The sequence below is a fragment of the Citrus clementina genome, unplaced genomic scaffold (genome assembly GCF_000493195.1).
Source record: "Citrus clementina cultivar Clemenules unplaced genomic scaffold, Citrus_clementina_v1.0 scaffold_7, whole genome shotgun sequence".
In the NCBI taxonomy this organism is placed as follows: Eukaryota; Viridiplantae; Streptophyta; class Magnoliopsida; order Sapindales; family Rutaceae; genus Citrus; species Citrus x clementina.
Window position 1 is genome coordinate 12,634,150 of NW_006262075.1, and position 72,089 is coordinate 12,706,238.

The 72,089-nt window shown below is 33.8% G+C and overlaps 6 protein-coding genes and 1 long non-coding RNA gene across 7 annotated transcripts in view; 2 read left to right on the forward strand and 5 right to left on the reverse strand.

Moving 5' to 3' along the window:
- The first annotated feature begins 2,500 nt into the window (after positions 1-2,500).
- On the forward strand, positions 2,501-5,734 carry LOC112096928 (phytosulfokine receptor 1-like). The gene is made up of 3 exons (XM_024181153.1): positions 2,501-2,588; positions 5,037-5,222; positions 5,322-5,734. The coding sequence occupies exons 1-3, from the start codon at positions 2,501-2,503 to the stop codon at positions 5,732-5,734; spliced, it is 687 nt and encodes a 228-aa protein (XP_024036921.1).
- A 10,951-nt stretch (positions 5,735-16,685) lies between these two features.
- LOC18036132 (probably inactive leucine-rich repeat receptor-like protein kinase At2g25790) lies at positions 16,686-20,898 on the reverse strand. Its single transcript, XM_024181154.1, has 5 exons — positions 20,490-20,898; positions 20,203-20,358; positions 19,680-19,745; positions 18,417-18,473; positions 16,686-17,980 (listed from the first exon to the last, which is right to left on the reverse strand). The coding sequence occupies exons 1-5, from the start codon at positions 20,896-20,898 to the stop codon at positions 16,686-16,688; spliced, it is 1,983 nt and encodes a 660-aa protein (XP_024036922.1).
- A 10,375-nt stretch (positions 20,899-31,273) lies between these two features.
- On the reverse strand, positions 31,274-32,398 carry LOC18036133 (receptor-like protein EIX1). The gene has a single exon (XM_024181155.1). It carries the CDS (start codon positions 32,396-32,398, stop codon positions 31,274-31,276), a length of 1,125 nt encoding a protein of 374 aa, XP_024036923.1.
- A 5,342-nt stretch (positions 32,399-37,740) lies between these two features.
- LOC18036410 (receptor-like protein EIX1) lies at positions 37,741-39,679 on the reverse strand. Its single transcript, XM_024181157.1, has 5 exons — positions 39,675-39,679; positions 39,512-39,594; positions 39,144-39,218; positions 38,990-39,064; positions 37,741-38,744 (listed from the first exon to the last, which is right to left on the reverse strand). The coding sequence occupies exons 1-5, from the start codon at positions 39,677-39,679 to the stop codon at positions 37,741-37,743; spliced, it is 1,242 nt and encodes a 413-aa protein (XP_024036925.1).
- Positions 39,680-40,014: 335 nt separating this feature from the next.
- Positions 40,015-40,569, reverse strand: LOC112096856. The gene is made up of 4 exons (XR_002904694.1): positions 40,522-40,569; positions 40,347-40,424; positions 40,169-40,243; positions 40,015-40,054 (listed from the first exon to the last, which is right to left on the reverse strand). It is a non-coding gene; the product is annotated as an uncharacterized LOC112096856 (long non-coding RNA).
- Positions 40,570-50,579: 10,010 nt separating this feature from the next.
- LOC112096929 (receptor like protein 3) lies at positions 50,580-51,167 on the reverse strand. Its single transcript, XM_024181158.1, has one exon. It carries the CDS (start codon positions 51,165-51,167, stop codon positions 50,580-50,582), a length of 588 nt encoding a protein of 195 aa, XP_024036926.1.
- A 15,585-nt stretch (positions 51,168-66,752) lies between these two features.
- Positions 66,753-72,089, forward strand: part of LOC18036408 (protein TSS) — a 13,504-nt gene continuing 8,167 nt past the window's right edge. The window contains 7 exon segments of the mRNA XM_024181159.1: positions 66,753-66,896; positions 69,280-69,688; positions 69,833-69,894; positions 70,099-70,230; positions 70,366-70,407; positions 70,501-71,034; positions 71,685-71,836. Coding sequence (XP_024036927.1) covers positions 66,753-66,896; positions 69,280-69,688; positions 69,833-69,894; positions 70,099-70,230; positions 70,366-70,407; positions 70,501-71,034; positions 71,685-71,836 — 1,475 coding nt within the window.

The following is a 72,089-nucleotide window of genomic DNA, read 5'->3' on the forward strand; positions in this document are numbered from 1 at the left end:
TCAAACATTACTTATAAATATACTTTAATTTACTAAAATTAGAATCCTAAGAAAAATGTTAAATAAAAGTTTGTACTTTCGACTAACAACGATGATGGTCAAACTCAGCTATTATCAATATCTGGGAGTTGACTCATGTTCTCACAACTAATTTTATGCGATAGACTTGCAATGAACATTTACCCCATAGCTTTTAACTCTGGATTCCATTACTTGTAAGTTAAAAATTACTTTAATACCTTCAAAACCATCAATTACACATTTTCAACATTCTTTTCTCTCTTAATCTGGTCAATTATTTTAATTCACTCGTTTCTTGTTAAAGCGGATGTAACATTCTCGCGTACTTTGTTCAAAACTAGCAAGACATACTATAGTAACTCATTTGAATAATGAGCTAGAAATCAAAGTGAAACTTGAAGGAGATAATCCAACATGCGGGCTCTAAAAATAATTTGTGGTGTGTTGGAAGTTTGAATTTATAGATTTAAAGCTCAGTCCAAAGAGTTATCAATATTAAGTATAATCTGAAAATCGATAATATATCTATTTTGACTAGTAATTGAATTAATGAATGTATCCTTATCTATATTTCAAAAGTGGATTATAAAGAGGCTAGATGAGCATTGTTGAGAACTGCAGGCCGCAGGCCACGATAAGAGACTGATCGCTCAATGCTTCTTTATAAAAACTTTTTCTATTCATGAAAAACGTTTCTGAAAACGTCTAGCCGAAAGTTAAAAGGATTTCCATTTTGCTATTTTTCGTTTTCAGAAACAGAAAACACTTATAAAGCCAAATTTCATGGTAACTTAAGATGTCACATAATTTGCATATGATGTCAGCTTGATTAAAAATTAATCTTATTTTTTCCCCTAATAAAGGTAAAGGGATGAGTAAAGCGGAAGTTTATTTTTTAACCCCTTTTCTCAAATAAAACCTCGGACGACCAACCAAAAAAAAAAAAGACTGTTTGAAAATCACTTGACGATGCCCTTGGGGGCAAAAAGAATAAATTGAGAATTCACACTTGATTGCGGAGGAATTACTTCTGCCATCTCAGCTGAAAACTTGTTTATTTCCATTGCATCTGGGTGTTGCTTAAATTTTTATTGAAGGAGTCAAATATATTTATGGGGGTTTTGATGTTTTCATCACTTGACGTTCAATGGCAACTGTTATCTTACCTTAACAAGCATTTGATGATTTTTCAGTAGCTTTCTTTACGCCAATATTTTACTCAGTTTTAACTTTAAGCCTTTATTTTATCAAATTAATTCACCAGTAGATAACATGTATTTTTTGGCAAGATTTTACATTGCGAAAGAAAGATAAGCCTCAATTCACTTGTAACTTGTTAAAGCAGATGCATTATATTAGACAAAAAAGCACTTAGTGGTCTAACCTATTGTAAAATCTTGTATTTATTTACATAATTATGGTCATCAGTATCTTTTGCTTCATTCACTTCTCTTTTTCTTTAATTATCAAGGAAACGCGGTTTAAGTAGTTATCAAAATTATGTTAAATATTTGTGAGTCTAGAGTGAGTCCCCACTAACAAATGGGACTGATGATACGAAATAGCGACCCTCAAAATCCAACTGAGATGCCGCAATTTCCTTATGCTACAATGTTGACACTTGATTCAGTTAATAATGAAAATCTATCACAATGATCACCGTCTTCTACAATAATTTTAAAGTAACACTTTGCTATTTACTGAAGTAGGATTGGCATATTTCACGAAATTGAAAGCAATTGGTCTTCGTGGTTGTGGAATAACTACACTTCAAGGAATTCCGCAACAATCACCCCTTCCTACTTAATTTCCTAGTCTTTTTGGCAATATTATGGCCTTTTATTTTTCGATATTTTTTTTAGTAAATCAGCTTAATTGAATCTTAACTAATCACTTTATTATAATTTTTAAGTCTAATTTTGAATTCTCATTCTTCATTCTTTTGATTCTCGATGCATAATTGACTAATTCTAACTTGATCAAATTTGAATTAGAACCACTGCTTTCTTTAATAAACTTTAGTCCTTGACATACTCTATCACTATTTTCTAACATAACCTGCTCATTTCTTTCACTCTTTCTTTTTTTTTCTGAATTTAATTTTTTTAAATCAGCAATGATATCTATCTTCATTTCATTACTTATAGCTTTGAATGAAAAACGATTTTTTAATAGCTCTTACATTTCAACGCTTTTGAAGTTTTATTTATGTTCATTAATTCTTGATACAGGATTAGCTAATTAAATTCAAATACTTGGAAGCATTGAATTTGAGTAGTAATAATAATATAAACAGTTCTCTAGAAACCTGAAGATTGTTGTCCAAATATAACCAATGCAAACCGTGTTACTTGGTTGTTTCGCTCTAGATTTGCTAGATCTATCAAATAACAATTTATATGGCCAAATTTTTCCCAAATATATAAACTTGACTCATTTGCATTGGTTATATTTGGACAACAATCATTTTAGTGGGAAGATGGATGATGGTTTGAGGAGCTCCACTTCATTAGAGGGGTTAGATATATCCGACAACATGTTATCTGGTAATATTCCTAATTGGATTGGTAACATCTCAACTCTTAGGGTTCTTTTAATGTCAAAAAATTATTTGGAAGCTAATATTCCAGTCCAACTCAGCCACCTTAGAGCATCTCCAAAAGACATAAGATTTTACTCTTCAAATTTCAATTTGCTTACTGATGTGGCAAATAAGTGTATAGAAAAATACAATCTCCTCCAAAAGACTCATCAAATAAGAATAAGTTAATATTATTTTAATTAAATCTTTCCCACTATCAAATTGAATTGTTGTTATGTTTTTGAAAGGAAACATAAATAATAATTATTGCAGTCTTATCTTTTCAATAAATAATAATAAAATATTAATAGAAGAGGGAGAAACTCACTCAGCAATATTGAAGAGTGAGAAACAAATCTTATTTGAAGAATCTAAATTAACGTGTCTTTTGGAGTGTTTAATATTGATATGACTCTTCAAATAAGAAGTAGAATTTTATTTGAAGAGTCTTTTGGAGATGCTCTTAGAGGTCTTGATCTTATAGACATCTCTAAAAATAGTTTGTGTGGGTCCATGGTATCTTCCTCCAATCTTTCATCAGTGAAACACCTTTATCTGCAGAAGAATGCTATTAATGGGTTAATTCCAAATGAACTGTTTAGAAGCTCTAAATTAATCATTCTAGAGTGAGGGATAATAAATTTTCTGGTAGGATTCCTTGTAAGATCAATGAGCTTTCGAATCTGCATGTTCTTGTTTTGAGAGGGAATTCTCTACAAGGGCATATTCCTAATGAATTGTGCCAATTAGGAACATTGCGTATTATGAATCTTTCACATAAGATACTTGATGGGTCAATTGCTGAGGAAAAATCAGGTTTTTAAATTTTTATAAAACATTTTAAAGACCGCTCTCATATAATATATAGGAATTTGTAATCTAGAAATCGTACCTTGAAAATCCAATTTGGCTTTTTCTGCTGAAATGATTTAGGCTCCCAGATCATGATCCGTCACCACCACTCCTGTTAGATCACGATCCGTCACCACCACGCTTGCCAGAACATGAACTGGCACCAATGATCTTCCAGGTTATGATTCAGGTTTGATCTGCACTTGATGTGTGGGCGCCTTTATCACTACCAAAGCAACTGGCACGAGAAAATTTTTCTCTCAACAATAGAGAGAAATCTTTCTCTGATCTGTATAAAGTGGCTGCTCTCTTTTTCTTTAGAGAAAATAAGCTTTTTTATATCACCCTTCAGTGAAAACCCTAGGCTCCAAATAATAAAAATCAAAACTCACGTTACTTGCTTTTTCTATAGGGGACCCACCTTGTAAAATAACATAAGGCCCCTTACACACAAGCTAATTAAATGGAGCCTCCCACTAAATAATATATTTAGGCTTTTGACCCAAATAGCTAGTTATCTTGCTTATTAGTCCAGTAGTGGTGCAATCAATTAAATGAGCTAACTCGGGGATCATTTGGCAACATACAATAGTGGCTGTAACAATTAGGCCTGTGATTAAACTAGCCTAATTATTTAATTTCAAATCTACTCTACTAAAAGATTGGAATTGACCTCCATAATTGTATGCTCGAATAATAATTCGTCCCAAGCCACATTGATTTCTTTACTGCAAAATCCTTTGTACCACATCATTAATTAAATCGATATCTCAACTGTCCAATCGATTTAATTACATCTTATTCCTTGATACTTACTGGTTTTCTCTAATAATCATTTTCAACATACTAAATATATTGACACACTCTGGCCAGAGAATTCTATGATTAAGTGCCGAAAACCCATCAAGAGATGTGTTGTACAAATTATATATTGTTAATCTATAACTCCAATACTCATAAATGCTCCCACCAAGATACTGGGTAATCCAGACTACAAGTATGTGTCATGCCCATTGGTAACTCAAATTGAATAATAATTACAATCATGAAATCATAATTAACTCAAGATTAAGATTACAGTAAAATCAATGCCTATGAGATTTAATAAGTCTGACAATTATTACAAAGTTAATTAAATCTCATATGTGATCATGTTCAATGTAGTCATACTACATCAATAAATTCATACATGATTAAGACAAATCATTCAATGAATTTATTACAGTCTATAATTAAATAAAGTGCCCAACTTTATTTATCAACTGCGAACTAAATTTATTTAATCATAAGATAACTTGTATTTATGTCTTCTGTGAATCCACATGGTGATCACATAAATACATATAATATGATTAATTGGACTTTAATAAAAATATTAATGCAATTAAGATATTTGAATAAAATACCTCATTAATTTTATTAATCAGAAAAATATTTATTACAATTAAATAAATACACATGCTTTTAAAGAGCATATTTTCCCAACATCAATACCTTTATGCCTGGGTATATAATGTGCCATTTTGGAAAGAATGAACTAACTATTATTTGTATGACTATTGTTTGCTTGGTGAATACACAGTGTATCACGGTTTCTACATCGATTCTGTTGTTAATAATTACTGCAAATCTATTCTTGATCTACAATCGCCTGTTAAACCACGTGTATCAATATATCAACGAGTAGAAGCAGAATTTGAGACAAGGAATAGATATGAATTTTTCATCGGCAGCAATCTTGTGTACATGGCGGGACTGGATTTGTCAGGCAATAGGTTGAGCAGAGAAATTTCCTAGGAAATTAGGAAACTTCAAAATATTGGTGCATTAAATCTGTCCAATAATTTATTATCAAGTGTTGTACCAGAGAGTTTCTCCAATCTAAAAATGACAGAGAGCCTGGACCTTTCCCACAACATATTAAGTGGTCATATTCCTCCTCAACTCACTGAGCTCAACCTTTTATCCAACTTCAATGTATCATACAACAGCTTGTCGGGCCCAAGCCCAGACAAAGAGCAGTTCGCCACATTTGATGAGAGCAGTTATATAGGAAACCATGATCTTTGTGGTTCCCCGATAAGGAAGAAATACAACAGCGAATTAACACCACCAGCAACATCAACAGAAGGAGCAGAAGAAGAAGAAGCCGATTCGGTGATTGATATGGTGGCATTAAAATGGAGTTTTGGTGCATCATTTTTTACAGTGACTTTGGGTTCGTTTGCAATCCTTTGGATAAACTCCTATTGGCGTAGACTGTGGTTCTACACTTACTAGACCCAATTATCCATTAGATTATTTACTTTCATGCAAAGACATGATAAATAATTATCGTTATCTCTTTGGGCCTAAATTTGTTAACAGAGCTTCGTTGGGAAGGTTAATAACAAACTTTAGTTGAGTGTATAACCATTGTTTCAATCTACGTATTTTTCATATCAATAGTCACCGTTGGGGTGAACAATCGATTGAAAAATATTTCAATTTTATCTTTGAAGAAGTTCATCAAATAAAATATCTAATATATATACCCTCCGAAGGGAGCATCACCGTATCATGAAGTCGAGGTATATATATAATTTTATTATTGAACTAACAATGGAGCCCGTGGGAAAATTATCTTGAATTTTCCCTCTCCCACTCAATATTTTAAAATTGGTTTTTCCTTTTTAAAACATACATATTGTTAATTGCATGCTTCCTATAATATTATCTAGATGATATCAAATATTATTAAGCATATGCAAATTTCAAACAATATAATGAAATTCATTATTAATGAATGACATGTATCATTATGCATAGAGTGGCACTACCTATTCTATATGACATGTTATCATGGCATGTTATCATCCAAAACATAACATATAGAAAAACAATTAAATAATCTTAATTCATGGCTTTCCTAATAATGAAAAATACATTAACCCTAAGCCTAATCTTCATTGGGCTTCTTGTCAATGTCCATCTTTCATAATCTTATTTTTGTTAATGGACTAGGGGAAATTGGGCTTTTAAATTTATAATTGGTCCAATTTTAATTTTTGGAAGGAAATAAATAAATAATTAAATTTTTTTTTATTAAAATAAAACTTTTGGACCAAAAATAAATTTAATGTGTTCAATTTTATCCATGCATTTTAATCCATTAAGCCCAAATATCAATTGGGCCTAAAACTAGGATTCTTTAAGTTCAAAACTGTTTTTTAGACTTAAATGCAAAAAATTAAAACTTATCAGCCCAAAGAGAAAATCTATGGAACTATAGGGATCGTAATGATAAAAATCATTAAAACCCTAAATCCATCTTTTTCTCTCCCCAGCCGCCATCACCACAAAGGGCAGCCACTGTTCACAATTTCCAGCCATCTCCGACGCCGAGTTTGCTGCCGCCGTCACACCGGAAATGTACCAAACACCTCCCTCGCGCTGCACGGAAAGCTCCTGCTCGCGCTACCTGCTGCGTGTGCTGGCTGTTGCACGCGAGCGTGCGCTGGCTGCTGCACGCACAGTGTGCGTTGCTGGCTGCGCGAGCAGCACACGCTGGCTGCTGGCTTGCAGCGCGCGCTGCTGGCAGCGTGTGCTGCGAGCCGCGCGCTGCTTGCTGCTGGTTGCCGCTGTCAATTTCCGGCCTTCGTCGCTTTGATCTTGAAAATCCGAGATTAATTTACAAATATCCTAGGCCAATTTTTGGCTTACAAAAATTCTATAACAGTAAAATAAATCAAGAGGGAAACATGATGATAAAAAATCACCCCTCTTGTTACAGATCCAAAGAAAAAATACAACGGAAAATATAACCATGAATTAAGACAAAACAAAACATGCTTTATTCATATATTAAACAATTAATATATATCTGAATAAATTGTGCCACTCTAATACATAAATTTCAAGAATGATTTCATACGAAATTCTTATATATTAATATGAGATGGCTCTGATACCAATTGTTGGGGAAAAATTAGGTTTTTAAATTTTTATTAAACCTTTTGAAGATCGCTCTCATATAATATATAAGAATACGTAATCCAGAAATCGTACCTTGAAAATCCGATTTGGCTTTTTCCGTTGAAATGATTTAGGCTCCTAGATCACGATCCGCCACCACCACTCCTGTTAGATCACGATCCGTCACCACCACGCTTGCTAGATCACGAACTGTCACCAATGATCTTCCAGGTTATGACTCAGGTTCGATCTGCACTTGACGTGTGGGCGCCTTTATCACTACCAAAGCAACTAGCACGAGAAAATTTTTCTCTCAACAATGGAGAGAAAAATCTTATTCTCTGATCTGTATAAAGTGGCTTCTCTCTTCTTTAGAGAAAAATAAGTCTTTTTTATATCACCCTTTAGTGAAAACCCTAGGCTCCAAATATCAAAAAACAAAACTCACGTAATTTGCTTTTTCAATAGGGGACCCACCTTGTAAAATAACATAAGGCCCCTTATACAAAAACTAATTAAATGGAGCCTCCCACTAAATGATATATTTAGGCTTTTGATCCAAATAGCTAGTTATCTTACTTATTAGTCCAGTAGTGGTGCAGTCAATTAAATGAGCTAACCCGGGGATCATTTGGGAACATACAATAGTGGCTACAATAATTAGGCTTGTAATTAAACTAGCCCAATTATTTAATTCCAAATCTACTCCACTAAAAGATTGGAACTGACTTCCATAATTGTATGCTCGAATAATAATTCGTCCCAAGCCACATTGATTTCTTTACTGCACAATCCTTTGTACCACATCGTTAATTAAATTGATATCTCAACTGTCCAATCAATTTAATAACATCTTATTCCTTGATCCTTACTGGTTTTCTCTAATGATCATTTTCAACATACTAAATATGTTGACACACTCTGGCCAGAGAATTCTATGATCAAGTGCCGAAAACCCATCAAGAGATGTGTTGTACAAATTCTATATTGTTAATCCATAACTCCAATACTCATAATTGCTCCCACCAAGATACCGGGTAATCTTGACCATAAGAATGTGTCGTGCCCATTGGTAACTCAAATGGAATAACAATTACAATCATGAAATCATAATTAACTCAAGATTAAGATTACAGTAAAATCAACGCCTATGAGATTTAATAAGTCTGACAGTTATTACAAAGTTAATTAAATCTCATATGTGATCCTGTTCAATGTAGTCGTACTACATCAATAAATTCATACATGATTAAGACAAATCATTCAATGAATTTATTACAGTCTATACCTAAATAAAGTGCCCAACTTTATTTATCAACTGCGAACTAAATTTATTTAATCATAAGATGACTTGTATTTATGTCTTCTGTGAATCCACATGGTGATCACATAAATACATATAATATGATTAAATGGACTTTAATACAAGTATTAATGCAATTAAGATATTTGAATAAAATATCTCATTTATTTTATTAATCAGAAAAATAGTTTATTACAATTAAATAAACACATATGCTTTTAAAGAGCATATTTTCCCAACACCTTCAAGTGGTTTCGTTATGGTTAGACTTATTTTTTATTCTCCAGTTTCTGTTGGATGTAAATTAACAACTTCTTATTGTATCTCGAATATGCTCATGTTGATTAATTGAAAGAACCTGGGACTCGAAATCTACAAAATCGAATGAGGAATTATGCCTAATACTATGTTGATTGTAATATCAAGAGTGCCTGGTGGTGCCATAGCTACTTCTTTGTAAGACAGCGATTTGGAAGCCATGGCAGTATGGTTTGGAACCTGGGACTCTTCTTTTAAAAATGGAAAAACTCCGTTTGCCAAATCCAAAAATGTTTTTCTAGAATCAATAATAACAACCGTTAAATAAAAAAAAGATAGATCTATAATATCCATCCATTGCATAAAATGAATCAATGGTTTCTCCTCACTTTGTTCAAGGCTATGGGGGAAAACAAAAATTATCACTCGTTGCTACCCGTCATCTCTGAATTTCGAAAGATCTAACAGCTTTACCAAGCAACCCTCCTTCATTGCCAACTAACTAAATCAGTTGACCTTATCTATGGCCATAAATAGTTCAGAATCTTCTAAAGTTTGAATCCTGTATGTGATCTGTATAAGCATGTTAGATTTCTTGGGGGGGGGGGGGGGGGGGAGGGGAATCTATGCTAGAAATGGATGTTACAATTGATGCCTTCAGAGTTCACCAAATAAACTACAACTTTGCTCATGTATTCAGTAAATCTGTTTAATACCTTGACTTATAAAGTTATTAATAATAACTTATGAACATATATAAGCTGATCTCCTTATCTATAAAGCTCGTTAAAAAAGAAAGCACTTACCACTTCTTTGCAAAAGCTCACGGGCATGAGAGGAAGACAATGGGAAAATTTTCATGAGTTAGGATTTTTCCAAAATTCAATTTGACCCTTCACAGCTTGAATTGGAGAGTTATTTTAGAGTATTTTTATCCTTAAATTCATTTGGATTTGAGAAGGAATTTAAATGTAGGAATTGTAGAGAGAGGATTTGAGTTAGAGGGAAATGATTCAAGCTTTCAAGTTGAGTTTCTCACCAAAGGGAGTAAGATTTCTATCATTTTATCTTTATTTGAAGTTGCATTTGCATGGGAATAAAGTTAATTTAAAGACTAGTATGCTTTGTTTATAGTTAAGGTTCCGAACAAATGGATAAAATCGGTCCCAAGTTAATTTTTGTAATTGGTAGATCATTTTAGGTGCACAAGGACACTTACAAGGCATTGTAGAGATGAAACGCGTGGCCTTCACCGTTTCCTCAATTCATGTGCTTTTGTGTGTGTGTGTGTGTTTTGATAGTTCATGGTCAATAATGAGATTGGTGATGATGTGGATGATTTATTAGTATTATAAGATATAGAAATCTAATTATTGAGGTGGAGTATAGAATTTGGAGCATAAGGTGTAAACTTGAAATGTTGACTTAAATATTATTGTAAATTGATTTTGACTTATAACCGACCAAAGAAATAATTGAAGAAGCAAATTGGTTAGTTTCACGTGCACGGCTTTTGGCAAAGTGAAATGTCAGCTTCGCACTTCACTTGTGAACGTACAAGATTTGCTACATAAGGAAATTGCGGCGTTTCAGCCGGATTTTGAGAGTTGTTTTCAAGTTTCGTATAATCAGATCCCATTTCTTTTCTTTGTATTTGTTCATTGCCACGACTTTTTTTTCTCCCACAGCTCACGTGGTCACCGTAATTTTGATAACTACTCAAAATGGGTTTCCGCAATAATTAAAGAAAAGGAAAAGTGAATGAAGAAGAGATACTGATGACCATAATCATCTAAGGGTGCGTTTGTCAGACTGTATTGTATTATGCTACATTGTATTATTTTAATGCTGGTGTATTGTATTATGTTGTATTGCATTAGCACTGTATTATAATAATATTGTACAATATTTGGTGCTACACTGTACTGTATTATTTTTTTGTGATTAATTGAAATTAAATATTATATTATATTAATATATTTAAATTGTATTAATATTTTATATTATTTATATTATTATTAATTTTAAATTAATATTATTCAAATTTAAATATTTATTATTAGTTAAAATAAATTATAAATTTATGAATAAATTAATATTATTCAAATTTATTGAACACTAGGGTTTCAAATATACAAACTGATATTTATAGTATCTTCGAAATTCTTATTGATATAAACACAAGTACTATTAAAATTGAATCATTTATTGATTTATTATATGTTAAAGTTGATGTACAATAGACACAATTCACTTGACATATTAAATTCTTTGTCCACAAGCAAATTCCAAGAAAATAATAAACCTAATAAGAATCTAAATAAATGTGCTTCACTATAATTAGTTACGAAGATATTAACTTAGTTACAAAACTCATATATCTCTATCTTAGGAGCATCTGCATAGCATTTTCCCATGGATTATTCTTCTTCCCAGTATTAATATTGCCCCAATAAGTAGTCTTTGTGATGTCGCTTCTCTTTTTATTGGAAAAAACACCTTCAAGCATGTCTTCTAAGATCTGGTTCAGCATCTCTTCACTTATTCTTTCCCTAGCAAGCAGCAATCTTAAGGCTTCTCTTCATCTGTAAAATTAATGTTGAATATTAGAATAAGAACAGTTATGCTATATCCATAAATAATGTCAAATATCATCCCTTACCATGCGGGCTCTCTTCAGCAGCAACAGCACCGCCATTTACAGTGCTGCTACTAACCTCAATAACTTCACTATTGCAGCAACAATAGCAACACCAGCTTCAGCATCTTCAGCAATCACTCCATCTCCATGCTCTTCAGCAACATCGCAATCTTCAAGATTTTCAAGAGTCTAAGGCTCCATCATCAAAATTCAAAACTACTTTCAACTTAATTTGAAGGATAAAGAAAATTTAAATAGAGTGGAAAACAATGCATCCAAATGGGTGTGATAGGAATTTCAAATGCACTCCACTCTCACTCTAGCTTCTCCTAATCCATTCATTCATTTCTTCCATTTAAGGAGGCCATCACCATTCACCCCTCAATGTTATTGCATGCAATTCCCAAAATGCGTTCTGAGCACCCAATGAGAAGATGTGAGACATGAATAAGTATGCATGAATTCACAAGAAGGCATATAAAATCTTAAGTTAAGCACCATATTTCAAACTTCTCATATCATTCCTAGGACAAAATCGGACCAAAAAATACAACTTTGCAATCATGAGTAACACTAGCGTTAATTGTAATTAACCTAATTCAATAAATTGTCATAACCTAATTCAATAAATTGTCATCGTTACTTCAGGTTCCACAGTATTCAAACTCTTAATACAGCAACCCAGCACGAAATAGGAACTATACAGTTAACAAGATATATTAACACATAAGCTATACAGAGCATTTTAAGTTACTTCATGTTAAAGTTATTTAATCATACTTCAGATACCCATATTATCAAAACATGCCCCTTCAATTAAGGGTCTGTAACCTATGCCTAGGTAATATATTTTTTTTAAGGAATATAAGCAGAATTTGCTCCTTTAACTTCCACAAGCCGTGCACTCTTCATGGTTTGTTGGAGAACAAACCATCTGTGCCATCTTGGTTTTATCATCAGCCACCAACTCAGGCTTCGCCTGAATCACCAAGAGTTGGGAAAGTGAAACATTGGGAAAAAGAAAAAAAAAAAGTAATTGATTGTTCTAGCAGCAATCATCTTCTTCCTGCAAGAATCAGCCATGATTTCTTTTTTTTTTTTGAAAAATTCAAATCACCAATATTTTTACGTTCTTCTCCAAATTCTTATCATTCACCTCATTTCCACAACAATTGCTAGAAAACAGAACACCAACATTCAAACCAACAAACAAGCCAACAAATTAAAAAAAAAAAAAAAGGCCCATCTCCTAAATTCATCAATTCAACACCACAATCTCTACTACCCTCTTAATCACTCTCTCTCACATCAACGCCTCTACACTTTCAGATTTCATGAAAATGATTTCAATAGATTATTATTATTATTATTATTATTTATTTGGCTTTATAGAGCCATCAACTAAAACACTTGAATACCTAAATGGAAAAATGAAATCTGCACGTAAATCCATTCGAATCTCGCCGTAGCACCACCGCCGCACCATGCTGTTGTTCGAATTCAAATGACACCGTCGCTCCAATCAAAGATTCAGGTGCTGCAGCTGCACCACTCATTTAATGATTCACGCTGCACGACGGCTGGGCTGCTATGTTTGGCTCTTGAGAAATTGGAGAATGGAGGAAAATCAGTGAATAGATGAGTGAGTTTGAGAGAAAAGTATTGTTTTGGGTTTTGAGAAGAGAAATTTTGTTTCATGGTCGTGGCTAAGGATCGTGTTTGGAAGAAGAAAATATTTTATTTCTCTTTTCGAATGCAATGCGGCCTAATTACGACTCCCCACGGGTTTATTTTTTGCGGCGTTTGGTGTATTATAATGAGGTTTAATACAAAGTTAACTTTTTGCCAAACATGATATTGTATTGATTTAATACAATACAGAGCTTTAATGTGGTGTAATGCTGAGTGACAAACACACCCTAAATGCATACAAAATTTTACAATAGATTAGACTACCGATTTGTGCTTTTTCGTCTAATAATAATACATCTGCTTCAATAAGAAACAAGTGAATTGAGGGATGTCTTTCTTTCGCAATATAAATTCTTGCCAAAAAATACATGCTATCTGCTGGTGAATTAATTTTATAAAAGAAAGGCTTAAAGTTAAAGCTGAGTAAAAATATTGGCGTCAAGAACGCTACTGGAAAGTTCAACCGTGAGCTGCAGCCTGCGGTCCTCAACAACCTGAGAAAATGCTGAGGTGTTGCGCGCCTGCCCACTACTTTGGCAGGTCTAATGGGACCCACAGTCGGATTTATAAATTAAAATAATGTACTTTTGTATATTTTTAAATAAATAATAAAATATGGATAAGGATACATATATTTATTCAAATATTAGTAAAAATAGATATATTGCTGATTTTTAAATTATACTTCGTGAACCTTTTGGACTAAGCTCTAAATCTATGAATTCAAACTTCCAACACACCACAAATTATTTTTAGCCCGCATGTCGGACTGTCTCCTTTAAGTTTCACTTTGATTTCTACCACATCATTCAAATAAGTTACTATAGCATGTCAGCTAGTTGGGAACTAAAAAGTGTACTTTATTCAATGACAGAATCAGAGCCATCAAAGGATTTGTCTAATTATGGGCTGGTGCTATCAGTGTTAAAGGCAATTTCCTAACGAGAAATCCTCACCCACAATAGTAGGAGATCTCGTCTTTTATTTAATTGGTGTGTATTTTAGAGGTATCGATCTCTAAAATAGATCCCACATTGTAATATTTGTAGATTTTCACAAAGAAAAAAAAATTAATCCTACATAATCATTGTTCAATGAAATTGCAAACTTAAAAAAAAAAAGTCCGGATGGTTCGATTATTAAGAGCAACCAATAAGCTGAATGGCAGGGAAAATAAGCTTAAAGAAATCCAGCTTAGAGAAACCGAACAAGCACACATACATAGAGACATATGACTATCTCAAAGGAACCAAAAGGAAGGTTAAAATAGAGGCTTCGTATTTCATATCAATTATTGATATGAAGAAGCTCTCGATTTCCAACGAGCTGTCCTCCCCGTTTCGAAGCAAGCTTAAAATTAAACGTGTATTTGATTCATAACTATCGTCAAAATCGGTGATATTAATGACAACTCACCTGGAAACTTGAGTATAGTTTTAGAACCAAACTGAGAATTTCACATAAACTGATACATACCAGTTTGCAGAAAAGCTAACCGAACACATAAACAGCACAACAAGTGGGAAATATGTATAATAAACTATAGAGGAGTAAAATATAAGGGAAATATGTGGGTGCACAGCATAATTAATTATCCAATAACAAAACTCTTAAGTCTTTTTATTTTTCCAAACTCCAGGACACATGCATGTTATAAAGTAGCCGGACCAACTTGTGACTGAGGATGCTTCTCTGAGTTAAATTCACGTGGATAATTAATGGTACTTGTAGTAAAAAATATGAAAGTAATTCTTAATCATATGCGACCACTCGAAGACATAGGCCACATGATCCATAAAAATCCTTGAGAGCTTACATTAGGAAATGATTTTAATTTGTAATTAAAATGTCACAATTACCTCAGACTTGTTAAATAGGCACTTATTATAGTCAAACCATTTATTTATAAACAAAAATAACGTAATCTGCAGTAATTTTTATGTTTTCATAGAACTTTATGATCCAAAAGCAGAAGAATTGCATCAATTTAAATTTAACATACCACTTGAAATCAGCCTCAATCCTCATTTAGTGGAGTTTTGTCCAACAATATTTGAGGCCAGTAAACATCAAGTTCCCAACAATGTTCCACTACATTCTGCCTAAATGAGTCAAACTCTTAAAATGACACAAGTGAGGCAAAAGATGAGAAGCTTGATAAAAGATTAGCAGTCATGACAAGGATAATACCTCAAGAAAGTGCAGTACAGAGGCCGCGCGAGAAGTCAGAGCTTGCAAGGCAGATGCTACTTAGCTTCATCGTAAAGTCAGTCCAGCATAATATAGATGCTCCAGGCTACGAAAATAAGTTCGAGCATTCAGAAAATTCTTCAGATATAATTGCAATTGATAGTGCTATCATAAAAATCCTTTATGAAAATGAAAGAAGGCAAAACAAACTTGGCATCTCAGTCCAATGATCAAGAATAGCAAAACCCAAAAGATGTAAACCAAAAAAGTGGGGATGGTGAAGGATTTATAGTTGTCAGAAAAAGGAAAAGAAACCGACAGCAGATCGCAAATGGGGTAACTGAGATGTGCAATCATCAATCCACCTGCGTTAAAAGAGAGAGCAAAGTAAAAAAATGCAAACGCGTTGTCCTGTTTCTCCCAGTTTTATTCGAGAGATTTTTTACTGAATGTTAGTATTGTAGAAATGGTCAAAAAATGGAGACTTGATTGTATCATTTTGGATATCCTCTCTGGATGTTCTAATAATATGTGTACAAATCGGTTTTTTATTTTGATCATTAAATAATGAGTAACTAATTAGCCGATTTTCCTTGTACAAGAAATCTGAGATGTTGCTTTTATAGATAGAGGTTCCTCAAATTAATTGGTATTAACCCACTGATAGCTTTAATTTGCAGCTAAAGTTGCTGCACTGATGATGCTACAACCAACATAGTATTTGGCAAAACTCCTTATTTGGATTTGTAGCATTTCGAGTCTCAGGTTCTTTCAATCAACAATCTCCGACAGAATACTTATTTGGAAAGCCAATAGTAGCTTGTGTCAATACATCTATCAATGAAATAGAACCATAATCTGCGCCAATATGAGTTTATGCCAAGGGCCACAAACAAACTCAATATTACTGTCGCATAGGTTGCACCAAAACTCCAGTATAATGCCACCATACTAATTGCAGATTCATCTTCTCCTTCTTCTTTGCCTGCTGGTGTTGCTGTCGGTGTTACTGCACTGCTGCATTTCCTCTTTATGAGTGAACCACATAGATAAAGGTTTCCTTAATAATTGTTTTCATCAAACGTGCCAAACTGCCCTTTGTCTGGGGTTGGGCCGGACAAGTTATTGTATGACACGTTGAAATTTGATAAAAAGTTGAGCTCAGTGAGTTGAGGAGGAATTCTACCACTTAATCAATTGTGGGAAAGGTCCAGGCTCTCTATCATTTTTAGATTGGAGAAACTCTTAGGTATAGAACCTAATAGTAAATTATTGGACAGATTCAATGCATGAATATTTTGAAGTTGACCAAGTTCCCATGGAATTTCTCCGCTCAACTCATTGCTTGACAGATCCAGTCCAGTCATGTAGTTAAGATTGCTACCAATGAAAAATTCATATCTATTTTTTGTCGCAAATTCTGCTTCTAGTTGTCGATCTATTGCGGAATGTTTTTCAACAGGCGGTTGCAGATCAAGAGTGGAATTGTAGTAAGTAACAATGGTAGGGTTTAAAGACAGATACACTTTATAACCCTCAAGTAGTTCATATTCATAAGAGAAATCATCAATTCTTTCTCTCCAGATTGACACATTACCCAAGCATGAAGGTATTGACCCATTAAGTCTGTTCTGCGAAAGATCAATGATACCTAATTTTTTTATTTGGCATAATTGATTAGGAATACGTCCTTGCAGATAATTTCCTCTCAAAAGAAGAACATGCAAATTCGAAAGCTCATTGATCTGATGAGGAATCCTACCAAAAAATTTATTATCCCTTAAATCTAGAGTCATTAATGCAGAGCTTCTAAACAGTGCATTTGGAATTAACCCACGAAGGGCATTCTTTCGCAGATAAAGGTGCTTCACTGATGAAAGATTCAAGGAAGCTATCATGGACCCAGGTAAACTATTTTCAGAGATGTCTACAAGCTCAAGACTTTCAAGATTGTTAAGCTGGACTGGAAAATTACCTTCCAAACGGTTTTTTGACATTAAAAGAACCCAAAGGGTTGAGATGTTACCAATCCAATGAGGAATATTGCCGGATAACATGTTGTTAGATATATCTAATCCCTCTAATGAAGTGGAGCTCAACAAACCATCTTTCATCTTCCCACTGAAATGATTGTTGTTCAAATATAACGAACCCAAATAAGTCAAGTTCAAGTAATTGGGAAAAATTTTGCCATAGAAATTGTTACTTGATAGGTCCAACATATCTAGAGGGAGGCAACCAGAGACTATAGGTCGGGGTAATTCTCCTGAAAAGTTATTTCTAGACAAATCCAGTATATGTAGCTCTTGCATCTCGCCCATTGAATGAGGAATATCACCTTCAAAAGTATTTTCTGACATATCCAAAGACTCCAATTTCTGAAGGAAAATACCCATATTCTGCGGTAGCTTACCAGTGAAATTGTTACTGGAAATATCTAGAAGACGAAGCATATCGTGTTTGGCATTTGGAAGTAGTGGAAGAATTCCTGAGAATGAGTTATTCGCCAAAGACAGTTTGTAATCTTGAGTTGTTTTGCAATAACCAAGTTGGGAAATTTCCAACCAACTTATTGTGAGAGAGGTCAAGGAATCTTAAGTGGTATTGGTGTAAAAGAAAAGTAGGACTGACATTTAAATTGCAGTTGGATAATTGGAGAACCTTCAAACAATATGTGGGGAGCCAGTTTTCAGTTTTCACTTGCAACATATTGTTTCTTGATGAGAGCAGCAAGACCTCAAGCCTTGAATGATTAGCTAATGAACTAAGGGGGAATGTGCCTTGGAAATTGATGGAAGAGAGAGCCAATTATTCAAGTGATGTGAGGTTGGTGATTATAGAAGGCAAGTTTCCACTTAACTGATTGTAAGAAATATCAAGAACTTTGAGATGGATCAAGTTGTTGAAACATTGAGGCAGCTGACCCTCAAAATTATTTGCTCCAAGATTCAACTCTAAAAGATTCTTCAAGTCACATATTCCTAAAAATGAAAGTAAAAATAGAAGGCTTACTATTTCATAGAATGAAACTCCTATAAAATGTAGTGTTTTGTAGTTTTTAATTATGGCAAATTCAATCGTAAACCCAATCTAAGACTTATAAAAAAGTCATAAAATCAAATTGTCTAATTATTTTGGTCAACGTAAATAACATTATCTATTTAATTCTTATATAATGTGATGTTGATTGCAAAAGTGTTTCAATTAACCTTAAAAAAAAAAAAAGAACGATCAACACTTCTTTTCATCATAATCAGCTGCTGCTTTATTGTTTAAATTAAAATTATGATTTTCTCTGGAATAATTTGATACTTCGTCTTGTTTATTGGATATTGGTATTCTAATCTCTAAATTAAAATTATGATTTTTCAGTTGTTTTCTTAAATAATAGTTTGTCTTAAAATACACTTAAATTTGTCTTAAATTTTTACTCCTCTCTAGCATAAACAAAACATGTTTGAAAAGAATTTACCGGAGGAAAAACAAAAAAAGAAGGAAAAAAGAACTTTTCTTCATAATCTAGGAAGTAGCTACCCACAAACGGTTTGTCATTATTTCAAATATTCAATTATCATGTTTCAACATAAAAACGCCGAGTAGATTGTTTACTTCGGTTTCTAGAAATCTGTTTATATTATTATTACTCAATCTAACGCTTCCAAGTTTTTGAATTTGGCTAATTCTGCGTCAAGAACTAATAATGAGGATAAATAAAAAATTTTAATTAGATTTGGGAGTTTTGTCTTAATTCTTCTATATAGTTTTGATATATACTTATCCATAATACTTCAAAAGCATTGAAATGAAAAAGCTATTGAAGACTTCGTTTTTCATTCAGAACTTTTCTATTAAAAGAATCAGAAGAAACGGAGAGAGTGAAAGAAATGAGGGGAGTCAGGACTCAGCAGACAGTGGTAGGGTTTGTCAAGTACTAAACTTCATTAAAGAAAGCAGTGGCTCTAATTCAAATTTGAGCATGAGCTAGTAGTTGATGGAATATGCCGGCTGTCTCGAATCAAAATAATGAAGAAAGGGAATTCAAAATTATATTAAAATTAATTAAGTTAATATCCCGAAAAGGATTCAGAAAAAGAAAAAAGAAAAAGGCCATAACAGTACAAAAAAGAAATTAAAAGAAAAGAAAAAAACTAGGAAATTAAATAGAAGTTATGATTGTTGCTGTATACCTTGAATTGTAGTTATTCCACAATCTCTAAGATCCAATGTTTTCAAGTTTGTCAGATTTGCCAATCCTACATGGCCGATAAAAATGAAAATATTGTTTCAAAATTATTGTAGAGCGATGAGATATCTGTGTTCGATAAACATCTTGGTAAATTTGCTTCTTAACTGTGTCTTAGTACATAGCTTACCTAGCCTTGTTAAGAGCCCTATATTGGGTTATCACGTAGATCCAATAGTTGCAGGTTTCTCAAATTTGATAATCCTGAGGACATAAATTAATGTTGAATAAGACATATATATAGAGAAATTCTCAGATCAAGATGCTAAATGTAAATTTCGTGCAGATTCATTATTACACTATATGGTGTTAGTGTATTTCTATTCTATTAAGTATAATACTACATAATGTAATAGCAAATCCACACGAAATCTGCATTTATGCATATATAAGTTTTTCTCCCTCGATGTGTGTGTGTGAGCAATTAAGTTGCGCCTTACATATCTTGTGGCCTGGAATGTATATACCTTCTATGGTTCTGGAACCTTCAATGTTATTTTCCCGCAGAATCAAAGTGGTAAGTGATATCAGTGTATTCAAATATGGTAATATGCTGTCATTGAAGTGATTAGCTTCAAGATTTAAGATCTTCAGCTGCTTCAAGCTCCCATTGCTGTCGTAAGCTGCTAATGCATGCACTATTAGTAGCTCACTGACATTAATTTTTCTTTTAAAACGAATATGCAAATTGTATATCAAAAACCAAAATAACAATAATAATAATGGACGAGAAAGATATATACGATATACACACCTCTATTCTCATAGAAACCTTCAAACGCATTGAGAGATAAGTCGAGGCTTTGCAATTCTTCAAAAGGATGAAACAGTGAGAAATTCATAAGTGAAACTCCAAAAAGAGAGTTATAAGAGAAGTTGAATTTGGCTGTATCATTAAGCAAGAGATGCATCACCCGTCTTGTGGTGGCGTTGCACTTAACTCCATCCCAATCATTAGAACAATCAGACGACATTCCATCATCATCAACCCATGAAGTAAGAATTTCTTCTGCATATTCCGTATCACTGATCGATATAAAGAAGCTCTTAAGTGCCAACAGACCAATCCTCTCTTTTTGCAAGCAACATTTGTATCCATGCATTTGCATCAAAACAATAATCAAAATCAGTGACATTGAAAACTTAATCAAGGTAGTTTCCATTGCGAAGCAACTTTTCATTTGGTTAATTTACTCGCTCTTAAAATAATACTTGCAATAATGAAGAAATTCAATAATTATACTAAACATTTATAGACCTTGCAAATTTTTTTTTGATACAATGGGGCCTAATAAAGATTAGGACAAAACAGAGCGGGGAATAGTATTCCCATACATATCATTACATAACCAATATCCAATACCCTCTGGTGGGTTATCAAAATCATGAAAACCGAGAGGTAAAGATCCTACCAACTTGGCCATGAAATCAGCAGCAAAATTAGCTTCCCGATATATATGCTTTATTGTAATTTGCCAATCTCTATTCATCAACTCCTTGATGGCATTGATAAGTGAAAGATGTGCATTAGGCTCTGTTCTTGTGGAAGAGATAAGTTGAAAGATACATTGGCTGTCCACCTCTGCCACCAAGTACTGGATACCCCGATTCCATGCAAGATGAAGACCTTGAAACAAACCCCATAATTCAGCAGAAGTCACCGAACAGAGACCAATGTTCATGCCAAATCCAAACTGCCATTTGCCATAACAGTCCCTCACCAATCCTCTAGCACTTGCCAACCCATTTTTTAATCGAGAACCATCTGTATTCAATTTGAAAAAGGATTCCGAGGGAGCTTGCCAGCCAATTTCTTTGATGGTTTTACTGGTACGAACAACATTGAGACCTGCTCTTGCAATATGGATATCATGAACCCACGATCTAATTTCCGTGACCATCTGAGTGCAGCAAGGGGCATTGTGAGTGAAGATAAATTGGTTGCGCCAGAACCAAATTTTCCAAACAGCAACGCCAAATAAGCAGGCCCAATCATCCACAACCTTATTGATACCAGCCTTGCCCAAATTGAAGCATAACCAGTCACGGAGGTCAAGAGAGAAAAAGGATTGCTTGAACATACCTGGAACCAAATGATTCCAAATTCTTTTTGCCACAACACAATCACGAAGAACATGGATTACATCTTCTTTTTCCTGTCCACAATATTCACAGTCCATAGAAATTTTGATGTGTCTCTTAAATAGCTCCTCTTTTGTTTTAATTCTTCCGTGCATTACCAACCATAAGAAAATGCGAATCCTCTGGGGTCCTTTCCAATGCCAAATCAATTTCCATATATGGGCATCATTATTGGAGATTGGATTATTAAGGGAGATATAAGCTGACTTAGATGTGAACTTGCCTGATTTTGAGTGAGCCCAAAAAGGTTGATCCTCGTTGTTGTCATCCGAAGGTAGTTTGATTGCTGCAATCTGGAGAAGAATCTGATTGGGAAGAAAATGACCAAACATGCTCCAATTCCAATTTCCCTCAATATCCACAAAATCCGCCACACATTTATTCTTCAATTCATCCGGTAGTTGAGTTATAGTATGATTAGCAATGAGAAGCTCTTCTGAAACCCAACTTTGATGCCAAAAATTTACCTTATTCCCTTTTCCAATCGACCATCTCGTGCCCTGCAACACATACTCCCATATTCTGTTTATGCCTTTCCAGAGATAAGAGTTGCGTTTATTCTCAAGCTTGGAGGGAATAAAATCTGAATCAAGCCCATATTTTGATCTCAAAACCCGAATCCAGTGACTGTGAGTAGAGGTTAGCATATTCCATTCAATTTTCATGAGGAGAGCATTGTTCATGTTTGTAAGATTTTTAAAACCTAGACCACCTTCAACTTTTGGAGAACATATCATTTCCCAATTAATCAAACTGAGTTTACGGCTTCCATTCTTGCTCCCCCAAATAAATCTTCGAGAAATCCGATCAATTTTATCCAAAATTCCATGAGGGATCCTTGTTGTTTGCATGGCAAAAATGGGGATCGCCTGAATTACCGATTGAGCTAGAGTAATTCTCCCAGCAAGGGAGAGATGCATTGCATTCCATCCAGACAATTTTTTATCAACATTATCCACAATTTCTTGATAAGTGGCTCTTGTCACTCTGTTGTGAAGTAAAGGCATTCCAAGATATTTGCCAAGATTATCTGTAGCGGCAAATCCCAATGAATCACTGATTTTCCTTGCCTTTTCTGCAGTAACATTCTTTGAGAAATAAACTCGAGTCTTCTGTTTGCTAATCAACTCTCCCGAACAACTACAAAAAATATTCAGCACATTATTGATCACATGGGCTTGGTTGCAAGAAGCCTCAGCGAGAAGAAGTAGGTCGTCCGCAAAAAAGAGGTGAGTAAGAGGAACACCATTTCTCGAGAGCCGTATAGGACACCAACTTCCATTTCTTACTGCCAAATTAATTGCATGACTAAGGCGCTCGATACATAGAACAAAAATATAAGGAGAAAGAGGGTCACCCTGTCAGATTCCCCTAGACGGAGTGAATTCTTCAGTGATCTCCCCTTCCCATAAAATTTGCATTCTAGCCGTAGTAATGCACTCCATTGTAATCCGAATAAACTCTTTAGGCAGTCCAACATCCTTAAGAGTATCATGAATGAAGTCCCACCTAAGCCGATCATAAGCTTTCTCAAGGTCCACTTTGATAGCCATCTGCCCGATTTTTCCTCTTTTGTTTCTCATGGTGTGGATAATTTCTTGCGCCATCACAATATTATCTGTAATTTGCCTTCCAGGAACAAAGCTTGTCTGGGTTGGTCCGATCAACTCCGGTAGAATTCCCTTTAACCTATTTGCCAAAATTTTTGTAACAGTTTTATACATCACTGGACATAGGCTAATGGGACGGAACATCCTCAAGTTGGTGGGGTTGTTTGTTTTTGGGATAAGGACAATAAGGGTCTTATTAAGCTCTGGAGGGAGGGGATTGCCTTTAAAAATATTGCTCACAAGTTCACAAACTGATGAGCCCACCACATCCCATTGTGACCGGTAGAAGAGAGCATGAAGGCCATCAATTCCAGGAGCTTTTAGAGGGTTCATTCCGAAAACTGTAGCTTTGATTTCCTCGTTAAGAACAGTTCTGCTAAGATCAGCTAAACTGTACTCATCAATTCTTGGAAAAGCATTAGTAATCGGGAAATTAAAACTCACTTCATCATTACAAGAAAAAAGTTTAGAGAAAAAATCAATGGCATGGGACTTGATCTCTTCTTTATTATAAATCCACGTACCCTCGCTGCTCTGGATTGCATCCACTCGGTTTCTCCTTCTTCTCGTTATTGTTTTTCTGTGAAAAAAAGCAGTGTTTCTATCCCCACATGAAATCCATTCTCTCCTTGACTTTTGGTACCACAATAACTCCTCCTGGGATAGTATGGTTTCAAGTTCCATCTTCAAATTGGACTCAAGCTCAAGAAGCCGGTTTGAATCAAATTTCTCCAGAGCATGTTGAATACCATTTAATCTTGCCAATAAACGCCTTTTCCTTTTAAAAATATTCCCAAAATTCTCTTTATTCCACACACTAACTTTATCCACAAAGTCATGAGCAGCCCGAATATATCCCTTAGAGTTGCACCATTCCTTAGCCACTAGAGATTGGAAAGACTGGTCCGTCAACCAAGCTGCCAAGAAACGAAATGGCCTAACAACATTCATTTTCTTCAAACTACGGCCAAATCTGACAAGAATCGGACGGTGGTCAGAATGAATTTTTGGAAGATGTAAAACTGAAGCTTCCATAAAAGACACATTCCACTGGTCATTGCATATGGCTCGGTCTAATCTTTTAAAGAGAGATCCCCTCGACCAAGTGAAACAAGGCCCTTTAAAATGTAGATCCATAAGCTGATTATCATGAAACCATTTGTTAAACAGTCTACAAACACCATTGCCTTTTTTTGAACCTCCTTTTTTCTCTGAAACATGTAGGATTGAGTTGAAGTCTCCCCCTAGTAGCCATGGTCCTGTAACTGAATTAGCTACCAGGTCAAGATTGCTCCATAGCTCCCTCCTCAAATTTGGGTTGGGGCTAGCATAAACGGCAGTGACCCACGACCAATTACCAGAAAAATCTGTGACTTTAAAATGAATGTACTGCTTGTGATTAAAAACAAACTCCATCCTGAATTCTTCTTTCCATAAAATCCAAATACCCCCTGCAAAACCTTCAGCTTCCACTCGATGCGATGACTCAAAACCACTACGTTTAATAAAGTTATCAGCTTTAACTCCACTGATTTTAGGTTCCAAAATCGCAACAATATCAGGGTTATAAATTTTATTCATTATGATAAAAGCTCTTCTAAAGCCCGGTGAAGCCACCCCTTGGCAATTCCAAAAAAGGATAGATAAATTCATTAAAATAAAGAGAATAATAGGAGGAAACCGTTCAAACCGAACTTCATTCTGACTCCATGTTGTCCTCATCTTCCAAAGAGGTTCCACTATCATCAGATTCTGAGTCACTTCCCTCACCTTCACCCTTAAAGCTCTCATCATCCGGGTCATCTTCATCATTGGCATTTATTACCAAATCCTCATCAGGGGGTTTGTCTCGATTTTCAATAAGTATATTAGGATCAGCAAGCTCTAAATTTGGTAAAGATGGAACTAAACTGACCCCCTTAGAATTCGAATGAAAATCTTGTCGAGAAACAAATTTTATTGCCGTGTGTTTTACTGGGTCCAAGCTAGTGGGAACAATGGTGGGGATAGGTAGGTTGGTTGAAGTTACAGGGATTTTTGACTGTGAACATGACACTGTTTCTACATGCATGTGAGTTGGTGAGGTAACAAGGTTTTCTTTCAAGCATGGGTGTTTGGCTTTTTTTTCACTTAAACTTTGCATAGCTGGAGAGTTGACGTTTGTATGGCTATTTGTGGTAGTAGGTTTCTTGGGATTCTTTTTGGTTTGTATTTTAAAATGGAAAGCTGGCTGATCCTTCTCGGTTATGGGCCCATTGTAGCCTCTAGGGTGGGAAAACATTCTATCCTCATCATTATCCTTTTCGAGCACTTCAAACCGTGATCCCCCTTCAAATTTGGCATCTCGATGACGAGTGGAAAAATTATTATAGCCACCTCCATTGTTGACTCTTCCCCTTCCTTTTCGGCTGACAATCATCCAAGGCCCAAATGAAGGGTTTGCCGGAGTAATTGTAGAGGACGACGGTTGATCACCACCACCACTACTGTGACTGTTCCCATCCTCATTATTTTCTGAGCTCTCTGTTTGTCTTGTCCTTGTGTTGGGCTGATGACAGTTTTCAGTCCTATGACCATAAATCCCACAATTAAAACAAATAACAGGTAAATTCTCATATTCCACTTTTTGCATTTTGCCATCGAGAAAAAACTGTGAACAAAGAGGTTTCTTAAGGGAAACCTCAACCGCAATACGTGCAAACTTCCCTCTTGTTATTGATTCGGTATTGTAATCAATTCGAATCACTTTTCCAACGACATTCCCGAGCATGCGAAGAACCTTTTTATGATAATAGTGTAGAGACATTCCCGGTAATCGGATCCAAGCAACAATGTTTTCAATATCTTCACTGGAACCATCGAAGTGAGGGTTCCATTGTTGCACAGTGAGATAATGACCGAGAATGGTCCAAGGACCTTGTGTTAGAGCATAATGGGCGTCCCCTTCTGTTTTGAACTTAACCAGGAAGAAATCATTCTCTAGGTCAATAACAGAGAAACCTTGGGTCGTTTTCCAAACCTCATTTAACTTGTTGCAGAGTGCCCGATAGCCAAGAGTTCTCCCGAGAAGTTTGACAACAACCGTGTTTCTCCATGGTTTCACCAGCTGTGCTTGGATCTTTTCTGAGAAGGAAATGGATGGGATGCTTCCCTTTTCACTAACAACAACGTCTTCAGGATCAAATTCCAATTCTTCTTCTCTACCCAAAGGCTCCTCTTCCCCATCATTCTGATCTTCCATTAACTTATCTTTAAAAGATAGCGGAAGTGGATTTTCATCATCATTCCCGTGACTCCTAAATCTTGCCTTTTTAGTTGAACGTTCCTCCGCCAGTGGTGGTGGCGGTTCCACTAAGAAGAAATACCTTGCAAATTTATTGGGTAGGATTACCGACAACTCAAATCAACTAAGAAGAAATATCTTAACTGGCAATATAATTTTGACCATAGACTTGCAAATTATACAGAAACCCTTGATTTTATGTGAAAATAATTTTGAGACTTTTGGGAAAAAAAACAAAAAGGCATGTTTGACTAATTATGAAACTAAGGAAATCATATTTGATCATGTAAACATATTTTGAGGATTTCAGTGTCTTTTCTCTTCATTGTCTTATCTACTTAATCGATGTCTCTTCAATTTATATTAGAACTTAATGAGACTTTCGGAAGAAAGCCATGCTCTCGATAATGCTGGGCAAAAAGTCCAAATTAAGGGTATGATCAATTATCTATTCCAGTATTGATTCTCAATTCCTCTTCATTGAAAATAATTTGATTGGATATTTGGTAAATTTATATTAGGATAATTACCGTTCAACTTTTCACAAACTGCAAAATAATAGATGACTACAAAAAAGTATTGACTCATCATTTTATATATCTTCACAAAACTTTCTATTTTATTACTATATATTTACAAAAACTTAAATTAATAGAGAACCAATAATCCACTATTTCTCCAAATATCATATACATGTTTTGGTTAATTACTCACAAAAGTGTGTGGTGTATAATGTTACAAACATACAAGTTCAATTAAAATGACTCTAGTTTTCTTTACATTGCGAGTTGCGAGCAAAAGCGCTTTACTAATTCTACGTGGAAAATAAAAGTTGACTGACTTTTTCAACAAACAAGCCGACGTCAAAGTCTTTTTCCTCCAGCAGTTGATGGCAATTTTCATTAATAATAAGATAAAGTTGATTGACAATTTAAATAATTTAAGGGTACCATTGGGTTCACATTGAATTATCAAATAATCTATCTGACCATGACTCTCAAATAATGATGGGTGGGGCCATTTATTCGTTCCTCATTCAAGTATCTCAGCAGCCATAATTTACTTGAGGAAAGACTTGATCATTGAAGTTGAAAATAAAAGCTGACTGCACGCAAATTGACCGGCGTTTATGCAACAACCCAAGTTGACTGCAGAGATAAAATTTTACACTTGTTAATTTTACAGGAAATTAATAAAATCCGATTATTGAATTTTATCTCTGGAAATTAATAATCTATCCCTCCCAAACTGCAACGTCACAGATCCCATTATCAACCCAAGGAGTAAGAATGTTGTCAGCGTATTCATTATCACTCACCGATACAAAGGAGCTCTTGATTTCCATTAAAGCAATCCTCTCTTTCTCCAAGCAACATTTGACTCCATGCATCTGAATCAAATCTATGGCAAACCACACTGAAAACCTAATTAAAAACCTTTCCGTTTTTAACCTAAGATTAAACTTTAATTTAATTTGTTGCACTCTCAAAGCTTATGTCTCGCAAGATATAACTATATATATTCGGAATTTTTTTATTAAAAAATAATTATTTTGATTGTAAGAAGGTATAGTTAGTAATTTTACATATTATAAAGATTGACAATCCAATAAATAACTGTTAATTATAGTGAGATAGTGATGTAACGGATTCTATAAAAAAACGCTGAACAGGAAAACTAACAAATTATACAAAAGGGTAAATTGATGCAGCTAGGGTGATTGATATAGATAGGAAATTTTTAATATTCTATTGATTTTAAGAATACTTGGAATAAAAAATAAAATAAAAATTGTGTTGATTCTGCAAAATATTTTGAATTTAGTTTGCGTCAGATCTCGATAGTTCAAAGAATGACTTAAAGACAATAAGAATGGATTTCAAACAAAGAGTTTACTATACATAAAATAATGAGTATCTAGTATTGAGTCTTCCTCAAAGACTACGAATGAGTAATGACGCTTATGTATGTCAACTCGATCGGACTTAAACTAGCGAACTCCAATTTGAGCATTTTCACGAGAAGGGTAAACTAGCGAACTCCAATGAGTATGACTTCATAACTTACACAAACATTTAAAAATTCAATTTAGATATCTAAGACAAGGGTAAACTTCAATTTACTCCCTGCTTAAATTGTTAATCCTCAATTTATTTCCTAAAAATGTGAAAATATTAATTTACCTCAATTTTTAGTTAAGAAAACATTAAAAAAAAATATATCAATGTGCCCGCAATTGCCCTCATCTTTTTAAAAAAAATGGGGATAAATTGAGATTTTTATACTTTTTAGAAATAAAATGAAGATTGTCATTTCATCTAAAGGACAAGACCTGATTGTACCAAGTTATTTTAATTTTCTAGTTTAATTACAATGTAAAAAAAAAAAGGATTTATTCAAAATTTGGCCAAAGCCCAAGTCCAATGCTTTCTTCTATACTCCTACAGCCCAATTATTAATAAAATTATGATTTCTACTTTTTAATTCATTAATTTATTTTAATTAAAATTAAAATTAAGAAAAAAGTTACATTCGGAACATTCGGGATGGTATTGGTATTTTAACCGATAGGAATTCGTTGCCTTTTTTTATCCCGATTAAAAAATGGTACCGGATTCGTACAATTCTTTATTCCAATTAAACAATCATTAGGAATTAGTATTGGACAATCCCAATCAGGATGTACTGATTACCAACATTAACATTTAGGTCTACAAGTTAATGGGTTTTTAGGTGGGGGAATGTGAAACCATATGGTCATGTCATCTATCCTAATGAATTAATAAATAATTGAAGTGTTTTAAGCAACATTCAAAAAAATGGAGAGAGCTTTTTCTTTTCCTCGGGTATTCCAAAAATTGTGTTTATTTCAAACTTAAAAAGATAACACTCAATGAATTATTAGAAGATGAAGACAATTTTTTTCTTTTTTTGGATAATTTTTTTTCCTACTGCTACACCTCCATCAAAATCAATATAACATTAAAGGAAAATTGATCAAAACCCTTTGCTGCTAAAAAGATTTTAATAATTTTTAACTTTTCTGTCTTTTATTATTTTTATATTTGATATGGTAAGACCGCCATTGATGTATAAGAGTTGTCAGGAATAAAATAATAAAAGACCAAAAAGTTGAAAGTTAAGTTATGAGGCTAATGTCTTGTTAAAATTTTTCAGAATTTAGATGTGCACGGTTAACATGAGTTTTGTTGAATGAACCACTAAAATTGCGTTATTATGCCAAAAGGACAAGGATCCTAATCCATGTCAAAAAGGGACTGAATTGAGAGTCAAATAGTAAAGATCAATAAAGAAGGGAAAAAGTATCAGTCATCCTAATAAAAACCAATCAAAAGAGAGAAAGAAAAGGAGAAGTCAATGAAGCGAAAGAAAAAAAAACACGGATCAAACAAGTTGATCACTGTTCTAATACCACTCGATTTAAACACTCCAAGACCTTAAAGAACTAACAAAGACTCAATCAAGAGCACACAAAACCCTAGATTGATCGCAGCAAGCTCTCTTTGATATACATAAATCTAGGTGGATAAATGGAGTTAGAGAGTGAGGTACAGCGAACAAGATTTGATGCCTACTCGCAAAATACGGAGTGGATGAGATTGAGAAGAGCAGTGTCTGATTAGCATTTTAAAGGCTGTTAAAACAGAGACCCAGAAGCTTCCCGCTCTTCTTTTAACCAACTTAACCTACCTCTGACCCAGTGTGACTGAACCAAATCACGTGCCTTGAACGTGTGTTTAAATGACAGCGATAGCCAGTTGAGGTAATGTCGTTTAAGCTTTTTGATTCCGATGCGCAGGTGCTCCAAGTAAACTACATATTGGACCGATATTAAATTCTTAACTATAAACCGACGCCTTCGTTTAATACTGTTTTCAGATCAACTCTTATCTCACATGCACATTTTAGGCAAAAAGGTGAAACCCACCAAAGCATGCACCTTTCATATCTTGTTTCGATCACCAAAACATAGCATACTATGGTAGTAAGAGAAGTCGATATACAGCCGAACATAAGCTATTACGTGGTTCACCAAATTAATTCTTTGGTAAATTATAAATCATGGACTATGCTAAGTACGTGAATTTTGGATTGCAAAGCCCATAATAAAAATTGTAACGGGCTGTTTGCGCAAAGTAGATGATATCTACTTTTATCCTTTTTGTAATTTCGTTTAAAGCTATTTTTGTAATATAAATAAGCTGATTCATCATTATCTCAATATGACAATTTGCAGACTAGTTTTGTATTCTTTTAGCCCCTGAAATTTTAATATTAATAATAAATTACGAATATGTGAGTCAAGCGTGTCACCCGTACAAGAAATCTTCAGAATCATATGGCAGATGAAGTGCACAACAAGGCATAAAAATTAACACATTATATAAAAATTAATACATTATTCAAGAACCCAGGTTGAAAGCAACCGACTAAAATTAATACATAAAAGTTTAATTACACATAACAGAAAGATACGGTAAACTATGGTCTAGCACGATCACGGACGAAATATACAAATTTCACAAGCCAATAGAAACACCAATCAATACATGCATCAATGAAACAAAACCATAGCCAGCGCCAATAAGAGTTCAACCAAAGGATCGCAAATAACCCAAGCATGAATGTGACGTACGATGCGCCAAAACTCCAATTGAATGACACCATATCAATTGCAGATTCATCTTCGTCTTCTCCTTGATAGGACGACGTTGCTGGATTTGCCTCTGCTCTGGTGCAACTCTTATTAACTGTTGGACCACAAAGACCGAGATTACCTTTGTAACTCTTTTCATCAAACGTGCCAAATTGTCCTTTGTCTGGGATCAGACCTGACAAGTTGTTGTACGACACATTGAAGTTGGATAAAAAGTTGAGCTCAGTCAGTTTAGGAGAAATTAGGCCACTCAATTTATTGTGACAAAGGTCTAGGCTCTCTGTCATCTTCAGATTGGAAAAACTCTCTGGTATAGATCCTGATAAGTAATTATGGGACAGATTCAATGCACGAACTTTTTGAAGTTCTCCAATTTCCGCTGGAATTTCTCCGGTCAACTCATTACATGACAAATCTAGTCCAGTCATGTAGTTAAGATTACTACTGTTGTAAACTTCATATCTATTCTTTGTCACAAATTCTACTTGTACTCCATTTGCTGCTGTATAATCATCTCCATAAAACTCCAAGTCAAGGTTAGAGGAATTGAAGTAAATACCAATAGAATCAACATCTAAACTCCAAGAAAACTCACGTTCAGATCCATAAAGATCATCATTTCCTGCTCTCCAGAGTGACACATTAACAAAACATGAAGGTATTGACCCATTAAGTCTGTTACGTGAAAGATCCATGATACCTAATTTTCCTAATTTAGACAGTTGATTAGGAATATGACCTTGCAGATAATTCCCTCTCAATATAAGAACACGCAGCTCCGAATGCCCATTTATCTGATGAGGAATACTACCAGAAAATTTATTATCCCCTAAATCTAATGTCATCAACTTGGAGCTACTAAAGAATGCCTTTGGGATTGATCCACACAGAGAATGTTGAAAACAGCAGTAGTGAGGAGGCAAAGATTGACCTTGAAGCCAAGCTGGCATGCCACCTAAGCCTCTGTAATCTGCAGCCAGCTGACATGGAAGATGAGTCAAGATTATTGAGGTGGCAGAACAGCTGTGCTGAAGAATATCAGCACATAAGCATGGAGCAGCTGAATCTTCTGGAATTCTAAAATGATTGGCTCATGCCTGCCATTCTGACAAATTTGTTTTGTGTGTAATATTCTTTATTAGCTGTCATTATTTTCTTGTCTCTATATATACTACATCTGCTCTGTAATACGATCATCGAGTATGCAATAATAAAGAAAAAGGAAACTTTGTCTTGTTCACTCTGCTAGCAACACCAAAGCAATTCTCTAGAATTTAAGTTGGTATCAGAGCCATCTTTTAGCTATGGCAAGCAGCAGTGACAATGAAACAAATGTTAATCCAACACAGGTTGATTCAAGTGATCAACCAGATGAATTGAACCAAAACACTGAGCCACAGAATCCAGGCCTTAATACCAGAAACACAGCACAAATAAGTGCATCACCAACCCAGCACATCACTAGCAACACCTATGTCTTCACTACTCCAATCAAACTCACTCAAAGCAACTTTATGCTCTGGAAATCACAAGTGATTTCTAGCATTCGAGCAAATGAGCTTGAGGGGTTTGTTGATGGCAGCCATGTCTGCCCTCCTAAGGTCTTCATGAGTCCAGGACCAAATCGAACCACCATAACCACACCTAACCCTGAATACCAGATTTGGAGGAAACAGGATCATATCCTACTGAGTTGGCTACTCTCTTCACTAAGTGAGGGAGTCCTAGGCACAGTGGTAGATTGTTCCACCTCCTGTGAGGTGTGGACAACTCTAGCCAACCAATTTGGTGCTAGAACAAGGGCAAGAATCCTATATCTTAGAACTCAAATTCAAACCACTAAAAAGGGTTCATCAACCATTCATGAATACTACTCAAAAATGAAAACTTTATTGAACTCACTTAGAGCTGCAGGGAATAGCATGAATGATGATGATTTCATCATGTGTGTGCTTGCTGGGTTGGGGCCTGAATATGACTCAGTAGTCACCAACATCAACTCAATGCAAGAGAGTCCCTCAATCTCAGAAGTGTATGGTATGCTTTTGAGTCAAGAAAACAGAACTGAGCAAAACTTGAGCTCAGGGAATATTGAAGCCAACTATGCTCAAATGAGGAATGGAAGAAGGAGCTGGAATAATAGTGAAAGAGCTGCCCATCAACAGCTGCCTGGAATTGTTTTTAGAAATCCTGGAAACAACCCCACAAACAACCAAACCAATCAGAACCCTCAAGACAAAGGGAAAGGAAAAGCAGTGGCTGATGACAATGGTTCTGATCCAAAAGGGCCATGCCAAATCTACTGGAAAATGGGACACACAGCAGCTGAGTGTTGGCACAGGTTTAAGAAGAACTTTGTACCTCAGCCAAACAGAAGAAGAGAGCAGAGGGGTGCTTATGTTGCTGCAGCTGAAGGTCAAAGCAGTGGAGCCTGGTACCTTGACAGTGGTGCCACCAATCATGTGACTAACACTCTTGGAAATCTCAGCATCAACTCTGAATACCAAGGTAAAAATAAGCTAGCTGTTGGTAATGGTGAAAAGCTTTTAATTAGTCATATTGGATACTCTGCCTTGCCCACATATGATCCACACATGCACATTACCTTGACTGATATATTATATGTGCCTGACATAACCAAAAACCTGATTAGCATTTCTAAATTGCTGCATGACAATGATGTTGATGTTGAGTTTCAAAAATCTGTTTGTTTTATTAAGGACAAGAGACAAGGAAAAATTCTGGTGAAAGGAGTGGCTAGAGATGAGCTATATGAGCTGCTATCCTGAGCAGGAACAAAAATCCTCATGCTGTTTTATTTTCTATTTTGTCAAATTCAGAGTCAATAAATAACAGTAGTTGTCCAGTGTCCATGTTGTCCTTCAATTCAAGTAATGAGTCAGTCAAAGTTAGTGTTGAGTCAAATATAGCTGATGAGTCAAGTAGCAACAATCTGCAAGCTGCTGAAGAAATTGATGTATGGCATTCCAGACTAGGACACCCTAGTACTTCAGTCCTGAAAAATACCTTGCTATCTTGTAATCAGCTCAAAATTAATAAAGATATTGTTCCTTCATTTTGCTCTGCATGTCAATATGGAAAGCAGTCAAAACAATCATTCAAAAGCACTGAAACCAAAACTAAGACAGCCCTTGAATTGATTCACACAGACCTTTGGGGACCAGCACCAATTCTGTCCACTCATGGACATAGATACTACATCTCCTTTGTTGATGACAAAACAAGATACACATGGCTCTTTCCTTTAGTAGCCAAGTCTCAAGCTCTTGAAACCTTCATTACCTTTAAAAATCAGATCGAAAAGCAGTCGAACTTAACAATCAAAGCACTACAAACAGACATGAGAGGAGAGTTCAAAGCCTTTGAACCATATTTGAAAAGAGAGGGAATAACACTAAGGCATTCATGTCCATACTTACATGAACAAAATAGCAAGGTTGAGAGAAAACACAGACACATTGTGGAGACTGGACTTACCTTACTTGCCCAAGCCAAAATGCCCTTAAAATTCTGGCAAGAAGCTTTCAGCTATGCTACTTTCATTATTAACAGACTTGCTTCACCTGTGCTCAAGAACAAGACACCATTTGAATTATTATACTCTCTCAAACCAGATTATACACAAATTAAAATCTTTGGCTGTGAATGTTTTCCATTTCTTAGACCATACAACAGACACAAATTTGATTTTCATACCTCAAAATGCATCCTATTGGGGATCAGCAGTGCTCACAAAGGTTATGTTTGTATGAACAATTTAGGAAGAATCTATATCTCAGCTAGTGTCAGATTCAATGAAAAATCCTTTCCTTTCGAAAATGATTCTAGCTTTAGGAAACAAGAGTCAGTAAAGGAGAGTGATGAAGTTGCTTTACTTGAGAAATTTCAGGTTGTGTCATTCTTTGTTAATAGTTCCCATGATCTTACACAAGTGGCAACAGCTCATAGCAACTCTCCAGACACTACTGGAAACACAGAATGCATCCCAAGTCCAATCCAGAATGAAATACAACAGGTAAATGACACTGACACAATATCAGGTAGCTTTTCAACTTACAGTCCACCTCACATTACAGAAACAAACAACCAAAACCTTCCCACACAAAATGCCTTACCTTCACACCCCATGGTAACAAGATCCAAGGCTGGCATCTTCAAACCAAAGTTATACCAGGTTTCCAGTAAAACACAACCTTTCCTTCCCAAAAACACATTTGATGCCTTGAAAAATCCCAAGTGGAAAAGGGCAATGGAGGAAGAGTATCATGCATTGATGAAAAATAAAACCTGGACCTTAATACCAAACAATCAAAATTTCAAATTGATTGGAAATAAGTGGATCTACAAAGTAAAGGAAAACTCAGATGGCAGCATCAATAAGTATAAGGCCAGATTAGTTGCAAAGGGATTCTTGCAGACTCCAGGACTTGATTTCAATGAAACTTTCAGCCCTGTTGTTAAGGCTGCAACTATTAGAATCATCCTAACCATGGCTGTGAGCAATGACTGGTTACTTAGGCAAGTGGACATAAAACAATGCCTTCTTGAATGGTGACCTGACAGAGGCAGTATACATGCCACAGCCTGAAGGTTTTGAAGACAAGAACAGGCCAAGCTACATTTGCAAACTGGAAAAGGCTTTGTATGGATTGAGGCAAGCTCCGAGAGCATGGTTTGATAAACTAAAAGGTGCCTTGAGTTGTTGGGGATTCAAGAATTCCAAGAGTGACACATCTCTATTTTTCAGAAGAATTGAATCAAAGATAGTCATCATGCTCATATATGTAGATGATATCATAATCACTGGAAGTGACAGTCAAGGTATTGAGGAAGTCATTAAAGATCTAAATACATCTTTTGCTCTGAAGGATCTCGGAAATTTAAATTTCTTTCTTGGGATACAAGTTCAGAGGAGTCAAAACTCTCTTCTTCTCTCTCAAGTGAAATATATTCAAGACTTGTTGACCAAAACAGAGATGACAGACTGCAAAGGAATAGAGACACCCTTCAGCACTTCTGAGAAATTAAAGAAGGGTGTTGGGAATAAATTCCATGATCCTACACTCTATAGAAGCGTCATAGGAAGCCTGCAATATGCGGTGCTGACCATGCCAGAGCTTGCTTTCTCAGTTAACAAGCTCAGCCAGTTCATGTCTGATCCCAGACAGCCACATTGGGTGGCATGCAAAAGAGTGCTGAGGTATCTCAAAAACACAATGAATATGTGTTTAAGTTTCAAAAAATCTGAGCATTTGGATCTCATTGCCTACACAGATGCAGATTGGGCAACTGATCCAGATGACAGAAGATCCATAAGTGGATACTGTGTGTACTTGGGAGATAATCTAGTTGCTTGGAGCTCGAGAAAACAAGGCATGGTTGCAAGGTCAACAGCAGAGTCAGAATACAGAGCAATGGCTCTATGCAGCACTGAAATCACATGGATAAATTCTCTACTTGGTGAGTTGAAGATGGAAGTTGAAAATGTACCAATTATCCTATGTGACAGCACCAGTGCAGCAGCCATAGCAGCAAACCCAGTGTATCATTCTAGAACAAAACATTTTGAGATAGACCTTCACTTCCTCAGAGACAAAGTTACAAAAGGTGAATTGGAAATAAACTATATTGGCAGCAATGATCAAATTGCAGATGTGCTGACCAAGCCATTACCACACCACAAGTTTAGCTGTTTTAGAAGCAAACTCAAAGTCATTGACAAGACCTTGAATTTGAGAGAGGGTGTTGAAAACAGCAGCAGTGAGGAGGCAAAGATTGACCTTGAAGCCAAGCTGGCATGCCACCTAAGCCTCTGTAATCTGCAGCCAGCTGACATGGAAGATGAGTCAAGATTATTGAGGTGGCAGAACAGCTGTGCTGAAGAATATCAGCACATAAGCATGGAGCAGCTGAATCTTCTGGAATTCTAAAATGATTGGCTCATGCCTGCCATTCTGACAAATTTGTTTTGTGTGTAATATTCTTTATTAGCTGTCATTATTTTCTTGTCTCTATATATACTACACCTGCTCTGTAATACGATCATCAAGTATGCAATAATAAAGAAAAAGGAAACTTTGTCTTGTTCACTCTGCTAGCAACACCAAAGCAATTCTCTAGAATTTAAGTGAGAATTCTTCTGCATATAAAGGTGCTTCACTGACGATGAAGGATTGAAGGGATATATAATGGACCCAGACAAATTATTTTCAGAGACATCTAAAATTTCAAGTGCTTCAAGATTGTTGAGTTGGACTGGAATATCACCTTCCTAAAGATTTTTTGACACTGAAAGAAGCAAAAGACTTGACAAGTTACCTATCCAACTAGGAATCTGCCCAACTAACTTGTTGTTGGATATATCTAACACTTCCAATGACCTAGCGGAGCTCAAAAACCCGTTCGAAATTCTGCCACTGAAATTATTGTTGTCTAAAGATAACCAACCCAATTGAGTCAAGTTCATAAACTTAGGAGATACTTGCCCACTGAAACTGTTATGCGACAGGTCCAACAACAGTAGTGAGAAGCAACCAGTGAGAAGTGGCGCAAACAATTCTCCCGAAAACTGATTTCTAGACAAATCCAGAATACGAAGGTCTTTCATCTCACTTATTGAAGAAGAAATACTACCTTCAAATTTATTTTTTGACATATCTAGGTACACCAATTTTTGCAATATGGTACTCATATTCTGGGGGAGCCTACCGGAGAAACTGTTGCTAGAAATATCTAGATGATGAAGGAAATCAAGTTTGGAATTGGACAGTTGGAGACTTCCTGTGAATGAGTTGTTTGTCAAACGCAAAACCTCTAATTTTGTGTTATACTGTAGCAACCAAGCAGGAAAATTGCCAACCAACTTATTATGTGAGAGGTCAAGGGATTTTAAGCCATGCTGTTTTTGAAGAAAACCAAGGGTTCCATTTAGGTTGCAATTGCGTAAATGAAGGACCTTCAATTGGGATGTAGGAAGCCAATTTTCAGTTTCCACTTCTAACGTATTGTTTACTAATGAGAGCATGAAGAACTCAAGATTTGAATGATTACCCAAGGAACTGAGATAGAATATGCCTTGAAAGTAGTTGTCAGAGAGATCCAAATATTGGAGTGATGTGAGGCTCGCGATAACAGAATGTGGGCTCCCACTTAACTGATTGGAGGAAATACCAAATACCTTGAGGCGGGTTAAGTTTTTGAGACACTGGGGAAGAGGACCCTCAATAGCATTTCCTTCAAGATTCAACTCAATAAGATTTTTCAACTCACATATTCCTGAAAATTTTCAAGAAAAAGGGTATACAATTAGTCAGAAGAGATCGACACAAATGTTTAAGAGTATTTTTATTTTCTTTTATGGTGCTGGGATGGAGCATTTGTGAACTCTATTAAAGTGTTATTCGGTATGGCATTTCTACCCGTATATAAGGGGAGGAAAGAAAAGACAATTCTATATCTTAAGTTTGTTTATTCGGTCATATTAGAAATAAGTTATCGAAGTTTTTTTTTAATTATTTTACCTTGATTTTCCAGAGAACCATTTATATCAGTATAGCTCAGATCCAATGCTTTTAAGTTTTTAAATTTTGCTAATCCTGCATTAAGAAAAATGAAATGGTCTTAGAAACCGTAATTTTTGAAGGGTAAACAACTCTCTGTAAATGCAATTGTTACCTAATCCTGATGCAGATCCACTCATTCTAATTTCACGTAGTTGCAGAACTTCCAGGTTTGTCAGGTTTTCTAATCCTGCAACAAGGAAAGATAATTAAACCAGTAATTAACTATAGAGGAGTGAAAAGAAACAGCTTCCTACCAAACATGTAAACAAAGACTTGAATAATTGGATGCTAAGGAGGTTGGAATAAGAAGAAAAAGATTTTGGGTGCTAGAAGAGGGAAGCAGATGTACCAAAAGATCACCAAAAATTTGCAGAGCCTCTCATAAACGGATAAAATCCAACCGTTGAATTTACATTTAACATAAACATTTTTTCACAACAAAACAGATCATGCTCAGTACACTCAGAGCCTGAAACCAACCTTCAATTAAATTCTCAAGATTCTCATTTACCAAGCATAAATCTAGAAATCCTTGAGCAACATATGATGAAACAGAGTACGTACTATCAACTCAAACAGAACCAGCTTATGTATCAAACTACTAACCCAGCTTGCAACCTAAGAACGACCAATGCCAACTCACCCCATGATCACGGGTTCAAAATTAAGAAGATTTAAACCCCTAAAAAAAAAAAAGAAAACATTCCTTCAAGTTTGAAATAAGCCTTATCAAATCTTAAGTGGATAGATGCAATTAATAGATCAGAATTCGAAGCGATAGTCAATAATGACTAGATTGTATATGTTCTATCAATTCACACCAAAAATCATTAAATCTACAAATTCTTAACATTTTATCTACTCTAATAAGAAAATTAAGTTGACAACAAAGATGATTTATTTTCCATTCCACAAAAATAAATGGAAACTAGGAAATAAAACAGTCACCTTGACTCGTTGGAAAGCCGCTTATCAGATTACCACCTAGACCCAATCTTTTCAACTTTCTCAAATTTCCCAGTTCTACACCAAGAAAAAGGAATCAGTACTTGAAAATTAGTGTGAGAGCTGTTGTAAAAAGCTGTGATCAGTATGCTTAGTTAATAACATTGCTGCTCTGTCATCACAGTTGCTTACCTAGCCTTGTTACAGAGCCATTTATTCTGTTACCCCTTATATCCAAAGCTTCTAAATTTGTCAAATTCGCTATTCCTACACAGTAAGTCCCACAAATAGACGGAAAAACAGAAGGTAAGAAAGTGGTGATTAGTAGTACGCTTGATATCATTGCTTGTCTGCTCCTTAAGTAGCTTACCTAGCCTTGTTACCGAACCACCGCTTATTCTGTTACCAGTTAGATCCAACACTTGCAGGTTCCTCAGATTTACTAATCCTGCACCCAAAATAAAAGTTATTGAAAAGGACAATATTGGATTTTGAAAATTAGATATAGATTGATTAAGATTTGTATATATATGGAAATGTTGTACCTTGCTTGGTTCTAGAACCGTCGATGTTATTGCCAACGAGAATCAAAGTTGTAAGTGAAGTAAGTGTATTCAAATATGGTAGTATGATGTCGTTGAAGAGATTATAACCGAGATTTAACATCTTCAATTGCTTCAAACTCCCAAAACTATCATAAGCTGCTAATCAAGGCACGCAGGTGAAATGAATTGGTTAATTTAGTTGCAAATTTTCCTTTCAGGATGAATGTGGAGACTACTAAAAATCAAACAGGAAATGAACACACCTTTACCCTTGTAGACACCTTCAAACAAATTGAAAGACAAGTCAAGGCTTTGAAGTTCTTCAAAAGGAAGAAGCAATGACATATTCAGAAGCGGAGATCCATCAATGAAGTCATTATATTTGTTTTGCGGTAAAATATCGAGAGAGAGTTGTGTCACTCGTCGCGTGGTGGCGTTGCACTTAACTCGCTCCCAATCACAACAATCAGACATCGGATCATCATCAACCCATGAATTAGGAATATTATACTTGTTTTCACTATCACTGATTGATATAAGGAAGCTCTTGAGTTGCAGCAGACCAATCCTCTCTTTCTCCAGGCACCCTTGGTATCCATGCATTTGAATCAAAGCTAGTAAAGTCAGCGACACTGAGAACTTGACAATGGAAGTTTCCATTGGAAGCCAACCTTTCATAGTTTGTACTTTGTTCTCAATCTGCAGCTTCACCACTCATAAATCACATATATTTAATGTGAGTATTGCATGTAATGACGGAAGGATATTTCTAAACAAAAAATCTAAATTTTTTCTTCTTTTCTTTCTAAATTTTTCATTAGATTAATGTTTGAATAATGTTTATAGAAGCAATAACATTAACAGAACTTATTATATATATACACACACACAGATACACACACAAAACGACAAAATTATGAGTTTAGTTAGGTATATATAAGCATTTAATTACCAACACATTAATTACAGCACCGGTGTATACACTTTGTATTGGCATTTAGTTTCTTTATTATTTTTGTAAAATATACGCTTTTAATATAATTAAAAACATAAACATTTTTTTTAAATGTGTAGTATTATCATAAATCATTTTGTATTTAAAGAACGTTAAAATAAGAAAAAAAATCAGTTAATTTCATTAACAAAGATCCTTAGTTAGTAAGGATTCCTTACGTTTAAAGGATTTAGAAACAGTTAATTTTCCCGCTTTCAACAGGGTTTCCTAAACCCCGGGCAAACTCTCTCTCTATGTATATAAAATAAAAACTCTCTTCGCAGAATGGCAAGTAAACCTATCAATCAATCAAAGAAAGGCTAAAAAAGAAATAAAGATCAGACAACAATGGCGAATTCCGTGAAGAGATTGGTGGAAGTATGCAGCAAAGAAGACGGGTTTCTGGGCTCATACTTCGAGGCCAAACTAGTACAGAGAGTCAGCAAGACAAGTTCTTGGTGGAGTTCTTGACGCTGGTGTCGGAGGAAGATGAGAATGAGAAGCTGAGGTAGGTGGTGGACGCGACGGAAGTGAGGCCCTCCGAGTAACTGGAGTTTCCCGTCGCCGTCAGTTGAAATCCGGTCACCGTTGGTCGGCATGGGTATTTTGGTAATGTTCACATGGATGCAGTTGAAATTAACTTAATATTTGTAAAGTAAAGTTAAATAAAAAAGAGTGAAAGGGGTTATATAAAAATTTGCCACAAAAGACAAAAGAAAGTAGCACGGTAGCACTGTGGTACCATAGGCAGATCCCAATCTTTATAGCAATTGGCACAGATAAAGATAATTAGTTTTGGTCTCTATAATGACTGACGAAGACTTGTCGGACTTGGACCAATGAGGAAAAACACTTCATTAATACTCCATGGAAAATAAAATGTTAACTGACTTTCAAATTAAGCCAACATACAAATGGTCGTCAATTCTATTTTTTACAAAAAAATTGATGGAAATAGTCAACTAATAAAATAAAAGTTGATTGAGGTAATTTAAAGAATTTAGGCGTAAGTTTGGGTTTTAAATTATCAAATAATTTATTCCACTATTGATACTTAAAAAAGTACTTTGGAATTAATAATTCAATAGGATGTTTGATAAATTGGAATTTGTGAAAATCAATAATCAACTATTTTTTATCCATGTTTAGAAATTTATCCGGTGTGTATAAGGGCTTGTATATTTCACAATAAACTGAGATTTGTTTTTTGAAAGCCAATAGAAACATGAAATAGTACATCCATCGAATAATCAAACACGCACACTACAAGGCGACCTTCGATTGACGTATTATGTCAACTAACCCGTGGGACATGGAGGATGTGTGTTAACGTTAACCAATAGTCAAGCTTATGAACACAATCAAGCAATCGTATCATCAATCAAAGCCACATTTAGCGCATGACTAGTAAATATCATAATTGAGTTTGAGGACCACAGCCGCACGGTGAAAGAATTTGAATGAAGGAAAAGTAAAAGAAAATGAAAACGAAAAGTGGGGAATGCTAAAGAAAAATAAGCTGATTCATCAGTTATTCAATATGACAATTGCACACAACTTTTGGATGTTTTTAGCTTCCGTGTGAATCAAAAAAATTAACAGACTGTCCCGCGTGTCACATGTAACTAACTTTGGCGCCATCTTGAGCTAATTCTGTTAAGGCCTTCACTACATAGTCTTAAGATCTCAGTGAACAATAAATTCTTCAGATTCATATGAATTGCACAACAAGGCGTAAACCCCGCTTGAAGGCAACCGGCTATAATTAATACATTTCAATTGCTCATAAAAGAAAGATACAGTAAACTAGTGGTATTGTAGTATAAACAATACTCGTTTTTCTATCTTGGTGGTTTCTTGACTGTGTTCAAATATCAGTACTCGAAGAAAGATAAAGGAAAGCTAAAGAAAAATAAGCAAATTCATCATTGACATCATAAGAAGGAGGTTCATCATCATCAAACCATGAACTAAGAGTTTCAATTACTGTTTCAAAAATGCCTTTCTAAAATTACGATAAATTTAATAGCTAATAGAAATATTTCATTATATAAATCAAATTTCAAACTTGTAAGGAAATATGTAAAAATATTGGTTTTCAAATATTTTTCTATATATTTTTTTTAAATTTAAAATTAGTGATAGAGTCAGTCAACCAATAAATCATCAAGAATTATCCATTGCGTCCCTAATTTGATCAGCATTCTTGAAAGCATGGAAATTTTCCAGTTTTTACAAGTCAAGCATGGAGTGTACGTTTTTATGTTAAAGATGGTTGAGTGGTGATCACGTTTTATTTTGCAGCCTGCCTAACCAATTTCAAAGCGTGTTTCACGGATGACTTATTTTTATGAATTGGAAGACTTTTCTCCTTAAATATAAAAAGTTCAAATGAATACTTTCAATTATTGTTTCAAAACTGTCTTTCTAAAATTACGATAATTATTTTCTATTGAATTGTATACTTTGATTTGCATGGAATTATCGAATAATTAATCTATGCAAGCATTGAATTGTAATGACTAACGAAGACTTATAAGGCTTGGACCAATGAGGAAAAATGCTTCATTAATACTCCGTGGAAAACAAGCCAGCTTGGACCCAGTTGATCGAGATAGTCAACAGTTGATTGAGATAGTCAACTAATAAAATGAAAGTTAATTGAGATAATTTAGCGTAAGTTTGGGTTTGAAATAATCAAATAATTTATTCCAGTATTCAGAAAAGTTGAATTCCGTTATTTTATTGAGAAGAGATCCGTCGCTCCCTCCCAATCATCACAGCAATCAGACGACATTCCTTCATCATCGTCAAATCATGAACTAACAGCTTCGTCATCTCAGCTTCCAAACAAGCCTTGCATCAGGGGTGGCTTTAGGTATAGGCGAACAAGGCCGTCGCCTAAGGCCTTATATTTTAAGAAGGCTTCATTTTTTAAGTATTTCCTTAATAATTCTCTAATTAATGAAATATTTTTAATACATATTTTAAGAAATTAAAAAGTTTATTAGATATCTCTCTATTCTTAATTATTCTATAATTAAGAATTATTTTTTATAAAAAATCAATATTTAGCAACCTTAATTTTAAATAAATATAATTAATAATATTCTTTAACCATTAGTTCATTCCTTTTCAATTATTCAATGTTAGCATATTTGACTTTTAATATTTCTTTTAATTTCTATTAAAAACCTCATAATCTCAAGAATTAGTAAATGAAAAAAATTTATGGTTGTCTTCCCTACAAATAAAATTATTATATTCATTGGTTCATTTAAAATAATTAGTTTCTTAAAATATAAAGTCCATTTTTATTTTTGAACATCAATTCATCATTTTAAAATTTTTATATTCTATCATTCTAAATATTCTATTTGAAAATAAAATTGTTTTTATTTATTTGTTTGTTTGTTTTTTAACGGTTTTAATGGAATAAAAAAATCTATCTTCTTGACTATTTTTTTGGTTTTATTTTTTAAATTTTTATTTTTTTATTATTGTTGAAATTTAAGAATTAAAGATGGAATAAATTTTGATCCTTTGTATATGTATTTGAGTATTAAAATTACAAAATAATAGAGGTCTTATAAAAAAATTTCGCCTAAGGCCCCTCAAACTCTAAAGCCGGCCCTGCCTTGCATCCATGGATTTCATCCAAAACAACAATCCAAAGTAGTGAGGTTAATGAGAACTTAATGAAGGAAGTACTCTTCCATTGCAAAACAACTTTTTATTTGGCTAAAATTAAATGTGAATTACATATCTTTGACTGGTGATATATATATATATATATATATATATATATATATATTCAGAGATATGAAATACTCAAACCAAAATAATAAAAATATAATTATTATAAAAAAAATTGATGAATAATATAGTTCCAGGAAGTGCTAAAACCATAATGTACGCCAGTATGAGTTTATCCAAAGTCACCGGCTACACCAATATCATTGTGACATAGGAAGTGATGAGGAAATTTACGAAAGATTTATTAACTTGACTTGTGCACTATAAGATGTGCAACTGCGTGCCCTTTGAACAAAATCATTACTACCAAAGCGTTAGTAATAATAATTAATTATGTAACTTTTTAAAATAGTGTGTATGCGTTTTTTTGCAAGCGGTGTTATCTAAGATGTTTCTTCTCGAGCATAATTGTATCCATTTAATTTGAACAAAGAGTAGTGCTATGATTAGACATTGTGATACAAAGAGTGTTTATGGCTATGTCATTTTTTTCCATTGCTATTGCTTTAAATGCACTGACCTCATCTTCCACGATGGGACAGTTGAAAGCATGTTTTCCATTTGCTACTTCTTCGACTGCACTAGCACCATCCTTTAGTAAATAGTATTTGTCATTTTGGTATAATTTTCCGCTGCGTTTGAACTTATAACAATTAATAATTCATCCTTTAGCTTATAACAATTAATAAACCCATGATGTCTTAAATCTTTTAACATATATATGCATTAGCTATTAATTTTGTTGAAATTCGCTGCCTTAGGCAGGCATAATTTGTCATGAAATCAATGATCAGAGACTTTCTGCAATTTCATTGACTTGATAAGTCTATGTGCAGTTCCAGTTTTGGTAGTTCTTAAAAAGGATGGAACATGGAGGATGTGTGTTGACGTCAACCAATAGTCAAGCTTATGAACACAATCAAGCAATCGAATCATCAATCAAAGCCACATTCAATGCAGGACTAGTAAATATCATAATTGAGTTTGAGGACCACAGCCGCACAGTGAAAGAATTTGAATGAAGGAACAGTAGAGGAAAATGAAAACGAAAAGAGGGGAATGCTAAAGAAAAATAAGCTGAGTCATTAGTAACTCAATATGACAATTGCACACAACTTTTGGATGTTTTTAGCCTCCTAAATTTCAACATTAATGATAAATTACAGATATGTGGAGCAAAACTTAGAAACCAACTTTTGTTCACAGAGAAAATGTTAAAAAAATAAATAAAAATAAAAGAGTGCAACTAACTTTGGTGCACATAAGTATGATTGTATGAAGTGAGCCCCAAATATATATTCATCAGTATACCCCACCTGTAATAATATCCTTGTCTAGCTTTTTTTTGGTTATTTTTTCACAAATAGGAAAATTTCATTGCTATAGAGAAGATAAAATAGAGGATGCCCTAAAATGAACATTAAATAAAGCCTTCGACATTAAGGTGAAACGTATTTTCCGGTACACCGATTGTATGCACTGCACTGAAATTCTATATTGATCAAAGTGGCTTTTCATTATAATGCTCTATCAAAAGGGCTTCTAATTCTTGTTTTCCCATGCCAAAGACAAAAGCAAATTAGAAGAATTGGAAAGCAGCAATAGAATATATTTTATCACTAAAATATTTTTCTTTCTTTATTTTTTTTGTGAAAAAATCAAACCCTTATAGTTAGATTTTTCTAAAGGATTCTTCTCCTCTTGGCATGCCAATTTTGTTTTTATCGTATAATTTGTGTTATAATTCTTTGGCTTGTGAATCAAAATAATTAACAGAGACTGTCCCGCGTGTCACATGCAACTAACTTTGGTGCCATCTTGAGCTAATTCTGTTAAGGCCTTCACTCCATGGTCTTAAGAACACTATGCACAATAAATTCCTCAGATTCATATGGCAAATGAATTGCACAACAAGGCATAAACCCCGCTTGAAAGCAACCAGTTAATACATAAAAAGTTCAATTACTCATAAAAGAAAGATACAGTAAACAATACTCCTTTTTATATCTTGGTGGTTTCTTGGTAGTGTTCAAATATCAGTACTCGAAGAAAAATAGAGGAAAGCCAAAGAAAAGTAATCTAATTCATCATTAACATAATATGACAATTGCACGCAACTCTTGGATGTTTTTAGCCACCGAAATTTTTAACATTAATGATAAATTACAAACATGTAAATGAAAATTTAGAAACAAATTTTTGTTTACCGGAAAAATGTAACTGTGAAAGAGAGTAAAAGAGAGCAGAGAAACTAAAAACAGAGGATTCCATTCGTCATTTCATAACTGATATTCCTAGTGCAAATGCGCAAGCTTGAACATTCAAAATACATCATTCTAAATCAAATATATATCACCAACAGACACATTTACATGAATTATTCAGGCCTTCACTCTGGTCTTAAGACCTCATGTACGAGAAATTTGTCAGATTCATGTAGCAAATGAATTGCACAACAAGGCATAAAAATTAGTATATTTTTCAAGAATCCGGCTTGAAAGCAACGAACTAAAAACTAATGCATAAAAGTTCAATTACACATAAAAGAAGGATAACGGTAAACTATGGCCTAGCAAGATCATGGATGAATTATATAAATTTCACAAGCCAATATAAACAACAACCAGTACATGCATCAATGAAAGAAAACCATGGCCAGCGCCAATACGAGTTCAACCAAAGGATTCGTCTTAGTTGCAGATTCATCTTCGTCTTCTCCTGGATTGGATGTTATTGCTGGATTTTCCTCTGTTCTGGTGCAACTCTTATTAATTGTTGGACCACAAAGAGTGAGATTATAACTCTTTTCATCAAACCTGCCAAATTGTCTTTTGTCTGGGATCAGACCAGATAAGTTCTTGTATGACTCGTTATAGTTGGATAAATAGTTGATTAGTGATCTGAAGATCACTGATCAGAAATTTTGTCATTTATGTTTGGTAAATTATTCATAAAAGTATGGTCTACTCTGAAATTACAAAAATAAGCATAATAAATTTGAATAATGGAAAGGAAAATGAGAAGGAAAACAGAGGAAGGCTAAAGAAAAATAAGCTGATTCATCAGTAACTCAATATGACGATTGCACACAACTTTTGGATTTTTTTAGCCTCTGAAATTTCAACATGAATGATACATTACAAATATGTGAAGCAAAACTTAGAAACCAATTTTTGCTTATAGAGAAAATGTTAAAAAAAAAATAATGATAAGAGAGTGCAGAGAAACTAAAAACAGAGGATTTCATTATAACTGATATTCCCAGAGCAAGGCTGAACATAATTCTTGGGTGTGTGAATCAAGATCATTAACAAAGAGATCACGCATGTCACATGTAACTAACTTTGGCGTGATGTAGGATGGTTGCGTAGGATGAGTAGGGTGTCTTCCAAAGGTCATAACTTGGGTTACAGGTATAACTAACAACGACGGTGCTCAAATTTGGTTATCGTCGATGTTTGCGGATTAATGTTTGTGGCTCCTCCTATATCAAGGAAATGTCATAATTACTTTCCAAACATAAGAAATACAACTAATTTTATGTGATATGATTCACAATAAATATTTATCCCGTAGCTTATAACTCTAGAATCCATTATTTTTAAATAAAAATTACCCTAATACTCTCAAAACCATCAATTACACCTTATGCTCAAAATTCCATACTCCAGCTCAATAATTAAATTTCCATATCCTATAATACTAATAAATCATCCACATTATCACCAATCTCATTATTAACCATGAACTACCCAAACATAATATATAACAATAAGCTATTTACATACCGAATGGAGGAAATAGTGAGGGCTACACATTTTGGCTCTAATGCCTTGGTGCCATTGTGCACCTAAAATGATCCACCAATTACTAAAATTAGCTTGGGACTGACTACACCCATTTGTTGGGAACCCTAACTATAATCAAAGTATACTAATCTTTAAATTAATTTTATTTTCATGTAAATGCAATTTCAGGTAAAGATAAAATGATAGAAATCTTACTCCATTTGGTGAGAAATTCAACTTGACAGCTTGAATCACTTCCCTCTCACTCAAATCCTTCCTCCACACTTCCTACATTTAAATTCCTCTCCAATGAATTTCCAAATGAACTTAGGGATAAAAATACCCTAGAATGACTCTCGAATCCAAGTTATGAAAGACCAAACTCAATTTTGGAAAAATCCTAAATCATGAAAATTTTCCCATTGTCTTCCTCTCATGCCCGTGAGCTTTTGCAAAGCAATGGTAAGTGCTTTCTGTTTTAATTCGCTTTATATATAAAACTTATTTTATTTTTTTGTTTATGGGGTTTTGAAATATTACTTTAGGCCCAATTAAAGAAAATCTATTTACCCAATTAAAGAAAATTAATTTATATACATTCATATTCATAAGTTATTATTAAAAACTTGTATATACAAGTCAGGGCAGTACACAAATTTACTGAATACAGAGTAAAGTTGTACTTTAATTGGTGAACTCTGAAGGCACCAACTATAACATCCATTTCTAGCATATATATATATATATATGTATAATAGAAATCTAACATGCTTATACAGATCACATACAGGATTCAAAATTTAGAAGATTCTGAACTATTTAAGGCCAGAGATTGGGCCAGCTTGTTTAGTTAGTAGGCAACGATGGAGGGTTGCTTGGTAAAGCTGCTACATCTTTAGAAATTCAGAGATGACGGGCAGCAAAGAGTGATAATTTTTGTTTTCCCCAATCACCTTGAACAGAGTGAGAAGAAACCATTATTTCGATATGTGCGGTTCTTCCATCATATTGTTATTTAATGGTTGTTGTTATTGATTCTAGAAAAACATTTTTCGATTTGGCAAATGGAGTTTTTCCATCTTCAAAAGAAGAGTCCCAGGTTCCAAACTTTACTGCCATGGCTTCCAAGTCGCTGTTCTACAAAGAAATATCTGTGGCACCACGAGATCCCGTTGATATTACAATCAACATAGTATTTGGGAAAATTGCTCCTTCGGATTGTAGCATTTCGAGTCTCAGATTCTTTCAATCAACACAAGCACGTTCGAGATACAACATGAAGTTGTTAAATTTATATTTGCAACCAACAGAAACTGCAGAAGAAACAATAAGTCTAATTTTAACGAAACCACTTGAAGGAACTTCGAAACTTGAGCATAGTTTTAGAACCAAATTAAGAATTTTAGCAAACACATACCTGATACATAGCAGTTTGCAGAAAAGCTAACGGAATACGTAACACAGCATGACAAGTTATACTCAGCAGACCCGTAGGAACTTACTACAATGGCCTAGCGTAATCACCGATAGAATGCATATTTGAAGAGCCAATAGTAGCATGTGTCAATACATTCATCAATGAAATAGAACCACCGTCTACGCCAATAGGAGTTTATCCAAAGGACTGCAAACAAACCCAAAATAACTGTCACAAAGGACGCACCAAAACTCCATTTTAATGCCACCATATCAATCATCGAATCGTCTTCTTCTTCTCCTGCTTCTTCTGTTGGTGTTGCTGGTGGTTTTAATGCACTGCTGCATTTCTTCCTTATCAAGGAACCACAAAGCTCATGGTTTCCTGTATAACTGCTCTCATCAAATGTGGCAAACTGCTCTTTGTCTGGGGTTGGACCCGACAAGTTGTTGTATGACACATTGAAGTTGGATAAAAAGTTGAGCCCAGTGAGTTGAGGAGGAATATGACCACTTAATCTGTTGTGGGAAAGGTCTAGGCTCTCTGTCATTTTTAGATTGGAGAAGCTCTCTGGTATAGCACCTGATAAAAAATTATTAGACAGATTCAGTGCACGAATATTTTGAAGTTGCCCAATTTCGCGGGGAATTTCTCCGCTCAACTCATTGCTTGACAAATCCAGTCCAGCCATGTACTTTAAGTTTGCTGCCGATGAAAAATTCATATCTATTCTTTGTCACAAATTCTGCTTCTACTCTTTGATTTATTGAGGCATGTGGTTCAATGGGCGGTTGTAGATCAAGAGTAGAATTGTAGTAAGTAGTAACAATAGAATCGATGTAGAAACCTTGATACGCTGTGTATTCATCAGGCAAACCATAGTCATACAAATAATAATTAGTTCATTCTCTCCAGAATGACACGTTACCCAAGCATGAAGGTATTGACCCACTAAATGTGTTATTTGAAAGATCCATGATACGTAATTTTGCTCACTGGCACAATTCATTAGGAATATGTCCTTGTAGAGAATTCCCTCTTAAAAGAAGAACATGCAAATTCGAAAGCTCATTGATCTGATAAGGAATCCTACCAAAGAATTTATTATCCCTCAAATCTAGAGTGATTAATTTAGAGCTTCTAAACAATGCATTGGGAATTTACCCAGTAATAGCATTCTTCTGCAAATAAAGGTGTTTCACTGATGAAAGATTGAAGGAAGATACCAAGGACCCAGACAAACTATTTTCAAAGATGTCTATAAGCTCAAGACTTTTAAGTTGGCTAAGTTGGACTAGAATATTAGCTTCCAAATAATTTTTTGACATTAAAAGAACCCTAAGAGTTGAGATGTTACCAATCCAATTAGGAATATTACCGGATAACATGTTGTCAGATATATCTAACCCCTCTAATGAAGTGGAGCTCCTCAAACCATCATCCATCTTCCCACTGAAATGATTGTTGTCCAAATATAACCAATGCAAATGGGTCAAGTTCATATATTTGGGAAAAATTTGGCCAAAGAAATTGTTATTTGATAGGTCTAACAAATCTAGAGCGACGCAACCAGAGACTATAGGTCGGGGTAATTCTCCTGAAAAATTATTTCTAGACAAATCCTGCATATATAACTCTTTCATCTCACCTATTGAATAAGGAATATCACCTTCAAAAATATTTTTTGGCATATCCAAATAAATCAATTTCTGAAGGACAATACCCATATTCCGTGGTAGCTTACCAGCGAAATTGTTATTGGAACTATCTAGATGACGAAGCATATCGTGTTTGGCATTGGGAAGTAGATGAAGAATTCCTGAGAGTGAGTTGTTCGCCAAAGACAAATATTTTTATCTTTTGTTGTTTTGGAACAACCAAATTGGGAAATTGCCAACCACCTTATTATTAGAGAGGTCAAGGAATATTAAGTGGTAATGTTGTAAAAGAAAACTAGGAATGACATGTAAGTGGCAGTCGGATAATTTGAGAACCTTCAATTGAGATGTGGGGTGCCAGGTTTCAGTTTTCACTTGTAACATATTGCTTCCTGATGAGATTAACAAGACCTCGAGCTTCGAATGATTAGCCAATGAATTTATTGAGATTGTTCCTTGGAAATTAATGGAAAAGCGATCTAAATATTCAAGTGATGTGAGATTAGTCAAGGTAGAAGGAACTTTTCCACTTAATTGATTATTAGAAATATCAAGAACTTTGAGATGCGTTAAGTTGTTGAGACACTGAGGAATGTGACCCTCAAAGTTATTTGAGCTTAGATCCAACTCAAAAAGATTCTTCAAATTACATATTCCTAAACTTGAAAATAAAAGATTAAAATTTTATAGAATGAAAACTAATTATAGCGAATTCGGTCAAAATCCAATACAAGACTTAAAAAACAGATAAAAATCAAATTTCCTAATTATTTTGGTCAGCGGTTTTATTCCATTAAAATAAATGAATTAAAACCATGTTAATTGTTTTACGAGTTAATAATTTTATATTAATTTATTTATTTTACCTTCTATTTATTAGTCTTATGAATAATTTATAAGATTTAACAATTGTATTATAAGTAATATTTAAAAAAAAATACTATTAGCATTTATTATTTAATAAATCTATTTAGATAATTTAAAATTTTGTTATTGATGTCAGAGTTTGGGTCAATGGTCAACAATTAATAGTTACTACGAATTTTTTTTTCCCTCCCTTTCTAATTGATAGATTTCATGTGTTCCGAAAACGAAGTTTAGAGAAAAAGAAAAGGAAAAGGAAAAGGAAAAGGAAAAAAAAAATGACTGCGAGGCCACTTTCCCAGGGTCTTGGTTGCAATGCGCGCATGTACACAGGCTGAAGCCAGCAAGATGGTATCAAACATATATACCTTGCTTGATTCTGGAACCTTCAATGTTATTGGAACGAAGATTCAGAGTGGTAAGTGAAGTTAGTGTATTCAAATATGGTAATATGTTGTCGTTGAGGAAATCACCACCAAGATTTAAGAACTTCAGCTGTTTCAAACTCCCCAAGCTGTCGTAAGCTGCAAATGCATATGAATTATTATCATTAATTAGTCACTGACAAAATAATTACGAATGAGTAATATATACATATGCTTGTACCTTTATTCTCATAGAAGCCTTTAAACCAATTATCAGATAAGTCAAGGCACTGCAATTCTTCGAAAGGGTGAAACAATGACATATTCAGAAGAGAAACTTCATAAGAATAAAAGAGTTATAATCAGAGCAGTTGATTTTTGTTTTCTGATTGAGTGAGAGTTGCGTCACCCGTCGGGTGGTGGCGTTGCACTTAATTCTCTCCCAATCGTTACAACAATCAGACGACATTCCATCATCATCAAATCATGAAGAAAGAACTTCGTCATCATATCCAACATCACTGGCTGATGCGAAGAAGCTCTTGATTTCCAACAGAGCAATCATCTCTGTTTCCAAGCATGCTTTGTATCCATGTAACTGAATCAAAGCTATGCCAATCTACAATGACAACTTCATCAAAAGCATTTTCATTATTAATATTAACTGCGAGAGAAACACTCACAAGATTGACCAGTCAATTGTTGCTCTCTTGAATTTTTTCTGGTTCTCTAGCAAATATATGACTTATATATACAATGGCAGTTTTGTGCAGAATGAAAATTTTGCGCATTTTCACGTGCCTGTCAATGAGAAAGCATGCATTGATTGAAAAAAGTAAGTGAGAGAATGTTACCTGTTGATACATGTTATCTGCTTGTGACGTTAGTACCGTCCAAAGAAATTGAAATGTGAAATAATTGAAGATGCAAAATGGTTGATTTCACGGGCCTGGCCTTTGGCAAAGTGAAATGTTAGCCACACACTTTACCAGTCAGTCAAGTGTCAACATTTGTAGCATAAGGAAATTGCGGCATCTTAGCTGGATTTTGAGGGTCGCTATTTCGTATATCAGTCCCATTTGTTAGTGGGGACTCACATTCTGTCCTATAGTGGGCTCACAAATATTTAACATAATTTTGATAATTACTTAAACCGCGTTTCCTTGATAATTAAAGAAAAAGAGAAGTGAATGAAGTAAAAGATACTGATGACCGTAATTATGCAAATAAATACAAGACTTTACAGTAGATTAGACCACCAATTGTGCTTTTTCGTCCCATAATAATGCATCTGCTTTAACAAGATACGAGTGAACTTAGGCTTATCTTTCTTTCGCAATGTAAATTCTTGCCAAAAAATACATGTTATCTACTGGTGAATTAGTTTGATAAAATAAAGGCTTAAAGTTTAGTTGAGTAAAATGTTGGCGTAAAGAAATTAGCTACTGGAAAATCACCAAGTGCTTGTTAAGGTAATATACAATTTCAATTGAACATCAAGTGATGGAAACATCAAAAACCCCATAAAAAATTAAACAAAACCAGTTGCAATGCAAATAAACAAGTTTTCAGTTGAGATGGCAGAACTAATTCCTTCACAATCAAGTGTGATTTCTCAATTTGTTCTATTTGCCCAAAAAGACATGGTCAAGTATTTGAAAGCATTTTTATTTAGTTGACTATTCGAGTTTGAATTTGGAATAAGAGGTTAAAAAATAATTTTTGTCTTTACTCACCTCTTCCTTTAGAAAAAGAAAAATTTTAATTTTTGATCAAGCTCACTTAAATGCATCATGTGCAAATCACGTGACATCTTGAGTTACCATGTAATTTGGCTTTATAAGTGTTTTCTGTTTCTGAAAACGAAAAATAATAAAATGGAAATGCCTTTAGCTATTGGCTAGACATTTTCAGAAACGTTTTTCGTGAACAGAAAAAGTTTTTGTAAAGAGGCATTGAGCGATCAGGCTCTTGTCGTGGCCTGCGGCCTGCAGTCCTCAACAATCCTCATTTGGCCTCTTTATAATCCATTTTTAATAAAGTATAGATAAAAATAGATATATTACCGGTTTTCAAATTACACTTAATATTATTAAATCTTTAGACGGAGCTTTAAATCTATAAATTCAAACTTCCAACATATCATAAATTATTTTTAGAGCCCGCATGTTGGATTGTCTCATTTAAGTTTCACTTTGATTTCTAGCACATCATTCAAATGAGTTGCTTTAGTATATCTAGCTAGTTTTGAACAAAGCAAGTGAGAATATTACATCTGCTTTAGCAAGAAACGAGTGAATGAAAACATTTGACCAGATTCAAGAGAGAAAAGAATGTTGAAATATTGACTTGAATATTATGGTAAAATGAGTTTGACTTTAGTACCGACCAAAGAAATAATTGAAGATGCAAATTGGTTAGTTTGACGTGCATGGCTATTGGCAAAGTGAAATGTTAGCTTCGCACTTCACTTGTGAATGTACAACAACATTTGCTGCATAAGGAAATTGCGGCGTCTCAGCCGCATTGTGAGAGTTGTTTTCAAATCCCATTTCTTTTCTTTGTATTTGTTCATTGCCACGACCTTTTTTTTTTCCGCAGCTCACGTGATCACCATAATTTTGATAGCTACTCAAACGCGTTTCTGCAATAACTAACGAAAGGAAAAGTGAACGAATAAGTAAAAGGTACTGATGACCGTAATCAGGTAAATGAATACAAGGCTTTACAATAGATTAGACCACCAAATCACGACCATAACGAATAAACAATTTGTGCCTTTTGAATACATCTGCTTTCACAATGTAAACTTGCCAAAATACATGTAATCTGCTAGTGAAATAAGTTTATAAAACAAAGGCTTAAAGTTAAAAGCTGACTAAAATATTGGCGTCAAGAACGCTACGGGGAAAATTCAACTGTGAGCTGCAGTCTGCAGTCCTCAACAATCCGGGAAAAGGCTGAGGAGGCGCGCGCCTGCACACTAATTGGGCAGGTCTGATGGGATTTATAAATTAAAATAATGTAATTTTATATTTTTTAAATGAAAAATTTGTTGTTGCCGTTGTGAGATCCATTGGATCCTCGCGTGCCTGCCCCACAAAAGTTTCTCCCTAACAATCTCCATCAAACCTCTTTACAATCCATTTTTGATAAAATATGAATAAGGATACATATATTTATCCAAATATTAGTAAAAAATAGATATAATGCTGATTTTTAAATTATACTTTATGAACATTTAGACCGAGCTGTAAATCTATGAATTCTAACTTCCACAAATTATTTTTTAGCCGTATGTTGGATTGTCTCCTTTAAGGCTGTGTTTACTAAACCGGAATGGGAATCGAAATGGAGAAATTAGAATGAATAACTTGTTTACTTGTTAAATTGATGCTAGGAATGGGAATAAGGTGAGTGGGCTCCAAGGTCTTGAAGAGGAAAGATCACTATGGCTCCAAGGTCTGGAAGAGGCAAGTCCAATAAAGCCAAGGCTGACAAGGAGAAGAAAGAAGAGAAAGGTTTGAATTGTTAATCCTTTTTATTCACTTCTTTCATTGGAAAGTGCTTTCTGTAAAGTGCTTCCGCTTTCTAGCTTCCTTATGTTCATTGATTCTTTTGTTGTGCAGTAGTACCCAGTGTTCTTGATATCACAATCATCACCCCATATGAATCACAAGTTGTTCTCAAGGTATACATTTATAATTATTATTAATACTGTCTTGTTTTGCCCTCACCAGCCAAGATTAGCATATTGTTTTTTAAAACTTTATAAATATAAATGAATTATTAATTAATCATCTTTTTTTTTGTTTGATTGAAATTTGCTCAAAGGGCATCTCACCACCAGCCCCATTGTCTTTGCAATCTACCTTCACGACGCATGACACCACTGCCCGACACACATTTGCGACGCTCCACCATCACTGTGAGTGGCTTTAAAAGAAGGAAAAAAAATAAAGAAACGAGAGTGAGAGCAGAGCATAATAGAATTGTCAAGCTCTTTGTTAGAATCATCACAAAATTTATATTGGATCGGAGCTATTCTATGTGATGCATTTGGATTTGCTATATGCTAGACAGGCAACAACATGTAAAAGCTTTTTGTCCCCATTTTAGATTTACTATCTAGTATCTTATAGGCTTAATCTAAATAGAAACCATGCAGGATACCGGACACAATTCTAATGTTAGACTTTATTTTTCAACTTTCTTTTAGCGATATGTCAAGACCCCAAGTTTATGTCATGATAATTGTGTGATTGATAAGATATTTTGTGTTTTGGACTTTATCTCATGGATTTAGAGTTCGATTATGTTTGTAATCGGAATAATGCATTCATTTACATATGATGTTTGATGAAATTGCCATAAGATTAATTCAATTATATATGTTTTTTATGCTGAATTAATATTAATACAATTATGTATGTCTATGGTGCTGAAAAAGTAGAGCAGAAAATTTATCAATGGGTTGGTTTCACTAGTTCAAGAAAGTAAAGCAAAGAAATTGTCTTTATACACTTAACCCTTCCTCTATTTAAAATAAAAAAAATTATTGAAGTTTTTGGAAGTGATTTGTTCATTTTGTTTGTGCACTTATGTAGATGGGATTTACTTTTGATTGCTTAACCCTTCCTCACTTATGTCTTTTTAGTTCAAGTTGCAGTATTTTGCTGCTGTGCAACAACAGAAGAGGCTGTTTTATTGTTGTTTATGCAGAAACACAGCACCTGGAAGCATCCAGGTGCTGTTTAGCTGCTGTTATGCAGCAAAAGCAGCACTTGAAAGTTTCCAGGTGCTATTTTTACTGCTGTTCACGCAGAAACGCAGCACCTAGAAGTGTTCAGGTGCTGTTCAGCTGCTGTTATGCAGCAAAAACAGCACCTGAAAACTTCCAAGTGCTGTTTTTACTGTTGTTTATGAAGAAACAAAGCACCTGGAAGTATCCAAGGTGTGCTTTACTGCTGTTTTGTAATTAAAATTGCACTTAGAAATTTTGGGTGCTATTTCGCTGAAATTTTGCTACTAACAGTGCAGCTGAATAATTTCGGGTGTTGTTTAGTTGTTGTTTTGGACCTTCTTTAGTTCTTTTCTCTTATGTCTATACTTAATCTCCCCACCCTCCTCCCCCCCCCCCCCCCCCCCCGCGGCGCGGGTAATAAGCAAGTACAACTTTTGCAAGGTAATATCCAAGCATGCCATTAATTAATTCTTTGGTTAATCATAGTATTCTATACATTAGGTCTCATTTTTTTTTTTTATTTCCAAGTGTATAATGGATATGTAGTGGATGTCTTATGGATGGTGTAGTCAATGTTTTTTTTATTGTCTCTATTTTGTCAAATATTGTTGGTTCATTTATTATCTAAACACATGGTTGATAAACTTACTTAGGTAAGTCTAATTAATAGCAATTTGGTACTTTAAAGTCTTGTTTTACAACTTAAGTCACTAAAATGATTTAATATTTACGATTTATAATATATGAATATATCTTAATTTCTCTTTATTCTTTGTAAGAATGACGTAGATTGCTGACGCTGGTGAGACTTGTTTGCAATTGAAGACTTGACGAGAAATTAGATGTACTCACGCATGCCAATCTCTTTGGTTGCTAGTGCAGTCATTAGTAGATATTAAGTAGTTGTGAGAATTTTTGTAGAGCTATCTCTTTGTATATGAAACATTTGCATCTTTTTTGTTTGTGGAAAAATAATTGTAAAGAATTTAATATGAAATTAGAATTAAAATGAGGCTTGAAATAGTCTTAAATTTGCCATATTTATTTTTTAATAATAAATAACAATGATGACGGTTATTTGAAAAGAACCGTCATCAAATATAGTGTTTAGAAACAAAGATGACCGTTTTTTTTTTAAACCATCATAAAATGTTGTTCAATATTTAATAACGGTTCTTATATATATATATATATAATGACGGTTCTTACAATAAACCGTCATTAAAATGGCACATTTAATGATTGTTATATAAAAAAACAGTCATCAAAACATATATAATTACTATAAAAAGTGACTATTTTAAAAAATAACCGTCATTAAAAATATATATTTAATGACAATTAGTGAACCGTCATAAAAAACATACCCTCTTTAATGTTGGTGCCTAAGATGACCGTCATAAAAGATTAATTTTGTAGTAGTGAAGCAAGGAAAACACAAGGAATAACAATATTGTTATTCCTCAGTCACTGGGGCGCCAACAACATCATGTACACCTAAAACCAGAATAGATTTAACAGCTTAAAAGGCAGAATGTTCAACACCTTCATAGTCATTTCCAATGGCAAGGGAAAGGCTTGCAACATTATCAAAACTTAAATTTCTTGGATACATTCTTTTTAGCGAAATAACATATGAAAGCAAAACTATATCTAATTTTTTCTATTCACCTAAGAATTAATTATATCTACAAAAAAGTCATAATAACACATCTTTAAAAATATTTCACAATATGATTACAGAAGTGTTTGTTATGCCCCTGAAGGATCCGCCTTGCGCGCAATCGTGATTTCACGCACCTCTTTTTTTTTTTCATATCCAATCATTAGATTCAACGCGGGAGTTGTAAAAGGTGTTATAGCTGCATGAAGATAATCACTACTAACGTTGTAGCCCTTCCTATTTTATGAAATTATAAGGAAATGTTAGGTTTTAAAATTTTAACACATAAGCCCTATCTATTATTTTATGGGTCAACACTATTTTATGAAATGAACATATTTAAATATTAATACTATAGATGGATTACTTTAACTTATTAAAATACTCTACACACCCATTTACTTCAAATACGAAATTGGATTACAATATTCTTATCTTTTGTTTACTTTAACACAGGATTGGACAAGGTCTTACATACGTTTTGGCAATTTAAAGTGAATATATATTAAATAAATGCTTTGATAGCAATTTACGTGTCGCTATACAATCTATGTTTAGTACATTCAAAATAAATAATTTCTATATGTAAATTTGAATTTATTTCAAATTACTTATACCTAGTGTCATTTATGAGTCCAACATTTTTTTTAGAAAATTATTATCCCAATTATTCATTTAATGTGAAAACAAATAAATTGTGTAATATTTATGCTATTATTTAATTTTAAGCTTGTCAACAATGAACAATACTGTAAAATAATATATTATGGGAGAATGTCCTATCAAAAAATTATTTTATCAAATAACTTACTTTTACGGCTTCTAACATAACCATATCTTCTGTTGTTAACATAAAATTACATTCGACCATATTGCTTTTACTTCTCTCTAACATTTTCACAAGTATCCTTACTTCACTAGTTTGAGAAATGTTCTAAGCTTATTTAGCGACTTGCATGCTAGAAGTCGTCTAAGTGTCGCATGAGTTTACTGCGCAAAACACTCATCCCGTGACAGACTGCTAATAAAAATAGATAGGATAGGGTGTTTGGTTCAACAAGCCCAAGATAGTTTTCTCTTTATTTTTTTTCCTCTTTTAACTTATCCTTCACCTCAATTTAGATTGTCATTCTTGGTTGATCATAATTTATTTATTTTATTATTATTATTATTACTACTACTACTACTACTACTACATGGTATTTAATTGTTCTTCACATTTTTTTTATATGGTTTTCATTTACTTAACTCACACTCCTATTTTCCACAAAAAAGAATTATAGGGCAACTTAACTGTAAATTCAAGCAAGGCTAGTTTCGGGATTAAAATTGATATTTCGCCCTTTTTTCCCACTAAGGGTATGTTTGGCGGGCGGGTCTACAAGGGTCTGTCTTGTAAGATAAATTAAGACTCGTGTTTGGTTGCAAAAAACAATTGCCTGGCTTGAAAAGATTGTGCGGCAATTGAGGTGTAAAAAAGACCCGCCTCCCCCTGCGTGTCTAAATTGTACATCTCTTTTTCTATTTTAACTATTATTTATATTAGTTATTAAATTCAATACAAATCAAATATAATATTTCTTTAACATATTAATTTATGTTTAATTGATGAATAAGAAAAGATGCTGAAATTTACTGCAGATAATTATATTTTTATTAATAAATCTAAATAATATATTAACTTAATATTAAAATATTTATTAAATTCATATAATAGTTATTTAAAAACTAAATAAATAATAGCTATTTATTATTATTTAATAATTTTAAATAATAAAAATATATATAATATATTCCATACTCTACCAAACATGGTACTGTATCATTTAATACATTCCAATACAATATATTTTATTACAATTCAATACAGTCCAATACAGTGCGGCACACCAAACGCACCCTAAGTGCGGAATGCATTACCTGATCACTTAAATCCACTTCCAAATATTTTCATCACTATTTTCGAAAATTTCAAATCAAACCCCAACCCGTACTCGCACGCTTCCAGCGACTTGTTTACAACCATTGCTTGGATGCGTTACTTGTTAAATAACTTCCAACCCATTACATGTGTTATTTTGTCAAAAAGTTGATTCCCTGCAGCTTACCGGCCCATTGCCTTTTTGTCAGGTTATTCCCTAACGTCTATGTGTCTCTTCTGCAGCCGTGAGATGAAATCCAACGGTGACTGTGCTACAAAACAAACGACTGGGGTAACAAACCCATGACGCAATATAGCTGCCCCCGAATAATGATATTAAAGAGTAGATACTTTGTTTTTCCACCTTATTTTTATCTGTTTATTTCTTTATGATATTAATGCATTATTAATTTTTTTTTTTTTGGATCAGGTCAGGGGGCAGAAACTGAATGATAGAGTAGAGGTTGTTACTCTGAAGTCATGTTTGCTCAGATGGTTGAAGGTAGGTGAAGCTCTCTCATGTCCAATTTTCTAAATAAAAAAAATCTCATACATGTGGACGTGGGTCTTATTTTATTTGTTATTTTGTAAGTAACTTATAACCGTTTCACATAAATAGTGAATAGACCCACATCACTCACTATTCATATAAGAGAATTGTAAATTATATGCATGTAACTTAACATTAATCTATTTTTAATTATTAACATTTAAAGCTTTTTGGTTGTGCATTCATTGCCATACTATTTCAGTAAACTATATTAATTTTCTTGTATGTTTTTTAGATTTTTTAATTCGAAATTATTTTTTTAATATTGTTGAAAAAGACAGGTTAAAGTAAAAAAAATATTGACTAAATAAATAAATGACAGTATTTTATTTTTTACATTCAAAAAAAAAAACTAATTGGATGCAGTCCACTTAGTCCTGCACACTTGGAAAGTTACCATGCTTTTTAGAGCTGTACATTTTAGACTCAGCTGTCCTTTGTCATTTCAAGTAAAAGTTGAAGCTGTCGCAAAAGTACAATAATAACGTGGTTAATGCTATGTAACTTATAATCATCTAGTGAATAATGTGGAATTACTATTTATATATGAGGATTGTAAATTACATATACGTAACTTTAGGGGATCCTAATAACGTGCATTTAAGTAACAGGCCTAAACTTTAGAAATTTCAAAAGCTATAGTATACGCAGGTCACATCTACGACCATTATTAGTTTAATCATTAAATGACAAAATTTTGCCAATCTTGAGGGGGTACTTAAAAATGCAAGCATCTCGTCCCTTGCCTGCTTCATAGATGCTCTTACTCATCCCCCCTCATCTCACTTGTGCAAACCAAAGAAAAAAGAAAGATTATTATTTTCCTTTTATTGCGGAAAAAAACAATAATTCCTTTTTACTGCTCCATGTTTATTATTTTATTCTATTTCTCCAGAATCTCTCTTTATCAATTAAATTTATGTTATAGATATTAAAGATTTGCTTAAATCAGAAAACTTGTTCATAGTTTTGGTCAATATAATACATCCCTTAAAAGGTAAACATAGGAAAAAAAAAACAAGAATGATGGTTTTTTTTTTTTTGACTGTTTTAGGCAATAAAGAAATATTTTGAAAGGGTCGGAGATTACAATGAATTTGCTTACTTGTGGAAATTTTTTTTAAGGCATAAATAAGTGCAACTTGAGAGCATTTTGTTTTTGTTCCACTATACATTTTATACAACTGCCGCCTTAGATTGGGTGCATCACTTCATTATATAATCAGTAAAAATTAATTATATAAATGGAATCATTCTCTATTACAATTATTCGACTTCCTGAAGTAACAACTGATGTTTTTTACCACATTGTCAAAAGAGTTCAACTTTTATTTGAGAATACACCATATAAAAGAAAAAGAAAAAAATAAAACAAGAGTACACAGAAAAAAATAAAACAAGTTTTAGAATTAGTAGATTAGAATTGTTATAAGAAAGAGTTGTCCCTATAACTTCAATAACCTAGCCATGTTTCTGAAGTTTGTTTTACTAGCCTTACCAAACTTTTTCTAGTTGATATTCAATTTTTTTTTTTTTTCTAGTCAAGCATACTTAATTGAACAGTCAATTCAACATGAAAACGATTTGTCGCTTTATGATCCTAATTTTCAACCAGCCGTAAATTTTAATCTATTAAAAAAAATTAGTTGGTGGAAATGTAAACAGAAGCAAGAAGGTTAGAATTAATAACTTTATCATGAATAATTAATATGATTAGAATTTAATAAAATTATATGTAAAAGCTTATTTCAAGAGCAAAAACTTTATTTTTTTATCATTTTTTAGTGCTTATAATTATAACTAGAAAATAGAACCGCACTTCGTGCGGCTTTAAAAAAAATTAGTATTATTTTTTTATTACTTTGTAATTGATGAAACTAATAAAAAATATGAATTATTTTTTTTAAAGATGACGCAGTCTTATAAAACTAATGTTATTTATGAAAGTTAATTATTTTTTTGTTAACATTAAAAATATATATTAATGTGTATAGTTAAGTGTACACAACCTTTTCATCAATAAAAATTATGTTCACACTAATCAACTCTCCATTTTTCTTAGTATTAACAGACTCTCACATCTTACAAAGTCTAACCCTTATTATCCAACTATCTTTATCATTGTTTAACTCATGAAGAAAATAGTACTCCATGAAGCATACATTACTAAAAATTTAAATAAGTCAAAAAATAAAAACACAAAAACATTTCTAAAGAGAATGTTGGTTAAATAATAAAAAAAACTCAAACATAACAAATCTTAAATGCTTAATATTTATAGAGCTTGAAGAAGCCAAAAGATACTAAATAAAAGGTTGCATAATTAAATATAGGATTATGACATTAAAATTAGGTCATAGGGCATTGGTGAGGGAAGAGGAAGGAACATTCCTTCCTATATTAATTAGTTGATGTATTTTAAACCACTAAAGTTTATTTGTTGGCTTAATAAAATAAATGAATGTTTCAAAAATTATAATTAATTTATTATTAATGGTTATATATTGTTGAATTTAAATAGAAAGAGGAAGAGGCATGTAATCTATTAATTATTTTATATTTTTAATATTTTGTAATGTAATTATTTTTTAATCTCAACCAATATATTAGATAATAGAGAATATAAAAAGATGAGAAATAATAATGTCACAAATCTTAACTACTTAATATTTATAGAGTTTGAAGAAGTCAAAAGGTACTAAACAAAAGGTTGCATAATTAAATATGAGATTATGTCATTAAAATTAGACTCTAATGGCGTTATTGAGGGAAGATGAAGGAAAATTCCTTCCTATATTAATTAATTGATATATTTAAGCCACTAAAATTTAATTGTTGGCATAATAAAATAAATAAATGTTTCAAGATTTATAATTAATTATTATTAATGGTTACATATTATTGAATTTAAATGGAAAGAGAAAGAGACATGTAATCTTTTATAATCTAATAATTATTTTTATTTTTAATATTTTATAATGTAATTATTTTTTTAATATCAACCAATTTATTAGATAATAGAGAATACAAGAAGATGAGAAATAGTGATGTCATATCACCTCCTCTAGTCCCAACTTTATATATATATATAAAATTACTTTCTTCAGCCTTACCCATCAAATCCTGGATTGAAGTGGTTGAAGAACATGGCTCCCAATACAAATCTATTTCTTCTGATGACCAAGTAAAGCAATGGATGAATTCCATTACAAAATCTCCTAAGCTCATGCTCGCCCTCCAAAACCTTTCTCAAAGCCAAATTTCTCCTAAAAAAGAAATTGAAATTTCAAAGCCCTCTTCCCAAAATGTTGTTGTCTCTGCTGAAAGCTCATCTTCCCAAATTGTGCTTTCTCAGCCAACACCTTCAAAGAAAACCTCCGATTGGTTTGATAAAACCCATTTTCAAAACATTATTTCTATGGAAGATGGATTTTACCATACTGATCCTTTTCAAAGCATTTCAAAGTTTTTCCCCAAAGGCTGGTTTTTCAAACCATGGGATTTAACAAAACCCCAGTCTTATTATCAAAGCATTTTGGAAATAACTGAATCAGTTAAATTCAAACATTTCTTTCTTGACAAAGCCCATCCAGAACCGGCTTATTCCACGGCCACAATCCTAAAAGTTTTGAGCCCAAATCAGTGGGGTGACCTACTCCACAGTTATAAAACCTTCCCTTTAAATTTTGAGACCCGTTTACCACATTGTCGGACCTTCTCCTATTGGGACTACCAACAAGCGTGGTATAACACCTTTTTTATCCAGAACCCTAAAAAATCCCATTCTTGGTTATTTTTCTTCAACACAAAAATAACCGTTCAAAGTCTCCCAAATTGGTTTCATCACTGGTGGAATCTTTTTGGCCCAATTCCACAAATCCTAACACCAAACGCCACAAATTGCCTAAACACCTTCAAAGCCCATTATTTACCTTCTGACTCAGAAAAAAGATTTCCCCCCTTTCTTTGCTTTTGTGCAAATTTCTTCCTACCTTGGGTTTGTTCGTGGAACCTCCGTTTCCATACCCAAGATTCCCAAGTCATTCTTCAAAGAACTTTTAAAGTCAAATGGTGGTCAAAGTTTGATGAACAGTCCAAATTGACCGTTGACATGATCAAGGACTGGCTTTCCTCTAAAGGCCTCCTCCAACCTACCATAACCACCTCTAAAGCCCAACAAACCTTCTTAACCCAGAAATCCAAAGCCCAGTCACTGTTGGCAGGTGCCAAGACTGAAGATGAGTATTTGAAAGCCATGGAACAGCTCCTCGCCTCGCGCTCAAAGTCCTCCGTTGCAGCTTCCTCTGAAGATGAAGACGAAGAGGATGATGATGTCGAAGAGCCTTTCATTTCTCTCGGAGATGACAATGAAGATGACTGTTTCGGCATTTTCTCTCCGATAAAGCATTGTAAATAATTATTTGATTATTTACTTAAAAAAAAAAAAAGAAAAAAAAAAGAGAAAAGTTATTTATTTTCGGGTGGTCCTCTGGACACAAGTGAGAGCGCACATGTCTCTTCACCCGTATCGTACTATTCAAAGCTACGATCCATTTGTTACTGTGCACTTAAAACTCCGCTACAGTGAACAGTGCAGTTTGCCAGATGTTACTGTGCACTTAAAATCCCGCTACAGTGAACAGTTTAAAAGTCTTGTATATAAACCAAGAGGAAGACTAAGACTCCTCAGGTTTTTTCATTTCTCTTCTTCTCTTCCTTCTCTCTAAAACTCTCTCTCTCTCTCTAAAGTCCGAAGAGTTCAAAGAAATTTTCTGCTTACACAATAGTTCTATCACAGAGCTTTGGGTGATCAGACTAGTTCTTTATCTTCAATCTTCCCGTCTTTCAATCTTCCCTTCTGGAAAGATTTGAAAATTTGTAAAAGCCAACCAAAGCAAAGATGTATGTTTAAATTTCAGTTCTTTAAATTTTTTAAAGTTCAATGTAATTTAAATTTTCGCAATTTACTTTAAAGCATTTACTTTTCTGCAATTTAATTTTATGCACATTTAAATTCCAGCAATTTATTTTAAAGCACTTTTCTTTTCAAAGCATGCTTGCAGACTGATCTGTATCAGATCTGCCATATAAATTCTACATTCCTCTGAGGCAAAGAGACCGGATCTCGATCCTCAGTTGTAAATCTTCTCTTCTCCCTCCATTCCTTCAGAGCACCATTTCCGGGATCCGGATCTGGTACTGTGTATGTACCCAAACCTTTAAAAGAACCTAATCTAAATATGATAATAGCCCAATAAAAAGAATCAACCACGTTTAAAGCAACTTAACTTTATTTGGTAAAATAAAGCTGATTTGGTATATCGGCTGGAAACCCGAACGTGCGGACTATTGATCTGTTCTAAGTCAGATCTGGGTCCAAAGGCTTTACTTTGTGTAGCATCGGTCTGGTTTAACAACGCCACGTACCAATTAGTTATAAAAATTTGACCAACCGCGTTCAAATTTGTTTGAACACTGTATGATCTAAAGCAATTCTACTAAGCAATTCTACTTATATTCAAAGCTGGTAATTTATTTTAAAATTTGGAAAAGCCGATCCATTAATTGTTTAATTTGAGTTTTTAATATTGAAATCCAACGAAAACACATCCATCCTTCGATCCTATTTCCTTCTGGTATATATATATATAGATTTTTAATATTTTGTAATGTAATTATTTTTTTAATCTCAACCAATATATTAGATAATAGAGAATAAAAAAAAAGAGAAATAATGATGCCACAAATCTTAAATATTTAATGTTTATAGAGTTTGAAGAAGCCAAAAGGCACTAAACAAAAGATTGAATAATTAAATATGAGATTATGACATTAAAATTAGGCTCTAATGGCATTGTTGAGGGAAGATGAAGGAACATTCCTTCATATATTAATTAATTAATGTATTTTAAGCCACTAAAATTTAATTGTTGGCATAATAAAATAAATGAATATTTCAAGACTTATAATTAATTATTATTAATGGTTACATATTGTTGAATTTAAATAGAAAGAGGAAAAGACATGTAATCATTTATAATATAATAATTATTTTCTATTTTAATATTTTGTAATGTAATTATTTTTTTATTTTTTAATTTCAACCAATTTATTAGATAATAGAGAATATGAAATGATGAGAAATGTTGATGCCACATCACCTCTTGTAGTCCCAACTTTATATATATATATATATATATAGATTAATTCATATATTTTATGCCACTAAAGTTTAATTGCTAGCATAATAAAATAAATAAATGTTTCAAAAGACTTATAATTAATATTATTAATGATTACATATTGTTGAATTTAAATAGAAAGAGAAAAAAATTACAAAGAGCATCCACCAATATTTTAGATATTTTAGATAATAGAAAATGTAAAAAGATGAGGAATGATATATATTAATAAAGTTACTATTTATTAAATGAGTTAAATACAATCAAATTAATTATGAGAAGATGAAAAGTCAAATCTAAAAAAAATCTCTATTTATTAGATAATAGAGAATGTACAAAGAAGCAAAATGGTGATGCCACATCACCTCCTCAAGTCCTAACTTTATATATATATATATATAGATAGATTATTATTAATGATTGCATATTGTTTAATTTAAATAGAAAGAGAAAAAAAGTACAAAGAGTATCCACCAATATTTTAGATATTTTAGATAATAGAAAATATAAAAAGATGAGGAATGATATATTTTAATAAAGTTACTATTTATTAAATGAGTTAAATACAATCAAATTAGTTATGAGAAGATGAAAAGTCAAATCTAAAAAAAAAATTCTCTATTTATTAGATAATAGAGAATTTACAAAGAAGCAAAATAGTGATGCCACATCACCTCCTCAATTCCTAACTTTATATATATATATAAATAGATATAGATATATAGATTTAATCTAGAAGTATTTTAATTATAAAAAATATTTTTAAAAATAAGTTTGACGAATAGTTTAGTGCTTATAATTATTTTCTACTTATAATTAAGTTAATATTTAATAGAAAGAACTAAAATAATAAAAGAAAAAACCTTTGCCCGGCAATTCCTTGTTATTTACATTTTTGGCACTGTCCTTGACAGAGGACTACACCGAGGAATCTCAGGCCGTGGCACACGTGCGGCGGCTTCTCGACATCGTCGCGTGCACCACACGGTTCTCCAAGTCCAGAAACTCCCGATTGCCGCCATCGTCAGAGTCATGTGCCAGAAAGAACGGCAGTAGGCCCCACCCGCCTTCACCAAACTCTGCCGCTCTGTCTGATGGAGCAGCAACAGCAGCAGCAGATAACCGAAGCGGGACCCGCGCCACGTCATCGCCAGTTTCATCGGCGGTTTCTCCGAGTCTGGACATGGCGGCCATTCACCCGACGCCAAAACTCTCCGAGTTTTATGACTTCTTCTCTTTCTCTCACCTCACTCCCCCCATCTTAAGTAAGCCTAATGTTCATTTATTTATTTGTCTTCGTTTTTTACATGGTTGATAAAAAAAAAAGGAAAATGATATAAATATATGTGATTTTTTTGAATATGAAATTTGTTTATTGATTTTAATTTTTAATAATTTTGATTTTGAAGATTTGAGAAAATGTGAACGCAAAGAAGGAGACAAGCGCGACAGTGATTATTTTGAAATTCAGGTGCCATTTAATATAAAGTTCTGATTATTGTGGTTTGTTGTTGAAGGACTAATTAATGTTATTTTTGCTGATGAATTGGCCAATGAGTGTTAAAGATTTAATAATCATTGTCTGCTAATTAATAAGAATGCATGGATTATTTTCATGTCTTTGTAAGTAATGTGAGTATTTGAAAGTGCGGGAAACTGTATTTTGTGCTTACAGATAAAAATCTGCAATGGAAAGCTTATACAAGTAGTTGCATCAGTAAAAGGGTTCTATACTTTGGGAAAGCAGTTTTTCCAAAGCAACTCCCTGGTGGATCTTCTGCAAAATCTCAGTCGAGCTTTTGCCAATGTGGGTACTCAATAGTTGAATCTACAGATTATTTTTTTCTTTTTTATCTGAATGCATCTTTTTTTCCTCTGTAAATTCAATTAGCTTATCCTTCAATTGTTTTGTTAATAATTATGGTCATTATGCGTGATGCAGGCATATGAATCCCTAATGAAAGCTTTTGTTGAACATAATAAGGTAACAATTTCTGTGCTGACATAGTTTATTACCAATTCAAATGTGATTTTAACTTGATTTTACTGATATAGTATATTCATTATCCTTCTTCAGTTTGGTAATCTTCCCTATGGATTTCGAGCTAATTCATGGCTTGTACCTCCATCTGTTGCTGAGTCTCCATCAAATTTCCCATGCCTACCGGCAGAAGATGAGAATTGGGGTGGCAATGGCGGAGGCCAGGGAAGAGATGGAGAACATGATTTACGACCATGGGCGACGGAATTTGCTATACTGGCTAGGCTTCCTTGCAAAACTGAAGAGGAGAGGGTGGTTAGAGATCAGAAGGCCTTTTTGCTTCATAACCAATTTGTTGATGTCTCAATTTTTAAAGCTGTTGGAGCAATACGCCGTCTCATTGATTCAAATTTACACACTCAAGATACAATCAATGTCCAAAGGGGGGCAATCTTGCATGAAGATCGTGTGGGAGACTTGTCCATTACAGTAAAACGTGATACAGTAGATGCAAGCTTGAAGTCTGAGGTTACTATTAAAGGAAATCAGTCATCCGGTATGTCTGCTGCAGATGTTGCTCAAAGGAATTTACTAAAAGGTGTTACTGCAGATGAGAGTGTAGTTGTTCACGTAAGTCGATTTCTCCTTTACTTCTTATGCTTACGTTCACAGAACACACACATAAAAGACATTCATCAAAGCTGAAATTACTTACGTGGGCGGAATAATATAGCTCTACCTTTGTCAGGGAGTGTTTTTTCAGTCGGATTAAGATGTTTCACTCTGTATCGGATATCTAGCATTTGATGATGGCCTAAAATACCCATCCTCTTCATTCTCTCTTTCTACACATTTATGAATGCACAAGAAAGTCAATTTTAGGTTCTTTCCTAAGAATCACTACTCGTTACAAACCTTATATATCTGGTTTAGCTTCATGAATCTTATGTGCCATTCTGTTTGGTGACTCCCTATTCTGTTGAAATCACTTGATAGCAGGTCTTTCTACTCATTTTATCCATATCCCTCTGATTTTCCGCTTGTAGTTTGCTCCAGCTTAATGTCATCAACCCTTTTTGGGGAAGCCTATTAACCTTGGTTGGGCATGCTTGTATTATATCAACTAGTGATACAATTGCTAAAGTTTTCAGCATGGTAGATCTTGAAATAAAATTTTCTTGAAATATCTAGATTTATCTTCCTTTTCTTTTTCTCTTTCTTTTATTTTAGTTTGAAAGATTTTGTGATAAAGAGAACTGAAACAATATAGTTTTTGGCAGGATACCTCCTCATTGGGTACCGTCATTGTAAGACACTGTGGATACACCGCTGTAGTAAAGGTTGTTGGTGATGTGACGGAGAAGTTTGGCACACAAGATATTGAAATTGAAGATCAACCTGATGGAGGAGCTAATTCTCTTAATATTAACAGGTCTGAAATTGTAACACAATTCTTCCTCTGTCGATTCCTCTTAGCACACAAAGACTAGGAAATCTACAGATAGAGAATGGCTGTAAGATATGAAAAATTATCTTTCAACCACTAACCGTTTTAAGCTATTCTGCAAGATATCTTAGAAATGCTAACTGGTATGAGCTTCTTTGCTTAGTGTCTATCACAGTTGAATTCATGATGCAGAGCATTGTTATTCTCTTTATTTTTACCAAATAGAACAGGATTGAAA

Excerpts from the sequence above, each read along its gene's own strand:
- LOC18036410 (XM_024181157.1), bottom strand. Across the intron at positions 39,219-39,511 it reads TCTTGAGAATTTAATTGAAG|GATTAGAAAACCTGACAAAC; the intron begins GTTGGTTTCAGG and ends TCCTTGTTGCAG. Across the intron at positions 39,065-39,143 it reads TGGATCTGCATCAGGATTAG|GATTAGCAAAATTTAAAAAC; the intron begins GTAACAATTGCA and ends TTCTTAATGCAG.
- LOC18036132 (XM_024181154.1), bottom strand. The coding sequence starts at position 20,898 with ATGGAAACTACCTTGATTAAGTTTTCAATGTCACTGATTTTGATTATT. Across the intron at positions 18,474-19,679 it reads TGGAATAACTACAATTCAAG|GAATATGTGACTTGAAGAAT; the intron begins GTATACAGCAAC and ends TTTCATTTTTAG. Across the intron at positions 17,981-18,416 it reads TGGAGCAAATAATTTTGAGG|GAATTCTTCCACTACTTCCA; the intron begins GTCAGCTGCCTC and ends ACTCATTCTCAG.
- LOC112096929 (XM_024181158.1), bottom strand. The coding sequence starts at position 51,167 with ATGGCTGGACTGGATTTGTCAAGCAATGAGTTGAGCGGAGAAATTCCC.
- LOC18036133 (XM_024181155.1), bottom strand. The coding sequence starts at position 32,398 with ATGCCAGCTTGGCTTCAAGGTCAATCTTTGCCTCCTCACTACTGCTGT.
- LOC112096928 (XM_024181153.1), top strand. The coding sequence starts at position 2,501 with ATGGATGATGGTTTGAGGAGCTCCACTTCATTAGAGGGGTTAGATATA. Across the intron at positions 2,589-5,036 it reads TAATATTCCTAATTGGATTG|TGTATCACGGTTTCTACATC; the intron begins GTAACATCTCAA and ends GTGAATACACAG. Across the intron at positions 5,223-5,321 it reads GGCGGGACTGGATTTGTCAG|AGAGTTTCTCCAATCTAAAA; the intron begins GCAATAGGTTGA and ends GTGTTGTACCAG.